Source organism: Rhyacophila brunnea, unplaced genomic scaffold, assembly GCF_057557595.1.
Source record: "Rhyacophila brunnea isolate RB1 unplaced genomic scaffold, BYU_Rbru_1.0 scaffold_5, whole genome shotgun sequence".
Classification (NCBI taxonomy): Eukaryota; Metazoa; Arthropoda; class Insecta; order Trichoptera; family Rhyacophilidae; genus Rhyacophila; species Rhyacophila brunnea.
Window position 1 is genome coordinate 6,461,743 of NW_028233170.1, and position 72,089 is coordinate 6,533,831.

Below are 72,089 nucleotides of genomic sequence, written 5' to 3' on the forward strand. Positions count from 1 at the left end.
CAGTAGTGAATGTGTGCTTTTATACCTGTGATCAGAACGATTCCCAAACTTTTATTTTTAACGCCTTTTACCTTGGGATAACCGTTGACTGTGATTCGAATGTTTTCACCATTAGCATGCAGCTTCAGTGATACGCAGGACCATTACATATCAGTATAAAAAAACAGTGACACTCTTGGTGCAGTCCGTTTATGCGACCTTTGAACTGACTAAATGCCAAAAGATTTTCATGCTGGCAAAAATGATGAATACTATAAAATACCGAATAAAAAGCTGGCTGATAGTGGACCCGTTTGTTTGTTTAGCAGTCTAAAAGACTCTCAACATTCGCTTTAAGTAGCACGATTCAAAATCGTCTAGTATAAGTATGTATATTTTTTATCGTCACCGTCTAGGTTAGAGCCATAATATTATGAATGATTATCTACAAAATATCTGCAACCCCCATCCTCTGGAAATATTCTAAAATGTGTACGGAAAGGGAAGAGCTGTTGGTTGGTTCAACCAGCTATTCGGTCCATCGGACCGTCCGACCTGGTCGCCAAAAAGGCGATTTTTTTGTTGGGCTTGTATTGGCTTTTGTTACTTACTACATGTTTTAATAATTTTACCTCTACGTGCTCATCTCGCCTATCGGTACTATTAACTTAAAGTCATGTAAATTCAGTCAAAGCACACTTGAGTACATGGCGACCTCAGTCTTGGGTAACCGCTTCTGAGACATTCCCAGTCATAAAAAAATACTCTTCACACCAAACGTAGGGTCCTGTAATATGCCTTATTAAGACCGGGTGTGGTCAGGGGCGGGTGTGGTTTTCTGCTAATAAGATTTTATAGCGGGTTTGCCCAAAATGAAGGGGGCAATGTACGATTTTTGTTTGTAAGAACATCTCCATAAACGCATCGAAAAAATCAAACCTCATTGATCGCAGGCACGGCCATCAAGACGCTGAGCACGTCTTTTGTGACTGCCCGTTGATGGGATCCGACCGAGCGGAGCTGTTTACCAGGGTCCGTCCACACACGGGCCCGATTGACCACGCCGACTTGATATCAACAAAGGCCAACTTTAAGGCATTCGAAAAATTTCCTGCGTCATATGGAGGACGGAATAATTCCGAACCTTCCCTAGATTCACAACTCCTGACTCCTCTGTTTCGGCAAAGTTTCAGTACATGAGTACAGAGGACACTTCATGTCATTAAAGATAAATGACGGCAGAGCAAGTCAAGATTCTTTTTATTTTCTAAAACTCTTTCTTTAAGCACTAAGGTGCATGGTTGCTACATCAGTCCCGTGCAGCATCCCTTCGGGATAAGGAAGTGTGGCACTAAAATCTTTTCATTCTGACACGTTTATAGCGTCATGGAAGGCGGCCGTGCACAAACCGCGGCTGCATATACATGGCGGGTGGGGATGGGGAAACTCAAATCAATTACTATGATCAAGTTTATCGCGAAACCTAAGTATAAAATTATTGTCCGTCACTAGTAAAGTACAATAGAATAGTTTGGCAATCGCAAAACACATACGCGAGAGGCTAGGATGACCACACGACCCTATAAGGCCGTTCATCCTCTTTTACGATTCAAGACACGGAGTCCACGTCTCCCCACCCCCAGGGCCGAGCAGCCACCACCCCAGGGCGGGCTTTTTATTTTACAGCCGTGTCCGCCGTTAATTATGGCGGCCTCAGGTTTTACGACTGTCGCAGCTTCGCGCCTCGGCCGCCACGGCGCTGCGGGTCGGCGGGGTTTGGATCTCCGCTATCTGATTGAATTTGCGGGTTAACAGGTTTTAGCACAGTCAACGAGTTAACACGTTTTTAACAACTTTATCGCGACGGTGTACTGACAATATTTAAAACAGCTGTGTACGTAGGGAATAACAATGATCCACAACCCTTTGTACAAATGTTAGGATATTATTATAGTAGATAACAGGAATGTCAAAGAGTTCCAAAATCTTATACAAGTTTATAGTAATTACAATCTAATGCTTTCAAATTAATGTAAAAGTAAATATTCTTGCAGCGAAAACCTGTTATAAAATACAAATAATTTCAGCTACTGCAATAGGATTCGAAATCAATCAAGACTGTTTTGTCAATCATAAAATACCCACTGGATCGCACTAGTAAAGACCGCATTAATTATAGATAATAAGAATAAAATAAAAATTCTCACAGTAAAGAGAGTCGCCACAAAACAGATTAATAAATAGAATTCAGATACCTTAGCTATCCCCAATACACTACATTTTAACGCAGGATTGAATGTGTTAGTGTCTTACGAAAATGAACCAAATATGTATTATTGACGTGCAATAGTGTGTGTTGCAACATTCAAATACACCAATATTGAATGAGTGTCAGTGCATAAGCCGAGAGCAGTTGTCAGAATGAAGCACAAGCGTATTATTGACACGTGTTCAAGTTTATCCCATATTCATCACTTGAGATCGGTTGCTTATTACTCTACACCCGGTAGGTAATTCATTTCCCATTGAGTTCTCTGTGAGTCACTAATACATGTCATTAGAAACTATAACTAAGGTTAACTGTATTTTGTTTAAATTTTGTAGTCGTACTAAGAAGCAAGATAATAGTATGTATTCCATAGGTAAAATTTAGGTAAACATAGGTAAATTCTACTGTGCGTCATATACAAATAAAACAGCTTCATATAACCTTACAACACCCTGTCTCTTAGAATTATTCTCTGAGGTCTGACCATTAGTCTTTTCCATATAATATGGAAAAGATTAAACTGAGATGAGAGGTTCCTGTCTGGTTATTTAGATAATATTTAGCCTACAATAATAATATTACCTATGTTCCCTGTTCCATAGATAATAATAATATTATGTAAGTGACAAGTGTAAGTATGAGTTAGTGCTATGTGGTCCTTTCGGAATTTATTATGGTTCTACGTATGTAATAAAGATCTCGGGTTTCCATTTCAATTCAAATTGTCACATTTTCATCTCTCTAAATAAATTAGGCACCTTTTTGTGAATTATCCGCCCGGCAGCACGCTACATAAAACTCCCGCTAAAACGGGGCCATTTGCCGCGCTGTCAACCGTCTCCCGCCAAAAAGATATCAATGGCGGAGCGGAAGTGAGAATGGCGGGAACGCGGTAAATATGGCGCCGACCGGAAAGATCTCGCTGCTTGGGATAGAAATGCTCTGCTACTTGTTGCTCGTGATAATTTAAGCCTCTAGGCTGGTTTATGATGATAATTACTATCTATTATTGTTGTGAAAGGGTTTTACCTTCACTAATGTGCAATATAATATTATGTTTTATTACTACTTATATAGTATTTTTTTAAATTTATTTATTACCTAAGGAAAAACAAACAGTTAAGGGGGGACATGCTCGTCGAAGGTCAAAATTGAGTTTTTATTGTATTTTCAAACCATGATCCTGGACACTCCTTAAACGTTGTAGATAATTTATTTATATAATTTTGAAGCCTTATTATCCTTTATAGTTATTTTAAACATTTGATGACTGCATAAAGTATTTTTGTTACATAAAATAGTATTCTTTTAAACCTCTCGATCTAATGTTTTAGAATATAGTCATATTTCGGTACATAACTGTGCAGTGGTGTTAAGATTTTTTACGTTTATTAATTTTTAAACGCATTTATGAAACCATTAATATAATTTATTACGAGATAATTTTTGTAAAATATTCACGATAAAAAATTATATTGATAATCTCTGTGATCCCAAATTTGACAAGAATTAGGCATTTTATTATTAAAAAAATCGGCAAGATTAACACATTTGAAGATAATTCTTAAGATATTTATTATAAGCTATGTCTTTGACCATTCAAGTGTGATAAACATTTTATGAATAATGATTGCTTTATAATAATTATTGACCTAAGAATAAGGTAGTGTTTTTTTGAAATACGCCATTTCTTTTGTCATTCCCTAGTGGTTAAGCTACAACATATGGCCGTAGCCATAAATTGACAAACTATAATTAAAGTAGGGAGTAAAATTATGTTAACGCGCGTGTTTGAACATGTACCTACTATATTCTATATTATCCTATCCTATATTCTAAAACATTAGAGCGAGAGGTTTAAAAGAATACTATTTTATGTAACAAAAATACTTTATGCAGTCATCAAATGTTTAAAATAACTATAAAGGATAATAAGGCTTCAAAATTATATAAATAGATTATCTACAACGTTTAAAGAGTGTCCAGGATCATGGTTTGAAAATACAATAAAAACTCAATTTTGACCTACGACGAGCACGTGGGCCGTTAAGTACATTGATTACAAAAATATGTTTAAATAATTACAAGATAAACAGAACTTTTTATATACCACGTTTTTAAATTTCCTGTTGAATCATATAAACTTGACAATTATATGTATTAACAAATACTTTTTTTTGTACTTGATAGAATACTACTGAATAAATATAGAATACTGAAATGCCATTTTGACATTTCATATTTATTTCCATAGTAACGCATGTATATATTAATAAATTAGTTGCTAGGACCCCCTTAGCAACCAATAATAGTGTTTTACTTTTTACGGATTTTTTTCCGAAATAACTTTCCATACAAAACAGAATTAACTGAAAATGAATTCAATTCTGCTTAAAGATGGCTAAAAGTATTAAAAGAATGCACTGTCGTCGTGTTCTTGATATATTCTAATAGTTTCAAATGTCTAGCTAGTCGGGAAGTTAGTTAAAAATCTTCAATCGTCCAATACAATTCTTGGACAAACAAGAAAAAAATTGTGCAGGACAAACAAGAATACGAGCTAATAAAAACGTGCTAAAAACATGATAATAAAAAATAGATATTGCAATTCGATAGTTAGACCCAGTGACGTGCATAGGCAAAGTGCCGCCCCTAAGCCGACTTAGAAAGCCGTGCCTTTTCATTTTTTATTTTTAAATTCTGCAAATTCGTAGGTACCTAACTACTTATTTTATTATTTACTTTAGGACAGGGCTTGAAATGGACCGGAGTGCACCGGAGCGCCGTTCCGGGTTATAAAACAGTTATTTCTATAAAATACCCATAAAATTAGATAAAATTAATATGTTAATATTTTCGTAAAATTTTTCAATTCAAGTGCTGCTTTAGGCTATGTTAAACATACAAATAAACCATAACATCTTTAAAATTGACATACACACCACCTGCTTAGAATTAGAGAATTTTTACACAAAACATAGTCTCAAATAGTAGCAGTGTCATGTACGCGAAGGTTTGTGGCGCTGACAGGTTTGAAGGCACCCATTTGAAAATTTTGCCTGAGCCATGCTGTTGCCATATTGTCAGAATTTTTTATGCTTTGGTTATTCTTAAAACTTTTAAATGTCGATTCATTCTAATGAAGCGATAACATCGCCTGCTTCGTGGAAAACCTCCACTGCTCTCAAAATATTGATATAATTGTATTCATTCCTCCATTCACCAGCCTTTATCATGTGCCGCCCCTATACAACGCATGGCCTGCTCACTCTCACGGGACGTCACTGATTCAACCAAATATGGCGAAATATATCAAACTTGTCATAAAAAACATCAATATTGTTTACAAAATAGTGACTATTAATTATTATTCCATTATTATGTCGTATGAGATCAATCGGTCAATGGTATGGTAGGTATTAAAAAAGCAGTAAAATAGAAAGCCTCCAAGAACACGTTCGTTGTCTATGATTGGGTAACATAACATTATAACCTATTAAAGTGGTTTAATCTGTTACACAACCTTTCTCCCAATCAACCAACTGTGACCCCTTTAGCAAGAAAATGAGGGCACGTTTGAGCACATTTTTACGACTGGCAACATTAACAGAATCACAAAACCAGTGATGCCAACTGTAAAATGTTTTAACCCAGATGTAATTTAAATCATCTTCATAATGTACCTATGTAAGTCAGAGTTTACCAAAATAAAACAATGTTGTCGTTTTAATAATAATTATTGTCTTTTACCATTTTATTGACATCTTGCAATTAAACGAGTGAATTAAAATGATTGCAGGATATCCAGTGCGAGGGTTGGAGGTAGGCTGTTAAGATGTGACATAAATAGTGCACACTAAACTTTGTCAGTCATATTATTTGTTTTTATTGAACTAATAATACAATTTACAGATTGTGCTGGTTGGTTTTGAGAAATTAATTAAACCCTGCCTTAACCAAACCCCAATAGTTAATGTATGCTATGAGTGATCCGACAAAAATATACTTAGCACATTTTCAGTTATTTGTTTTCGTTGAATTAAAAATACATATTATTACAGATGGTATTGGTTAGTTTCTTTTTTTAAATTTATAGACCTAACCAAACCATTATCAAAAATAATATTTTTCTATCTATAAAACATATAATATGACGCATGGTTTAATGGCACAATCTTAGATATTTTACAGATAAATGAATATTTTTTGACTATTATCGACTCCTACTGGCTTTAATTGAAATTATAGCTTAGTTCAATAAAAACAAAAAAATACGTTTGACTGACAAAGTTTATTGTACAATTTATATAATATTATGTATTATTGTAAATTGAAGTAGTTAATCTACATCGTGCAACAATGACGAAGAGTGCCTGTTAAAGGAATGCAGACTGCGGGTACCTAACCATAAAAGGTTTCTAGAACAGCTTCAGACTTGAAATTGAATTGTCAATGTAAATAACATACAGGTATATTTTACTAAAACAAATCATGATGTATAACCGCCAGGCGCACACAATAAAGGGGGGGGGGTTCAGGAGGTTTATACTGCCGCTCTAAGGAAGAAGGCAGTAACTCGCCAAATTTGTGAAATTGAGTTATGAATGCCATCCGTTAGGTAATTTTGAAAGCTATATATTTTGTTCAGTTTGTGTATAAATGTGTATTATCACTAAAATATCGTTAAAATCCTTAATGAAAAAATAGACATCCTCTAAAACAATACATTTTTTTAGCAAAAAGGCAATAATTGCACCTATTCATTGCAGTTACTGCTTGTTTATTATTACTTTGTTTGTATTTTAACATCCTACTAATAAAAATTACCACCGTGTTTTATTAATTTACAGTACTAAAGTTTGAGAAAAAACACATTATTTCATTTATCTCGAAAGTGTGTAAGAGTCAGTTACTGCCTTCTTCCTTAGAAGGGCAGTATAGTGGTAATATAGTGGTGAACCTGATGGGAAAATACGAACTACACCCCGCAGAATATTTTGATGTTTACCGATTTTCACAACCAGAAACATCACCACTCAATGATAACAAACGCGTTAGTTTATGCTTGAAGAATGAGATTGGCGAGACAGTTTGCACTTTTGTGTGTAAACAGTTGTTACTGTTGCCAGTAAATCCATGCATGTGTACAGGCACTATTAGTTTATAGTGCCATACATCACCTGATTATCATTATATAATATCACTGGCAGTTGGTACTACTTTGTGAGTTATATCTTAGAATTGACGATTTATACTTCACAATAAAAATAATAATATGCTCACGATAGTCAAGCGGCTTACGCATCGGCCTATAACATCATGGGTCTCACGTTCGAATCCTGGGTCTGACATATACTCATAATATTGTTTTCAATTTGTGTTTGAGTTTATGGACCTAATAGGTTGAGCAAATGGTTACCATCCATTTCTTGTAAAAACAAAAATCTGTTAAAATACAAATCTCCACTCCGTGGTTGCCCATATGATCTTATTAGGATCACATGGAAAAAAATAATAATATTTTAGTATGTACTAATAAAATAAATGACATTTTCAATTCAGTTGTAATAATTCTTCCTGTGATAATATAAAAACATCTTCTACTGGGATTTCAATAAAAACAAAATAGATGAGTCTGAAATTTTATATATTTTCACCAACAAAATCATTATTATTATTTCATATTTTGAACATATCTAATGTATACAATGTTCAAACAAAATTAATTATGTGTTTGATTGGTTATTATTTAGATTGATAGCGTAAAGATTATACAGACTTTTTCAGGTCCTATATTCTCAGGATCTTTCATAATACATTTAATACAAAAATTGTATAAAATATGTACCACTTGTGATAGTATAATACTTAGTATACAAATAACTGACATAAATAATTTAAAAAAAATATTCAGATTAGAGACTTCAGTATTGCCTACAATTACTACACTGGTTATAATATAGGTCGTCATACATTTATTTTCGTATTATGATAATAAAATATGTATACTTATTGTCATAATACAATTCGTGGGGTTTATGCCAAAGGTTGCTAAGTGGATATTTTAAGTATTTTAGTTAATAATCAATTATGTGTATTTAGGTAACAATAGTATATGCCTAAAAGAATTGATTAACTGATCCGATTTCTATAGTATCTAGTCAGCGAAAAATTTATAAGTCGACAATTAATATTAATTGTTGAACCTTTAATGAATATCGGTATAGCAAACAAAATGTAAGACTAATAATTACAGTCTTCTTACAAGAAACTTGGTGTCAAAATATAGAATTTGATTCAAACAATGTTATGCCAAAAGTTTGTAAGTTTACTTATAAAGTGTTTTATGTGATAAATGCTATTATATCTCTGGAAAACATAAATAGTTAATACCATTATAGTGGATACACTGAAGCATTATAATATGGTTGATCAAACTTCCCTAAAATAGCTACGCTGACGACAACGAGACAACAGTGAAAAGACTTTCGACGATTTTCTTCCTTAAATCCAATAGGATTACAGTAACAAAGTAAACTATCGAAATGTGTAAAATGTTGACTGCCAAAGGTAGGTAAGTATGACCATTTCACTAAAATAAAAGAATACACTCCAATCCATTAAAAAAACTTAAGTTAATTAAGTTTAGGCTAGAACTGATTCTATGGAAGATGACAAATTTTAAAATGGTCATAACTCCATAATATGTTTTTGAGACTTACAAACTTTTGGCATTACCCCCACGTGTAATTGATAAATTCAAAACATACCACTATAAATATCATACGATTAAGATTATATTTTTTTCAGTCTATTAATTACCTACTTACTCGATATTATGTAAATGCAGTTAAAATTCAATTCTTCAATATAAGGAGTAAAAATTTCCTCTCTTATGGTGAATGTCTCATCTATAAGTGACATCTAATGGCAGAATACAAAGCATAATAATTATATTTTTTTATTGATTAAGGGGGATCCTATATGCCAACAGAGAAACTAGCAGAAAAATACGAAGCTTGCAATTTGAGTTTTTTTTGATAATTTACAATTATAATATGTATCTGAAAACAATAAAAAGATTTTTTTTTAAAGTCAAAGATAAACTTACAATTGTAAAGAAAATGTGAATTTGTCACATATTTTTATAAAAATCGATGTTTTTTAAAATAAATTTAAAAAAAATATTAAAACGATGAATTAGTCAAAAATCTACACGACAAAAAATTGAAAACTTAATAAACTAAATTTTAGTAATAAATCTCTATATATATAAAAATCTCGTGTCACGATGTTTGTGGTCGAACTCCTCCGAAATGGCTCAACCGATTTTTATGAATTTTTTTATGTATATTTGTTAGATATGAGAATAGGTCAACAAGTATATTTCATACCGCTAGGTGATTAGGGTATCTCTATCCAGAAAAAAATTCTTTTATTTTTTTGACAATTTTTTTTGTATTTTTTTATTATTTGGCATATAAAAATACTTATGACCCCAAATTTTCACCTTCCTACCCCCACCCTCCCATTTTTTAATCGCGATTTTATTATTTTTGTATGAAAAAATTTAACCGTCGTTCGTATTTCAAACAGAACGAAATTATTTATGTTGTTGAATGACAGATGGCGCTACGTCCAAGAAGAATTCAAGAGAAGCGTCGTGTCATTTTGACATTTCATTCGGCATGTCACAACGCAGTGCGTGCAAAATTTTGTACGATTTATTTTAATTTATCTATTTTTATGTGCGTGTATTACAGTGCACAATGCCAGCAAGACGCAAGGGGGGCCATTTGGGCCATCGAACGAATAAAGCAACAAACATGCGAAATAGTAGAGCAAAAAGAACAGACGAACAAATCCAACAAGATAAAAAAAACGTGCGTGTGAGCATGTTGCAATTGCGTGCATCTCAATCACAAGAGGCACGAGCTGAACGAAATCAACAACGACAATTGGAACGGAGCCAAGCGCGCCGGTTCGTAGTTAACACATGCAGAGCAAATGACTGACAACGCCAACAAGTACATCGAGCATTTACATCCGCTTCGTTCCTTCGTCTCGCATTCGAGTACGATCCAGATATAAAATATTCCGCTCATCCGAAAGTGCTCATTGGTGCTATGGACAAAGAATGTCCCCATTTTCATGCGCTCAAATTCAAACATGAGTCAGCCGGGATGTGTTGCGCATTAGGAAAAGTGCAACTACCAGAAATTGAGATACCACCAGAACCATTGAACGGCTTGCTCATCGGCACGGTTCCAGATTCAAACCTGTTCCTGAAGCCCATTCGCACATTCAATTCATGCTTCCAAATGACTTCGGAGCAACAGAAATAGTTCACAATACTGCGGCAAATGATCAACAATTCCATTCTACGTTCAAGGCCAAGTATACCACAAAGTAGGCTCATTGCTGCCAATGCTAAACGAACCACATAAATTTTTACAAATCTACTTCATGGGCGGCGAGGACATCAATCGTGTGGATGCACGTTGCGGCTACAATAACCTCAATTAGCCTAATGCCAGACGCATCGTCGGCGAACTGGACGCCCTATTGAATGAGCACAATGAATTATTGAAATTCTTCAAAGCACACATGCACAAATTCCAAAGTGACGATCACGTTATTGTCATCTTTCCTGATAAAACACCAGCTGGAGAGCATGTGCGTCGATTCAATGCGCCTGTTGTTGACGACATTGCTGGAATCATGGTTGGCGACCGCACATCGACCCGAAAATCGTGATTCGAAGAAGAAACAATAATCTGGAGTTCATCACTGACACACACCGTTCATACGACGTTCTCCAATATCCGCTAATTTTCTGGAAGAGACAAGACGGATATTGCATAAACATTAAACAACGAGATCCTGTCACAGGTTATTCATTCATTATGAACATCATTACTCATTTTGAATTGAGAAAATGAATGGTTGGTGTTTTTTTGTTTTTATCGGCGGTCATCGTCTACAGCGCTCCATTCCTCTTTCTTTCATAGATCCCATCCCCACACACTTACGATACATTCGTTATTTTTTATTTAACAACCAAAATATTCGCTAGAAATAATTTATATGGCACAACAACGTTTGCCGGGTCAGCTAGTATGACCATAAAATATAATGTAATAATAAGATGTGTGACCCTGCAACAAATTCACATTTTTTTAAAATTGTAAGTTTATCTTTGAATTTAAAAAAAACATATATTTGAAATGTTTTCAGACACATATTTATTAATTAATACAGTTGAAATTGTAAATTATCAAAAAAAATCACAAATTGCAAGCTTCGTATTTTTCCGCTAGGTTCTCTGCTGGCATGCCTCTCCCCCTTAACATAGATACATATACATTAATTGTTTTTTTTTTCATAAAATTGTTATGGTAATGGCTTGAGGGTAAGTCTTGGTCAGTGTAATTTAAATAAAACAAGTAAAAATGATGTCACAAAATGTACATTTTCGTACAAAGTAACAAACATTGACAAAACTGGAAAATATTATTAAGTAAAAAGATGAATTATTATTTAATTTTCATATTAATTTTATCTGGCAAAACTTATGCTCTCATCTGTCGTAAGCGTTATTATGTCGATGTTGTTATAAAAGGTTTAATCATAAAAATTTTAACTGTAAACCATCTTTTTCTTTACTCAGTAATTACAAAAAATGGCTTCTTTCTCAAGCATTTGCAAAATCAAGCGGTACCCCGACATACGCATCTATACTATACACATGTCTACTATCGGCGGCTATCGAGGGTAGTTTATCATATGTATTGTATTGAGGCGGTTAATTGTTACAATATGTTAACCGACAAAACTATCAAAAAGTGCTATGTTTTAACAACACCCCTCTTGGCTGTGTTAACTTTTATAGCGAGATAGACAGTTTTGACAGTTTAGACAGCTTAATTTTTGTAACAATTATAATACCTCAATATATAAATATTCTAAACTACCCTCGATAGCCGCCGATAGCAGCCTTGTGTACATAATAGATGCGAAGATCTTAAATAACTCTATTTGGGTATCACTATCCTAACTAATACCTACATACATTATTATCATTCTATCTCATGGATTGTAAAAAAATACAACTAGGTACCTACAATTAAAAAAATATAATTTACAGGATATTAGTGACTGACTATACTCACACTCTCTCGCATTGTTATTTAAAATGATATGATATGTATAATACTCATACTTATCATTTTTTTTTTTATCATTTACAGCTATAATAAAATTATTTAAATTACCTACTATACTTGATTGATCTTTATTAGTTTTGACAGTCCAATGATAATTATTGATGGTAGATTAACTAAATAAAAATAATTGAAAACAGTACTCCAATTATGACAAAGAGCGCAATTTTATCACGTAATTTGGATTAAATATTTTATAATTAAAGAATAATACGTGGGGTTTACTACCAAAAGTTATTAAGTCTCTAAATGGAGTACTTAATTATTGCAATTTGAAGTTTGACATGCCCTCTAAAATCGGGCATAATGCTAATTTATTTGTGCTTTATGTGCATATTCTATATATCGAATAATATTAATTTTTATAGCATATAATAAACATATACAGTGGAACCCCGATCTACTGTTCTCGCATAAATCGTTTTCCCGCACGGATTGTTCATTTTTGAAAGTCCCGCCAAACACCCATAAGAACAATGTTAAATACCCCGATTTATCGTATTCCTCGATCTATCGTCTAAATATTATGATCCCGTCACAAATATTATCCAGATTGACCATTTTTGTTGAATATTTTTCATTTCGCTTTCGCAGAATTGTTTATGATACATACCGACCTTTCAGTCGTGTCGCTTTATTTGCACAGGTCGGTCAGCGCTCAGGCTTGCCTCACATCTCGTATCACAAATTTTTATAAGTCGTAACTGAAATGCCAATGAAGAAAACTAGAACTCTGGCCGAGAAAAAATCCAGGAGAAAAACGAGTTAAAAAAAATTAAAATCCCGCATTTATAGTTTTTTTAAGGGTCCCTTAAAAACCGTAGAATCGGGGTTTCACTGTAATTCGTTGTTAACTCTAAATATCTAAATTATCGGCTTTTATTATTTAATTTAATTAACAACTTTTGACAGTAACCCCACCCCACGAATAGTATCTCTATATTATATTATTTTTAACTAGTTTTAATTTTAAAGAAGAGCGTCATTTGTCATGATTGAAGTAGTGTGTAATATTATATTTTTTAACTACATTCATTTAGTTTTCTGTGTACCATGTTGTTCTCCGAGCTTTTTTTTTCTTGATGTCTTTGACTTCACCAGGGACCCGACGAAGAGACGAATCTAAAATACAAAATAAATAAATTATAAAATATAATATACCAAACGTTATAGGGGTACCTACACAAGGGGTAAACTATTTCGAATTATCAAATTTTTCTATCATTGTTGTAGAAAGTACTTTTTATTTATTGTTTATTCCACTTTTCTCTTTTCAATTCAATCAAGGCCGGATTTCATCTATTATTACAATGTCAACGGAAACATCTTTCTAAGTCCTTCGGTGTCTCCACTATCATTATAATTATGATGCATGTACTTACTTAGTTGAATTTAAAAAAAATAAAAATGGAAAAACAAAAATTGTGGTATTCATTTAATTATTTAATTACGGTTTTCGAGTTTTGATTAAATTTTATTGTGTCAAGATATTTGATAGGTGCCTTGCACAATAGAACATTCTTTTATCATTTTTAGATACTACAAGACTATAGTGAAAAAAGCGAGAAATGGTAATTGAGCAGAATAAATTACACACAGATAGGCTGTGTTGTAATTAAGTATTTAAATCATGCATATTATTATGGCTAGCCCATCTATTCATATTGATATAAAGCCCACTATAGTCAGGCCATGACACGTAACTATAAACTCCAATGGTAGTGCTAGTTACGGCACATACCTCGAAAACAATATGGTTAATTGTTTATAGAAAATGATGATTGTTAATTAATTTGAATGAAATATGCAATCCAAAATCTTTATTTATTGCGACCAGTGGGTCTATTCTATACTTATCGACCGCTAAAGTGATAAAGTGATAAATATTATCAAACTTAGGGTAGGTTTGTATCAAAATATTAGCACTCATTGTAACAATTACAATAAGTTGGTTGTAATTATTGCAATAAGTGCTATATTTAACAGCAGCGAGATAGGTGAGGATACTTTGATACAAACCTACCCTAAGTTTGATAATATTTATCACTTTAGCGGTTGATAAGTATAGAATAGACACATAGGTTACCGCATTGCATTCGAAGATAACCAATAACTAGCACTACCATCGTAATTTGCAATTCAGTGCCACAGCCTGTATAATATGGTAGGTCTTGATACTAATAATAGGTAAGCAAAGAAAGAAAATAATAAATAACACCCATCACCAAAATGAGCTTGCTGAAAAGAGCACTAATTTGAATATTTTTAAAATTATTAAAAAAAATGGATTTGTATTTTTCTTAAATGTATCTTTAAAATTTTATAATTTTTTAGTTAAATTAAACTGTAATTTTTATACTGTGGCTGAAGCAATCTAATCGGTATCTGAAGAGCTAAAAATCCCTCACACCCTTCATGCTACATACAATACACTGACGTGCCGGCCAGAATATAGCAGTCCCACCACTATAGTACTCTTTCTAGAAACCCCATAACAGTGGCGAAGGGTGGAGGTAGGCCGTTAAGATCCGCCATAAACAGTGGACATTAAACTTTGTCAGTCATACGTTTATGTTGTTATTGAACTAAAACTTACAGATGGTGTAGGTTAGTTATTAAAAATCAATTAAACCCAGCCTAAACCAAACCATAATAATTTTGGTATATTTTGGGCGATCCGACAAAATTGTTCACACTTTTTCATTCATATTTATATGGCGTAATTTTAGATAATTTATAGAGAGACTAATGTTTTTTGACTATTATCTATTATGGTTTGGTTTTCACATGGTTTAATTGAATTTTAAAAAACAACCTACACCAACCGTAAATTGTAGTCTTTGTTCAATGAAAACAATTACATAATATAACTGACAAAGTTTAGTATGTATTATTAATTTTATGACGGATCTTAAGAGCCTACGTCCACCCTTCGCCACTGCCCCATAAGGTATGGTTATGAGAAAATAAGCATTGATTATTAGAAGAATATCATTAGTATATTTTTTAACATTATTCTGTATTATCTCGTGTCTATATTTTATAGTTATTTAAATATAATATTAAGATAATGATATAGTGACATTTCCAATAAAACAAAGTTTATTTTTCTCATAAATCATTTAATCGATTAATAATAGGTACACGTTTATGGTACATTTGTTACGATAGTGTCACAATACATAAGCAGTAAAAGCACTTAAAAAGCAATACCATTATAATTATAATAAAATACACGCACTTATCTAAAATATTATATATACATATTAGAGGTGAGTTGGAAATACTGTCACCAGTTTGTGTACTCAAGTTTCTGATGAAACTACCCATACTCAGTATGTGTGGCCTAATAAACTTATTCCAAAAAACTTGTGATTATATCATCACAAGTCGCTGTTCTGAGCACTCGCCAGTTGGTAGACTTTCAACACTATTGACATTAAATGCGCGCGAACGAGATAGCACTTGAATATAGGTAAATTTTAATTTATTAGTCTATTTCGTTCGAATGTATGAATAATAGGTCATAAATTTTGTGTCGCAGCACAGTGGTGAGATGACGCACAGGCTAAGACTTGTTATATGACCGCTCGAAACATGTTTAAAATAATAAAAAAAACACTGTTATTCATTTTTGTTAACAATAATATTGTAACCTAACATAAAAACAACTCATAAATTTAAAATGTGTTTAAAATTTTATAATGAATGGGACTTTTCAACAAGCGGTTCTATTGAAGCCGATACATAGTCTGAGTTATATGGAGTTATTTTCTTATACTTGTTTTTAAGTATACTTAGCCTTCAATTCTAATCTTCATCTCTAATACATAAATACACACCTCAGATACATACCTACTAGAAAGAATTTTTTAGAAAAATATAATGCCCAATGAGACTGGATTCACGTCAATATGCTTTACCAATTAAACTACAGGCGTCTTACTTAATTATGACGAAATTAACTATGTAGCAGTTCTTACATGAAATGCTTATAATATAGCGTTAATCTTGGCTACTGGTTTTAGTGTTCTAAATCAAGATATCGATTAAGTGTCCCAATTATTAACCAACGCCCAGATCACTCCTCAAATATAAAGTAATCCACATTGCATGTAAGAAATATTAGTTAATTTCGTCGTAATTGAGTAAGAAGTCCATAGCTTGCAGCACATTGATACGAACCCAGTGGTTACAGATTCACGTCGTATTTTTTCTAAAAAGATTTTTTCTAGTAAGTATATAATATCTGAAATGTTTTCAAATTATATGTTTTCAAATTATGTATATTTAATATTAAAAAGAATGTTACATTCTCAAATCGTGTGAGTTATTCATTGAATTAAAGAAATAATTTATTAAAATATAATATATTAATTATTTACACAATACTATGACTTTACCTTAAAGATTAATATAATACACAGTACTATCTTTTATGGAATGATAAAATTATATATTATTAATTATTACTATTAGGTATGTTAAGATAAGATAAAAAATTATGACAGCCTACACCTAATATCAAACATCGGCATTGTCTAATACCTATTATCACAAGGTTAATTTTTTTTTTATCTTGTAGGCATTTTATATAGTGTGATGAAAAGAAATACTGTCGGTACATACTGATTATTTCATATTTAATACTGTGAGTGACTTGCATTATGTTTGTCATAAATTAAAATATATTATTAGTTCAACATCTACATAATTGGTACATCTACAAGCAATCTATCATTGACGGTTAATTTAGTATATGGGCAAGATTGGTCTATTTTTGATAGCTAGAAACCCACTGGTCTAAGAGTATTTACAAGGAGAAGAGCAGCATGGAGGAAACGAAAAGAATAAATTCGTATCTAGTAATGCATTTTAATTTGTCTCCAACCACCATTATTATGCTTCCCATCACACATGCTCTTAATATGGCACTTATTATAAATTGACCACATAATTAAAATATTTTTATATCAATATTTCAATTCGTCACCTCAATAATACAACTAGATAACTTAATTTTCACTGTTTTTGAGATAGCTATTGAATATCAGTGGCGAAGGGTGGAAAATCCGATATAAATAGTGCATACTAAACTTTGTGTGTTATACGTATTTGTTTTCATTGAACTAAAACTACAATTTACAGATGGTGTTGGTTAGTTTTTAAAATTCAATTAAACCATGCGAAAACCAAGCCATAATAGATAATAGTCAAAAAATACTATCAAAATACATCTATTTATAAAATAACTCTAATTATGACATTAGATCATTATATATAAATTTGAATATTTTATAGATAGAATAATATTTGTATATATTGTGGCATGGTTAAGCAGGGCTTAATGAATTTTAAAAAACTGACCAGCAATATGACGTGTAATATTATGTATTCTTATTCTTGATTGCCCAAAGCATACAAAAACTATTATGGTTTGGTTTAGGCAGGGTTTAATTGATATTTTTAAATTAACCATCTCCATCTGTAAATTGTTGTCTTAGTTCAATAAAAAAATACGTATAACTGACAAAGTTTAATGTGCACTATTTATGTTGGATCTTCACAGCCTACCCGCACCCTTCGCCACTGTTGAATATGATTCAACATTTCCTTCTCCACAAAATGATAAAACTATGTAAGTCAGAAGTTAATGGGAACTGTATTAATTTTATGTTTAAAAATATTAGATAACTAACTTTAAAACCATAAAACCATTAAATAAATAAAATAATATATCTAAGTACAATATTTGTTCATACTATTGAACATTATTTAATTGTTACCAATTAGATAAGCACAATTTTCCATTTTTCAAGTAAAGTTTAAATTTCATTTTCCCAACAATGATCAAATTAAAGTTATCTAGTTATAGTACATAAAACATATGAATTATGCAATTTTTATAGTATGTAGAAAACTCATTGCCGGCAAATATTATTATATCGATATAACCAAAGATGTTAATCATTTTCTATATAAATGGAGCCTAAATATATGAAATTGAATAAAAAAAAAAGACCACTGGTCCACTGATTAAGTTAGCTACAAGTGATTTCGCATCACAGATTCATTTGCAGAGAACTTCAATTTATAACAATTTTCAGGGCATATAAAAAGACAATCTGAGCTACACTTTGGCAATATTAATTATTTGAAAAATCCTGTATAAATTTTGTAAAACCATTTATAACGGCACTCGAGTAAGTAATCAAAACTAACATAAAAAATGGCCGCCATTGCTTTAGCAATAAAATCTGAATGGCAACTTAGCGATCTTAATATTTGTCGAGTTTTCCAAACTTAACCATGCGCTTGCAATATAATTTAAAATGTAATAATAGAAATAACGTACAACACTCTTTCTATTTATAGTCCAAATTCTTTGAATATAACGCATGGATATTTAAATTATTATTAACTAATCTACTATGAACGATGAAATGATGTTGAGTATGTCCTAAAAGGATTTATTACATGAGTGGTTTGAATTCAGCACTCCATCCCTGTTTAGAGCAAAGGAAGAATGCTGCGAAAATCATCACCGATGTCCGGCAATGGATATAGGATAAGAATAAGAAGAAAAACTAACCTATAAATCCTGATTAATTATTAATTTATTACAGACATGCAAATAGAATTTTTTTTTAAATAGGTACTATAGAATAAAATATTATAATTATAATGTCATAAGTGTGCCAATCAATTTATAGCTTGCTTAATATGAAATAATATCTTTAGGTCATGCTGATTAAATAATAATTAAAATCTTAATATTGAGTTTGAACCTTTAATTTTGATGTCAATAATTAAAATAATAAAGATTATTTTCATTATAGATTGCTGTTGCGGTACACTGCTTCTTTGTATGTAATGATATGAATATGTTTTACTTTTTAATGAAACACTCTCCACAAGGCACCTAAAACAGAATTCATTTGTCCATGCAGTTTTTTAATACATACGTCATGCGACAATGAGATATTTCTTCTATGGTGTTAACTGTCAATTCATTATGGAAATGCATTGTACCTATTACTAAATTAACAATATAACGAAATATTATTTTGTTCTTGTTGGACTGTAATACTTGCTAGTGACATCTAGTGATGGAACTACGAGACATGTAGTAAAATATATTATTTTATTGAAAAAACCTTCAATGATGTTGAAATATTATCTAAAAACAATAATAAAAAATACATAAACTAACAATTCGATAATAATGAGAGTAATTAATGACATCTCTCCATCAAACATTATTTTTAAACCATATTCCAGTTCTCACATTTTTCTAGTAAAATATATAAAATTTACATATAAATAAACTTTAGTATGTTTATTAGTACCCGACTAATATTAAATTTGGAGATATATATATTCATTGAATAAATTATGTACATACTCTATAAACGATAGAATAAACATAAAATCTGCTAGATCTTTGTTTTATAAAGCATTAGCAATATTCCTCAAATTATATTGTAGCATAGATAACATTGTATCTAATTGAATGTGTAGTGATATCAACACCTAGATGTCACTAGTAACTATTACATAAGTTAACTATTTTTCATGATAACTTTATCTATTTATCAATATTGACACATACCATTAAAAAAATGAACACATCATATTAAAATTATTTGTACAAATATTAGTCGTTTTCGTTAATTCTTAAAAACCGTTGGTAACAACATTTTAAATAACTAGATAGGTTTAAAGATTAAATTGTCTACACACAAAATATAATTCAACAAACATAGTTATGCTGACAAAATAAATTTAAAGATAAAATTGTTTTGAAGAAAGACAACACTGTTTCCATGCAAAAAGTCTCACACAGTAAAAACAATACAAACACAATGTCATGACAAACGATAAACAAATATAGTTAGATTACCTTCAAATAAGGGAATCCTAAAGCCTGTGGAGTGCCCAGTTAATTATAACTACCTACCTTATGAATCCAATATTAATTAGGTAAAGATTATTAATATCTAGAAACATCTATTGTTATAATTTTATAATACTTACAGGCCCAGTTACATAATCAGGTTTAACCAATAAATAAATTTTAGTAAGGGTATCAAGATATTTATTAATTAAATTAGTAGGAATATAATTATGAAATCTAATATTTTATTCCATACCATGCAAATTTTTAAGTTATTTCTAACATCATTCTTGTCCGTCTAATTATTTGGTTTCATATAATTCATACTATATTATTTTACTTTAGTAAGCAGTCAATGGTGCCATACGCGTAGTTAAAATACCTAATTAATTAAAAACAAAAATAATTGTCCTGCGCACAAACTATGGTCATTTGGAATATAGCATATTCAATACTTCTAATAAAATAAAATCTGCTTGTATTGCAAACAGTGTTAAATAATAATTAAATAAAAATAAACATGGCAGATCCGATGGCATCTTGGGCCTGCAACTGGTTCATGGCTCTCATACTGCATATATTTACGACTATAGCCAAATAGCTCTTTCTAGCTTAATTTACGGGGGTAGAAGGGTAGCAGGCCCTAATACAATACGACTTCCGTAGAAATTATACGCATACATAAAACATATACAGAATATTTCAAAAATGCATGCATTGAGTGATTTATTAAATTTATTGCAATTACAGCATCGCATCAAGATTGGGTGTCTGCAAACGTACGTATGTACGTATGCCGTATCACATTTCACCATGAAATTTTGTATCAGAAATATTAATATATTAAAGACCGTCATACTTCTTTGGGTCGTATAGTACTGACATGAAATTCATGTCTAAATAAAACACAGTTCTTGTCGGTTTATACTTTACAGTAAGCCAGCAAACAACTTTTTAAAATAGCTGATATACTGGATTATTTGTTACGTAAGGTTAGGTTTTCATTCTTGAATTCATGAATTTTCCCAAAATTAGCTATGAAAATTGAATTAATAATGTTCATATTGAATCTAATAAAATTGGAGACCGTATAGTATACAGTCATCTCTTTCTGATAAGAAAGCTCACAGCGAACTGTGCCACGGTGAAATGTTTAACGTACAATTTACATATAACCAGGAACTATACGCTGATATGAAACAATAAAATTACCGAATATTTAAAAAATGCATGCATTGAGTGATTTATTAAATTTATTGCAATTCAAGCATGGTGGAAGATCGACACTGTAAGAAATTTCTTCATACTTCTTATCAATTTTACAAACTACAGGTCATGGCATAATATTATTAGGTTCGTAGGCCCTAAAATAATTGTAAGCCCTAGGGACTGTACCTATTGTGCCTAATGGATAAGGCGGCCCTGTGTCTAATATATAAATACGTGTAGAGTCTTGGTAAATCTAACAGTCAATATTAATATCACCAAGTAAATATTTATGGCAAAGTTAATGTCAATATTTGTTTATTATTGACACCAACACTTATTATTCTATAAATGCTTTCGTGTCTGCTGGGCACACCACTAATGCCGATTGCCGCAACCCTATTTAAGTGAGCCCCATTGAATATTGAAATTCTGAACCACAAAGCTAAGAGTGTCTTTTACGGTAGCGTTAACCTCCTGCTTGCGTTTTTTTCTGCCTTTGGACATACATTTGTCAACAGAAGCAATAGTCTCGGCAGGGGATTCAGACTCTGCATTCAGAAAAACTGGTATATTGCAGGGGGCCTCCGCTGATTCTATCACTTTTGGTGGCCGTGGTTTACGCATAGACATCAATCGTTCTGAAACAAAATATATATTTCTTTAAATATCAGTCCACACATTGTGAATCATGCATTTTATTACTATTGCACACTGACATCTATGTCACAGCCTATAAACTAAAAAAACTAGTTCAAAATATTTATATAGATGGTAATGTGTGTTGTTGATGTTGTGTTAGAAATAAAATACATTAAAAATTTTCAATAATTAGATTAATATTCTGAATAAAACATGGTTTTAAAGTGTTAATATAGTTCATAGACCATTCTACTTATTAACTCATTGACTTCTTCCAACAATTAATCAGGATTATTTTAATACCTGATGGTTAATTTAATAAAATTATAAATAATTTATTTTATTTTTAATTTATTTAATAATTATAAAATTAAACAATAATAAATCGGAATGGAGAAATGTATTATAAGACTTATTATTGGTATATTCATTTATATATCAAAAATATATTTCTTACTAGGTACCTACATAACATTAAATGTACATTGTATATTATCATTATTTATAAAGAATAGCTATTTCTTAACTGGCCTGTCATTTATTATAATGGTTTGAAATGAGGTTTTTGTTGATTCCATATGAGTTATTTATATTTACAGCTGTTTCAGTCTAAAATTTCATTGTCAAAATGTCAAACATAACTAAACCTAAAGCAATTTTAACATTTCATAATACTGGACATATCTCATGTCAGAATGAGGGTGCGTACTCTTTTTTGAGCTCATCTGCCACACACCTTAATTACTATGATACTAAAAAGAGATAGCTGATTAATATAATTAATTATATAACTAGGTATAGGCGGTTCTCGACTTTCGCACATTCTACTTTCGTACAATAATTCTTAAAGTTTAAAGTTTGATTTTTGCTGATAATGCACCTTCTCAAATAAACAGTGTCCTGCGTTAGGACCCATGCCAATGCGTTGTACATTTTGACAGTTTATTTGTTAATGTACCGATGTGTAAATATTTCACTTTTATAAATTTATATACTACATGAGTGAGAAATGAGAAACTGCAGTGTTGATACGGACAAAAAGAGAGAAAGGACTCATAAACTTCATACGATTGATGCAAAGGTGGAAAGAATTATGCGTTCTGTAAGCTGTGAATTTTTCGCTTCCATCGGCCGTTCTTATGACTTAAGTCGGTCTACAGTGGAAATATATCTTCAAAAATTATTGTTTCCATAAGACACGCCACGCCGTAGTTATGGATGAAATGGAGAAATCTTTGCCATCATGGATTGATATTTATCTGAGTATTTCAATTGTTCAAGCTAAGGTTCTTAGTTTGCTTGAAGATTAGAAGACTCGAATAAAAGAAGATTCTAACATGATATTTCAAGCAAGTAAAAACCAGCATTGCCAACTTAGTGTTTTTCGATATGCATCTATTTTATGGCGCTTTTGTTAGCGTTTTTAATATCTATGTGCTGAAAAAAAGCTAGATATTTAGTTTATTTGTTTTCTTGTATATCAAATTTCTACCATTTGATAGAATGTAGGTCGGTATTTGAGAAATAAAACTACACAATGAAACAATAGGACCATTCTTGGCGTTATAGTGATATAATGGTATCAGATATTATAATTTAACGACATCAGATTGACGATTATCGGGGATTCCACTCTCTGGTATTACCTATCTAATTATTACTTATCGTAGGTTGTTAGATAAATAAATTATTTTTTGTCAATTTTGAAATGAGTTTCTGGGAAAATATGGTGAGATTTTCACGCGTATACCAATTTTTATCATTTTTTTTTCGATTAAAAATAAAAAATTGGTTTTATCACAAAATCTAACGTTTTGTCCTGCCAAATTTGTGCCCCGTTCAGCATGTTTTTGTCAACGACAGTTGGCAACACTGGTAAAAACCTGCTCGAAAAATTTAAACCGAGGTATTTTTTACATAATATTAAATTTACTAGAGAAGCTGCCAGTACAGATAAAGATGCTGCAAATGAATTTATTTCCTCACTGTCCAAAATATTTTAAAATATACCTTTTGATGTTTTATGACATATATTCAGGAACCAATTATGTTCGAAAATCGAGGACCGTCTGTTTTTTGAATTAGTAATAATAAAATTTATTAAATACCAAATTAAAAATTACTAACCTTTATCGATCTCTGCTTGTTTCCACAGTAATTCTGATATTTCCTTCACCCACAAACATAAGATTTCACCACGGGTCTCAATAATATATGGACTTTGCGTTCGCTTTTGATACCAAACAGTGAACCTGTCAGATTTATCATCTTCAGGAGGAGTGAGTCCGAGATTAGTCATGAAAATGGCATCATGGTATGTATACTTCTCTTTCTTTGGCTGCTAAAATTGAAACCAATAAAAAATAATGATAAAATCACAATTTACCAAAATATTAATATTATGACAGATTCTCAACATCCTTCCCTTAATACAGTAGTGCATAACCCGCGACCCTTCATGTCATTTATTGCGGCCCACCAACTAAACGAAATATGTGGGAAACTTGCATATTATAAATAAAATAACACACTTAGTATATCTGGAACAATTAGGTACCTAAACTAGACTCTCTATTACACAATATGATAACTTACATCAGTTGTTATATGTGTGAATATGCCAAATCAAATCAAAATCCCTGAATTACTTGATTTCACCAAAAAACATAGATGTTCCCATACAAAGTCGTCCAAAATTCAATCATCTTTTGGCTCTCCAAAAAAAATAGTGATTTTAGACTTACATTTTCATTTTCTTTTCGCATACAGAATTATAATATAACTACTCCAGTGCGTGAGCCGCTAACCTTTCATCATTCTAACCTAACCTAACATAATATGTATGTCTGAATGTTTGTGATTGTTTCACTTATATTAATAACTACACTACTATTTCATTACACAATTGTCGTTAGGACTCCAGCGCATCTATTCTACACACAAGACTGCTATCGGCGGCTATCGAGGGTAGTTTTTCATATTTTTGTATTGAAGTATTATAATTTTTACAATAAGTTAGTTGTAATTGTTATAATAAGTGCTATGTTTTAACAGCACCTCTCTTGGCTGTGCTAACTTTTAGAGCGAGATAGACAGTTTTGACTGTTTAGTCGGCTAACTTATTGTAATAATAATTATTATAATACCTCAATAAAAACATATGATGAAATACCCTCGATAACCGCCGATAGCGGTTGATAGCAGTCTTGTGTATAGAATAGATGCGATGATAATGTTAAAAAAAAGAATAAATGTGCATACTTATATCTATATATTTTTTTTATATTAAAAAAAACACACTTATTACATATCACTGCATTATAGTACACTAGAGTGTGAAAATTATAAGTTGAAGTGTCATGGCCGCCGTCGTGGCGCTGCGACATATTATGAAAGGTTGTCAGTATTGTAGTTCTAGAAACGGCCACGCTTCACGTTAAACTTGCCGCAGTCTAGCAAAATTTGGTAAGATAAGATTTGACTTCTCACTTTTAGAGAAAATCTTATTTTTTTTCTTCTGACCCTGTCCGATTCTGATAAAATCATAATATGGTCCTCCACAGGAAATCATTGTTGACAAAACAAAGTCTATCAATGCTGGAATGCAGTCTCACTAACGCAGTCACTGACATTCAGTTGTAGATATATACGTAATGCGTAATGTTATTTGATTACAAATATTATGTTTAGACTCGTGAGTCAATATATTCATTATCTACGACACCTGTGCATCTATTCTATACACAAGACTGCTATCAGTGGCTACCAAGGACAGTTTTTCAAATTTTTGTATTGAGATATTATAATTTTTACAATAAGTTAGTTGTAATTGTTACAATAAGTGTTATGTTTTAACAGCACCCCTCTAGGCTGTGCTAACTTTTAGAGCGAGATAGACAGTTTTGACTGTTTAGACGGCTAACTTATTGTAACAATTATAATCCCTCGATACAAAAAGATGAAAAACTACCCTCGATAACCACCGATAGCAGTATTGTGTATAGAATAAATGTACAGTTCCCTGTATGGCCCACAAGCTTAATAAAATATATTTGAATCAGTACTATTGATACAAAGGTTGTGCATTACTTCAGTAATGTATTAAAAAAATAAGTTTGGGATAAACCGTAGTTTGTGTCTTGAATTAATGGTTTGTTAATATGCCTAACCAATAATTATTAAGAAATAATTGACCTATGATGATTACTCAATAAATTCTCACAATATTATGTAGGTTTTGAAATAATGGATAATATAGTAGAACTCAATTATCTAAACAAATTTTATAACTATACCTAAGGCGCCGAGCATATACAATCGGGCGCGCGAGGCGCTCGCGCATTTCTTCAGTTTGGGCGATGAATCACCAAGGAATACAATAGAGCATACACAGCGTATGAAGAACATAACGCCTCGCGCGCCTTATATTTCAATGCACACAGGGTTCAGTGCGGCGTCTTTTGACGTCATAGCACGACAATAATATGAAAATACATTGGATGTGACCAGCGAATGGGGCGCGACGGTCTCTAATTTACTCGGCTGTTGTGAGCGTTGTCGTACAGGCGCGCGCTTATTCCGCCTATTATAAGTTATTCTACACCGTGTGCTTACATCATATTAAGTTACTCAGCTAGCACAATGACATAATTGTGAAAATGAATTTAGAGCCGACCAATTAATTAATAAATTTTATTGCTTTGCAAAGAAACACGAGGCGAAATGTGATCGGCGCCGCTTTTTACATAGGTGAGAGGTAATGCGCGGCAAGAGGTGTGTGATTATGGTTATGTATTTACGCTTCTTGTGCCGACTGCGCCACGATCGCCACACTCCGCTCCGTTCAATGGGCGTTATCGCTAAGCCCTAATAGAAAATATAATAAAATTTGAAATCCCTTACCAGTCGACAAATGGTACTGAAGAATAATACTTTCTCAAACAGAAAACATCTGAGTTGTTGTTTATGTTTCATAGAATCTGTCACTGTGAATTCATTCTGAAGTATCAGTTCTCCCTGTTTCTTTAAATTTATCTGGAATGACGAAACAATAGATTTTTAATCAAAGAAATTTAATTATTACAACAAAGGCAGTAACTCAAACTAATCACAGGTATATTATTCTCTCCATGATGTGTAGAATAATTAAAAGACTCGTTTATTCAGTGTCTGCCAAACTTTTCCACCTGGCGGCACATTGACGGAAGACAATTTGTTTTGTGGCACACCAAAAAAATAAATATACTTTACTAATACAAATAAAAATAAATAAATTATAGTAAATATAACAAAATACAGTCGAACTCGGTTATTACGATCACGGACATAGCGAGATCTCGGATGTAATGAGGAAACATTTGTTGACATTTTAGTTTAAGATTTTCTCCATACATTTTCAAAATTCTTGTTTTCGGCCCACTACCGACTAAATGGCACTGGTTTGGCTTTATCCGCTTGTGTTCGGTCTTATCCGCTTGGGTTCGGCAGCACGAACATATGCGAATTTGACTGACATGTTTACCAACCTAAATTTTTGCCGTATTATGAATTAGAGATAGCCACCGATAACTGTTTTGTTTATAGAATACCTTCCGTGCTAATTTGGGCCAATGAAAATAACGGAAACATGCTAAAGTCATAACCATTAAGAATAGGCCTGCTGGTTTCCATGAGGAATTTTAAAGTTGCCAGATTTGAATGCGTAATCTTGCAAAATAGTAATTTTTATAGTTATTTATAACCCTAATACATTGCTGTAGGTAAATTTTTGAAGTTATACTTCTTTTGGGGCGTTTAGTAGAGAGTGAAATTATTGAGAGTTACGAAAGTGCGCGACATTATGAAGTTAGCTGCGAATCAGTCAGCTGTATACAAACACAAGTTTGATAGTAGAATTGTTCCGTTGCCTAGGCAACAAATTTATTATTGTCGGCCATTTGCAATTCCTTATCTAAGCAAACGATTAAACATCAGAGTGACAGTTGTTACTTTAAAAATAAAAATAACGAGAAATAGTTATATAATTTAGTAATATAAGTTAAAGTGTATAGAAATAAACCAACAAATAAGCTCAAGAAAAATCTTGCGTGTGTAATTTAACAAGATAAGAGTTTATGAGCTAGTCGAACAATCTAGGTTATCACAAGTTTTATTTTTGTTTTGTTACGCCAAAGAAGTATAACTTCTAATGCGTGTACATAAGTACACACACTGATTTTTTTTTAATTTAATGATAAAAACATCAATACATACTTCACATTCTTCTATATTATCAAGAGCAATCCTATCGTTGACTGTCTTCAAAATTTTCTTTATCATGGTGTAAGCATCCTTTAAGCAGCCCAAGACTAATTCCGGCTCTGATCCGGCACTGCTACTCCAGCTGACAGGTGATATTCTCGCGTACGTGTCATCTTGAGAGGAAACTTCAGCATAATATTTTTTGTATTTATTGACTAGTTGGCCGAGAAGCATCTCGTATCTTGGCATACGTTGGATCGGTTCGAGAAGAAATGTCGATAATGCATGCTTTTCGTGAACTTCAAACTGCTTTCTCTGGAAGTGAAACAATGTAATTATTGCAAAAAAACGCCTGTGACTTGTAAAAGAAGTGTGTGCATGTAATTATAAAAAAAAAGTTGGCATCTACTGAATGGAGTTTACAATCACAGGATCACACTCAATTTTTTGATGCCCTCTCTCTCAATTAGCTTATAAAAACTACAATTTCCTTTAGTGAAATCCATTCGTTTCCTTCCAAAAAACTATTCTTTCCTTCATTGTAAACTATTCTTTTTCTTAGTGAAAACTATCCTTTCCTTTAGTGAACTGTATCTTTTCTTTTAGTCAAAACAGTTGATGTAAGTACCTACTTAACTATCCATTTGCCTAATTAAAATTATAGTTTCCTTTGATTGAAACTTCTTTCCTGGATAAGCAATGCCGACAAAGGTGTTGTAAATTACTTTGATTAGTATTATGTACATCAAAATATATCTACTTCATAAAATTAATCTGCTCAGTTCAAGCCTGTTTATTGAATAAATGGATATTATAATTACTTAATTGTTGATTTACCATATAACATCAGCTGACCAAGAGAAGAAGGGGTTTGTGGTGGAAAAAAAGTAATACATTGCATTATAACCCGTTTACGCATGCATGGATTTACTGCTAACAGTACCTACTATTACCAAATCAAAATTCACGGCCCCAACCGCAGTACGGATGTTTACCCCTGGACTAATGAGATATGGCCGTAGCGGTTGTTTAGAAAGCTCCGCACAACAAGGATCGGTTCCTCTAGGCCTAAGTACCCTAAGCGATAGATACCTGCCATATTACATAAGCTGAAAAATAAAACACCTACTGTGGAAAAGACGTACGTACCAGCGGAATAACCTGACGCCCCCAGAACCAACGAACTCAACCACACTCCTTGAATATCCACCCAAATCGACTTAACAATGCGACTAATTAACGTTATGACCACCCGACAATCATAATTACGCCGGCATCTTTGAAAATAGCAAACTTTCACGCCGCAGTCGACGGACCACGATAACGGTCATCCTAGCGCCACCTCGCGGCGAAGCTGGCCAGCAACCCCGAAAATCTGCTCTACCGACAACTCTCCGCGGACCCTGGCCTAAGCCGAGGGGGACGATGACCGAAGGTATCACTCCGACAACCAATAAGCCATGAAGACAACACTCTAGAGGACCTCCCAAAATACCTCCAGCAAACTTAAAACCCCTCCCTAATCCCAGGCCGAAATAAAAGCGGCCGACATCCACTCCTAGCAATGAGTAGCGACCCCACGGGCAGCGATTCAAACATCCCTTCCACAACATGGATGCCGGGCAGTCTTTAAATAAGCTTGTGCGGGTAAAGGAAGTCTCTTTCCCCCCTCGACGATCTCCAGACCAGACCTGGTCCACTACAGCACCTTCATCCGAAGGTCCGAGGCAAGCAGCTCCACCCTACAAAACCCTAAGTTCTCTGTGCATTTATTTTTAATGATTTCTACTTCAAATTCCATTAAATTATTTAATTTTCGGTAATATTCCGATCTCAATTATTCCTCCCATTTCATTGTATGTTTCTTGTTTAATCGATATTGTATCAACGACCCAAGCCACCGCCATTGTACTGTAGATATGCCGCGATTATTTTAAAAATAACCACATTACGACAACATCTTTCCCTTAACTTTAACTCGAATACCGTAATGAGGTTACTCTAACGCGATATTACTGTAATGATTAATCACTATTTGTGTGTTTAAAAATAAGACTCCCCTGATAGTGTTATCTAGGAATAAGGCCTGTAATATTATAATAATTTGTATCGGGCTGTCTCTACATTTTTCTTTTTATTGTACATCCTCCTGTGTATCATGCCTCATTTGAAACTATCGATCTACAAATCAGTGCCATCTGCAAAAACCCGATAGAGGTGTATTTATCTGAGACGCAACCCTTGTCTCGAACTAAATAATATTAACCTGACTTTTTCTTTTTGTGTTTATTTCGAGATAGTACCTACCTGTGTAATTTAGCTATAATAACTAATTATTAATATTAAAGAGATTTGTGAGAGACTGCAACCCGCGTCTCACCTGGCAAACCGCCCAATAACAGAATGAATTGACCAATTATTTTTAAGTCTTTTCGCGTAATTTTAGGCCTGAATATTGTAAGATATATGCCTCTCTTTCCCCAGATTGAATTAATAATCAATACCACCACACCTGCATGGCTAGAAAGCTTTCCATGGCTTCTTAACTCGAATTTTAAATTAATAGAAAGTTATTCGAAAACACTACTGCCATCTGTTACTCACTTGCGCAACATAATGCTTTCCTATACAAAAATATATCTCACAGAACACCTGAAGGCTTCACTATCCTTGGTGAGTGGCATTTTTGGGGGTTAAGAAGTGGTTTTGGGTAGGTAAGACCCTAAAGGTTCAACTGTTGGTTGTTATACTGGTCCCTCTGACCCAATAACCTCAAGCAGAGCCATATATTGCCACTAGTGAATAAGTTTGAATAGTAGTATAATTTTTATAAGACAAAGAACTTGTTAACAAATATTTGATATACCATTGCCATTATATAGCCTGTATTATACTTATGTGTATTTTACCCCTGTATTTCTCTCGCCTTATTGCAATAAACGCCCATCGAGGCAAACTAACTGAGCGTTTGACTTTGCCCTTTATCTCACTACTTATTATCGTACAAGTTGCAAGATTGCAAGCATGGATTAAAAAAGTTCAGCAGCTTTTGAATTTCCACGTGATAGCAAGAACTTGTGCGATATCTGCGCCTGCGCAGTAGAACGATAGTGGCGTACCTGCCGGAAAAAAATATACAAACTACAAGGCGCAGAGCATTTTGACGTTTACCAATTTTCACAACCTATCAAATAGCACCAATACATGTCTCACTTATGCTTCGAGAATGAGATTGGCGAGACCGTCAGCACTTTTGGATATAAGCAGTTATTATCGGGATAGTTTGATTTACACACCATTGATGCCAGTAAATGCACGCACGTATACTCAGGCGTAATTAGTTTATACTAATACTAGACAAGTTTAAACATGTAAGTCAAGTAACGGATTATGCTTACGATAAAATCATTCAAACTAAAACGCACATGTGGTATAATAATTTGTTATAAAAAAACTACCTATTAGAATTATTAATGTTGATAATGTACTTATATCTAATCTCACACTTACATAGATGGCAGTAGGTAGGTATGCATAAAATTTGATTTAATAACATTCAATAAAGAAATCTTGTCAATTTACTTCAGTAACCATTGAAATTTTTCTAAGTTGTTTTTGCTAGATAAATTATTGTAGCTTGAAGAAAGTTTTTATAATTTTTGAAGTTAAATATAAAAAATAATAAATTTTATTAATAATAACTTACCGCAAAAAATGCTCTGTGCTCTGGGGTCAGATCACTAGACTTGCTTTTATTAATGTAGTATTCGATATAAAGGTTGAACTTATCCTCCTGAAATAAAGAAAAGGTGTTTTTATAAATTTTATTGATGCAAATCGATACCCACCAGTTTTTTGAGCAGCTGTAAATGGATATTATATATTTCGATGTATGTTTGATCCAGTGCAAAGTAACAAATGAGTTGGGGAAAAGGCTGACAACCATTCCTCATAAAGAAAAAATACTAAAGTGATATAACCCCCGCTCTGTGGAGACTTAAAAATTAAAACATTTCGAGCATGAAGACAGGTAGCTCAAAATTTTTGAAATCGATTTTATATATTTTAATAAAAGTTTCATCTGGTATGAAGTGGTTTTCTTCTATTTTTGTACCATATTCGCTATCAGACGTCGGTGACTTGGACCCGGGCGGCCATTTTCTCTCTGTCTGTCCAATCTCAAACCAGTCTCTGAGATTCTTGAATCAGGACATTCTTCGTCTCTGATTATTTCTTTGGTCCGATTCATCCTCGAAACAGCCTCGACATTTGTAACTTTACATGTAAATTTCAAAAACTTCTGACTGTTATTTCTGTCTATGACTGTCCATGCCAGTACTCCATATAATAGAACTAAAAAGACATATCATCTAACCAATGTACAGTACGCTTTCAGTAATCCGCCACCCCAAAAACCAGACAAGTGTCCAATTAGTGAAAGCGGCAGATTATAGTGCATACAAAATATGGTAAAATTTAAAACAGGTATTTCGTAAACATAGTTTATTTGAGAAATTTATACTACAAGTTATGGTTTTATTTATAATCAAAATCAAGTATTTACTAAATTACACCTATATATTTATAAACTAAGTTTAATAACTAACACAAAAAGTTGTTCAGTAAGGCAGATATTATTGAATAGCTTAGGATTCCTGGCTTTCCCGATGACTAAAAGCTCTATTTTGTGTGTCCCGGTTGCATTGGAGCACGGCATAATTATGATTCGGTCCTTGAGCACTTTCCTCCCTGGTACATTACTTTCTTCGCAATGAATGTACGTTTTACGAAGGAGAAGTTTCCAAAATAAACTCGGCTCATCTGCATTGTATACTTGTACGCGGCGGACTACTGAATTTGACAATCTAATACCGGCGAATTATAGAGCTTGATTTTGTGCTTTCAACTAGTAAAAATAATGGCGGATTATAGTAGTTGTCGGATAATCGAGCGGGGGATTACTGAGAGTGTACTGTACCTACCAATATGTATTGCTAGGGTACATAATAAAAATGTTTGAAAGACGAAAATTTATGAGAATTATGCAAAAAATTCTATACTCAATAATGAGAAATGGTTGAAAAGTGACCCCATTTCATATGATTTTTTTATACCTGTAAACCAATGACATTATTAATGGACAACGCACTCATTACAGTAGCTAGCAATTAAATTCACGCACAGCGACATTCGCACATGTATAGGTAGACGTCACGCAATTTCCATTATGCGATATCACGCATCGGGAATTTATAGCAATATCACCTTTATTGTAATGGCGTTACAATAGTATTTCTAGTGTCAATGTTCATTTGAGCGAACCCGTTCGAACCGAACCTTTCGGCAGACCCGACTAAAAGCATCGGGAATTTATAGCAATATCACCTTTATTGTAATGGCGTTAGAACAGATTATGCCATTCGGCAGACCCGACAAAAAAGTGAGTGTCATTTTTATTCCCAGATGATTCGTCCATATTAATGTCATTGCTGTAAACGTATTAAAATTTACATCTAAATGTCAGTCACCCTGCATGATAATAAAATTATGTATTTTCATATAAAATCTTTTCCATAGATATTTGTGATTTTTCCTGTGTTGTATTGAGTTACTTTTAGGTAAGTATTTAGTATTTTGTTGCAGATTAAAATATTAAATAATTATAATTTTACATACAAAGATTACAATAGTAGTGACAATAACATAGTAGATAGCTGCTGATATGAAAATTTATAGTTTATGGAAAGCATTAACACAATGACACGTCATCATTCAGTGATTAGAGGTCATAAATCCCTTGGCATTGAGGAAAACATAATTAAAATAGAAAAGGTATACCAATTTAATAAATAACATACTAACCTACATAGTACCTATAACCCATAATACTAGAATACTTATTTTAAGGTGATAATATTTTACTCACATTGTCTGTAAATATTTTACCCAATGTTGCAAAGTCGTTTCCAGCAGATCTAAGAGATGGCAGTAGTTCTTCTTCGTGAAAGGTATGTAGTAGTTGAATGTTAGAGAATATTGAGTATGTTTCACTTGGTAAGGTTTTTGGAACATCATCTCTCAGCAATTCTGGGAGATAATCTCTGACGACGTGACTTAAACAATTAACATATTTCTCTTCGGTTTCTGTCAGTTCTTTTGCTAGGTCTCTGAGTGCTCTGAAAATGAAAGAAAAAAAGTGTTAGAATACAGCATTCTATCACTCTTATGGTGCCAGAGTATCTATAGGAAGTAATTCATTTATTATTTGGAACAAACATGAAAAAAACAAAAGAATGTCTTTGTCCGCCGAATAATATAAGTAATATGGTGTTGCCATCTAGCAATACCACATTTTTTATTAATATAGCGATTCGGAGGGCCGAGAATAGTGGAATCAGCTTAAGGTGAAGCCTTTACTCAGACTTTCTAAAAGAGGCACCTAACGGAAAAATACGAAGCTTGCAATTTGAGACATTTTTTTGATAGTTTACAATTTAAACTGTATTAATTAATAAATATGTATCAGGAATCTGTATCAAAGATAAACCTACGATTTAAGAAAAATTTTATAAATTGTGAATTTGGTGCAGGGTCCCACGACATTATTACATATTATTATTTTATAGTCATATTTATTATTTATTAAATTTAGTTTATTAAGTTTTCTATATTTTGTGACAGAGATTTTTGACAAATTCATAGTTTTAATATTCTTTACATTCATTTTAAAAAACATCGATTTAAAAAAAAAAAATGAGTACAATTTAATACTTACAGAAAAATAAAATTTTGAAAACAAAAAAACATACAATTTTATACAGAAAAATAAAGTTACAAAAACAAAATGCAAAGCAGGTACATCGTTGAAAATGTATATGTCTTTAGAGAGCACATTTATTAATCTTGCACCCCTCGCTAATGGTGCCTGATAGGCTTGACACGAGGAAACGGTTCCGATCCAGAATAAATCATGGCTGCGACCATATAGGTAATTGACAGGTGCATATAAATTTTAATTCATTAGGACACCAGGATTGGAAACCATCCCTCGCGATAACAGGCAAAAGTGTTTCAAGAGCAGAAAGGCAGTTGGAAAATAATCATTCGACGAATTATCGAAAGGAAATAGTTAAATGATAAAATAAAGACATCGAAGAAATTTTTTCTGGACGCGTTCTAAAATAAGCTTATAGGAAACCTCATAAGGACACCAGATAATCGACCCATATTCAAGAATGCTACTTGAAATAGAATAGGTACTTTATCAAAATTGATTTTATATTGGTAAAAAATGCATTTAAGTTTAAAATATAAATACGGGCAGCTGTGTTGGAAATTATTTGTGTTGCACACGAATGTCAACAAAATATTTTCCCACGTAAATGAGTGCTGAAAAAGTCTAGTGTCGAATGGAAAACATATTATGGATAAATCAAATACACCCCCATAGACCAATATCGGGTTGAGATTTCTCAAATCCATACTTTTGTTTTTGAATAAAGAACGATTAGGGGATCAATTTTTTTTGGACCTATCGGACATGATAAATACGGCACTCAATCGCTCACAAAAGTCGAAATAGCTCTAGGATAATTATTATAATATTATGTAGATGGTTTAAGATAGACAATTAATAAGATTGATATTCTTAAAACCCTATTGATGTTTCAGAGTGTGTTATCATTAACAGGAAGAACACTTAATTTGAAATAAAATATAATGTACATTGTACACAAACAGTTAATGAAATACATATATTTTCATAATATTATGCTATGTGTACCTATCTGTTAGTTTTCTGGTAAGATAAACTATCTTGTAACAATTATTGACAAATGCATTGTTTTACTAATAATAACTGTTATCAAACAATTAGTAAAAACATAACGGAACTAATTATCAGTTTATTTTAAATTGGGGCATAATTTAAAAAATATATTTAACTTGAAACTCAGTGGTTTATAGCATCAATACATTATAGTATATTATATAGATGTATACAGATACTTTCAGTGAGTACCTACTTATAATATTATATTAATAAAACAAAATGTTGGTATTCCAACCTGGAAACACAGATCTATTTTACGATTCACAGGGACGCGCCAAGGGTGTCTGCCGCCCGGGTGCCAGCCCAAACTTGCCAAACCCCCCAAATTTAAAAAAAAATCTGTGTGTGTACTTATACTTACGCGCGTTAGAAGTTATACTTCTTTGGCGTAACAAAATAAAATAATCGCACACCACGTTAGTCAAAATTCACATCTACCAAAAATATTCAAACAGTTAGAAAATAGTTTTCACATAAACTAAATATGTAATACCAAACAAAAGTAACGTACCTATCACACTTAAAAATATTAAGTTTAGTTTTAACAGCTAATCACATATAAAAAGGAGTAGGTACAATTCACAATGCAAAAGAATATTTTTCACCGAGCAAAATAATCTATACTTCTTATTCTATGGTCACTATAGTCGGCTACGATCACATCATTGCGCGAGACGTCATGTTTCAGATCTGTCAAATAATAAAGTATGATATAAGATAGAATTGACGTTTTAATAGTCCCATATCAATAAAAAGTAGAATAAAGGAGGGCCGCTTATTGGAGTGCCGCTGGTTTATTTCTAGACACTTTAACTTATATAACTAAATAAATTATTTAATTATTTCTCATTTTTTTTATTTTATTTTGGCCAACAATAATAAATTTGTTACCTAGGCAACGGAACAATTCTTCGTATATATAATAATAAATTCACTGCCTAGATAACGAAACAATTCTAAACTATATAATAGTATACTGTATAATCGTCACGATTGCATTATCATAATGTGGCGTAAAGGCAGTGCGTTCGGCTGATAACTGAACAATCGTGGTTCGAATCGAATCGAGTGCGATTTTTTTCGTGTGAATAAATAAATTATGTGTTACATGTCACACGCCAAAAATACACTTTGATCTGATTTTCCGAACGCGCTTAAAGAAGTATTAGAGAAGTAAGAAGTAGTAGATAGAAACTGATTAAAATTCCTCGTCTACTTTCTGTATTACATCGTAACGAACGTATATTTATTTTATTCGACAGTGCGGCGCCCAATTGTCCTGGCGCCCAATTGTCCGATTCCCGTAATAACCTTGTAAGCAATTGAGGAGGAGGGGGCGTTGAATATAAATAAGGAGGCATTGGAAACAAAAATAAAATCTAAGAATTTTTTTAAAAACCCTTCGTACATGTTTCATGTATGTACCTACCTTACAGTTAAATTCGTAATGATTATTACATTTTTCAATTAAACACGCAAAGTACATAGGTATATATATTATTATGTAATTTCAAAATAAAAAAAATAATTGCATTTTGCTATCAGAAAAACCCTTTCCATTTTTACGCAAAACTAGCGAGCAATGTAGGTACTTTTCTTTCAGATAATATCTTGCTGAACATAAGAATAAATGTAGACAATATGCGCAATGATTTCCAACCAGATTCTGCGGAAACCTAGGGCTCCGCGAGTAGTGCCAGTGGTTTCGCGAGAATTCGCAGAAAGTTTTTGGAAATAAAGGTTGATTCCCATAATATATTATAGTTAAATATTAAATTAATAGGTACAATACTAAAAATAAATGGAGTCTGTTTACGCCAATCAAATTAATGAATTTCAACTAAGCCGTCTTTGTATAATATATACAAGAGTAAAATAAGGAATCAGTCGAATGCATGGTTGTATTTGGAAAATTAAAAAATATTTTTTGAAGTTATACTTCTTTTGGTACGTTTGGTAGAGAGTAGGGAATCCAATCCTGAGACAAAATTCTGATCCCGGGATTTCGGGATTACAATTTGACAATCCTGGGATAGGCAAATGTTTTCCATTGTTAATATAAAATTTTTATATTTACAAATAACATTGATAAAATCGGTCAAAAATAAATCTAGTATAATTTATACTATTTAAGACATATTTATTGTTAATATTGTATAAGTTCAATCTTGGAAATACATAAGTTTAATGGAGTAAATAATATTGTAATATAAATAATAATGTGAATTTAATATGAGATTGCTGTTTCTGATATTAAAGACTTAATGAATGGGTTAGCGAGATTTAAAATAGTAAAGAAAATCATGGTGTACTTATGGCCTTTCCGCTTCATAAATCTAATTAGTCAGCCAAATATGAAACTGCCGTAAAACGTATGAGATCATGGTGGAATTACTTTGTTAATAGTGCGAAGCATTGTTTTTTCCAATCTTCCTCATTTTTAATAATTTGTGTGAAAAAATAAAATAAATCGGCAACTTACACATGGGTGTAAGTCAAACTTCATTCAAACTCAGTTTATTTCTAATGTAGTTATTATTATTGTTATTAAAAGTATTTTTTCTGTTATATTTTCGTTTTTATTTTATCTTCCATAAAAATTAATAAAAAAAATCAATCCCGAAAGCTTCGGGATTATGTTTATCAATCCCGGGATTTATAGGTATTGAAAATAGCTCGAGATCCCTAGTAGAGAGTGAAATTGAGAGCTGCGCGCGTACGTCGTTACGAAAATGCTCGACAGTATGAAGTTAGCTGCGAATCAGTCAGCTATATACAAACGCAAGTTTGATAGTAGAATTGTTCCGTTGCCTAGGCAACAAATTTATTATTGTCGGCCATTTGCAATTCCTAACGTAAACAAAATATTAAACGTCCGAGTGACAGTTGTTACTTTAAAAATAAAAACAACGAGAAATAATTAGATAATTTAGTAATATAAGATAAAGTGTATAGAAATAAACCAACGGCGCTCCAATAAGCAGCCCTTTTTCTTCAGTGTGTAATACTCATTCGCTGCTGAGTCGATAATGATTTTTTAATTGCCCCCTTTAAAATGCACGTTAATTACATCGATCGGCCGCCTGGTCATTACGCGCCGTGTGCGTCTTCCGCGTCCAAAGTATTAACAAGATAATTAAGAGCTAGTCGAAGAATCTAGGTTATCACAAGTTTTGTTACGCCAAAGAAGCATAACTTCTAACGCGCGTACATAAGTACACACCCTATTTTTTTATCATCGAGGGCCTTAAAATCAGTCGGGAATGTATGTCACTAAACGTGTATATAATATTAAGTAGCGTAAAGACTCCATCCTATGTTATGGTGAAGATGAAGACAACTAATTACCAAAGCAACGATGGTAGCTTTGCGCAAACTAATAACATATCTAGTATAAAAAAAACTATTGTAAACTTAGGAATAACATCTAGATTGGAGCTATTATGTCACAAACAGTGTTTACAACTGTCGTTGATCAGAACATGCCAGACGGTGTACAAAAACAAGCTATTTGGCATGAAAAACGCAAAATTGCAAGTAAAGTCTTCGAAGAACGAATTCAATACATTTTCTTTCGTGTATCGAAAAAATGTCTATATTGTGTCAACGGCGTTCAAGTTTCGTTTCATGTTATTCCGATATTCGTCAAACTGATGTAACATTCCTAAGAACACATTAAATTATATGATACCATTTCACAATAAGACCATGAATGTTTCCATTTTTTCAAGACAAGAGTTAAACAATGTTGTTTCATTTCCCACTCTACTTAAATAGGTACGAGGGTGGGTCAATAATTCCTTAGAAAAAAGCATTAAAACAGTTTTTATTTTTGTATTTTTTTTTTATTTCTCAACATAATCTCCTTGGAGCTCAATACACTTGGTTAGACGTTTCTCAATTTTTTTTAAACCGTCAGAAAAATAAGTTTTCGGAAGGTCCTCAAAATAAGCATTTGTCCGATCGATGACTTCTTCATTTGAAAAAAAACGTTGTCCACTTAGCCATTTTTTTAAGTTTGGGAAAAGGAAAAAGTCACTGGGGGCTAAATCTGGCGAATACGGTGGGTGGTCGACCAATTCGAACTTCAATTCTTCAATTTTAGCCATTGATCGTAAACATGTGTGAACACGGGCATTGTCCTGATGAAAGAGGATTTTTTTCCTGTTTAAATGAGGCCGTTTTTCTTCAATTTCGTTTTTTAGCTGGTCCAATAAAGATGCATAATAATCCCCTGTTATTGTTTTTCCTTTTTCCAAATAGTCAACGAAAATAATTTCACGTGCATCCCAAAATACAGTAGCCATAACCTTACCAGCTGATTTTACGGTTTTCGCCTTCTTTGGACATGGTTTGCCTTCGCAATCCACTGCTTTGACTGTTCTTTCGTCTCGGGAGTATAGTGGTGTATCCATGTTTCATCTACAGTCACAAAGCGACGAAAAAATTCATCCGGATTGCGTTGCATGAGCGACAACAGGGCTTTAGAGGCCACCACCCTATTGCGTTTATTGTCGACTGTGAGCAAACGCGGCACCCATCTTGCAGAAATATTTTTCATGCCCAATTTGTCATGTAAAATAGAAATGACGCCACCTTTTGAGATCCCTGTAACCTCAATTATCTCACTAAACTTTAATCTTCGGTCACTTAACACCATATCGTGGATTTTATTGATCATTTCTGGTGTAGTCACCTCTACAGGACGTCCTGAGCGTGGTTCATCCTTTGTTGATGTACGACCACGTTTAAATTCATTTAACCAGTTATAAATAGTTGCAAGTGAAGGAGCAGATATGCCGTGAACTAAATCCAACTCATTTTTTATTTCCTTTGCTGTTAACCCTTTTATATTAAAATGTTTAATAACAGCTCTAAACTCAATTTTCTCCATTTTCCATTTTTCCATTTTCCACAAGCAAATTTTTTTTTTAAATGTACGAGAAACACACAACAACCCGACCGATCTAATTGAAACTTCGCAGCATACTGAATCGGTAGTGCCGCTGCATGAAAACAAACCGCTTACAGTACAATTCGCGCCACCTGTCGGCTTTTCTAAGGACTTATTGACCCACCCTCGTATCAACCTACCCGCAATAAGTAGGTATCTGATATTCAGAAATTTGATGCGCATGAAAATAAATAAACTAAATATCTAGCGTATTTTCAGCACATTTCATGGTGTTGGAAGTATCAAAAAATGCTAGTAAATACGCCACAAACTAGAGGCATTTTTTGCAAGCTAGATGCATATAGAAAAACGTTAAATTGGCAACGCTTCTCTTGATGCAACGAGTTCAAAACGAAGGAGGAAAGAAGGAAGAAGTATCAAGCTTCTAGAAACCCAAGAATCTACTACGTTAAGCCAATAGTATGTTTATAATACAAAAACACTGACCCCACCGTTAAAAAAGTCTCAGAACTACCACTGAATATTATTAATATAGATGTGCATAAGATCAGGAACGCAATAATACCATCTGTTGATAAAATGTTATATAAAAAACAGGTTCTTTCAAAATAATTATTTTAACGAAATTTGCATATTATAACGACATTTTAGCTGACGACTACGAGTAGATAACTTAAAGAATATAAAAAAAATAATATTAAGATTTATGTTTATTGATTCAAAATTTAAAATGTATAAATGTATATGTTCAAAATAAGTAGTATCCCATTCCCTTCTAGCTAGTATGTGGCACAGAAAGAACTGCATTAATCTTTTTAGACAGAATTCTGATGATCTTTCACTTATAATATTTTCTTTCTGAACGGAGATGTTTGAAGCCATCAATCTCACAGCTGACCAACAATTTATTTATTTGCATTGCGTTACATAGTGACAAGATAATTTTACGTCTTCACTACGTCAATACGTCAGTTTCTTATAAATATATATTTAATGATAAAATTGATAATATGCAATATATGTGTTATCAATTTTATGCGTATCTATAAATATTGATATTAGAATTAGGTGTAATCTTGATAAGAAGTTGGCGCCAATGATTCTTATATTGACTTTTTTATTAAACTAGTAGATACTTATGCCTACAATATTACTAGTAAATCAATAATTTGGCCCCATTTCATAAATATTTCACATCTGTATTATAAAATTATATGTTATATAACTTTACATTTAATCACACAGTTTTAAGCGCGAGATTGCGATTCACTAGTTTTGAGTTAATCGATATATCATATGGAATGTTGGTATAAAAAAGGGGTTGCCAACTTGTTTGTTGCTCTGATCGACTTTTTGTATATATAATAATAATAGTCGCAAAGTACCTACCAAATTTGCATAATAAAAGTGCAAATAACGCATTTAAATGTTTTTCATCAGTATCTATTGATACCGGGGGGAAAGATGAACTCACATGTCTTCTGGGTTGATGTCCTGATCCGGTATCACTTCGGGTTGCAGGTCATGTGTGGACATCAGGATACATAATTCAAGATAAAACACGTCTTTGATTTGACAGTCCCACGTGGAACTACATTTATTTACGCTAGGGCATAGGCAAACATTGATAATATTACATCATTTTACATATAAAGAGGTCTTAAATTAGTTACCGCACTGTCTTTATATTAGGGGTCGAATTATCATTATTATCCCGCGCACTAGGCACTGATTCACTTTTTCGCTCACTAGGGAATTGATTAACTTTCGTTGGGTTTTTGCGCGAGTCACCGATTGGTATTACAACGATTACGGGTTATTGACGATTGATTTAAAAATGGGCCGGGAGCGTCATTAATTGCGCGGAGGCACGCCTCACGCCCCTCCGGCGTGAAACTTATTTCATGTTATCGCTTTGGTAGGTAGGTCCGGACTGACTTTTCTTTTCAAAAACATCTTTTAATTTTGGCGGGTCCATTCTACGGAGGGGAAGAGAGAGAGGGGAAGGTTACTGAACAACGGTACTTCACTTGGCCGCTCGATCCCGTGCTAGGTAAAAAAAATTATGCACCCTTGTCCCTCGTCGGCACGCTGCTTCGGCCAACAGAATGCGTTTTGCAATTATTATTACGTGGATCAGGGAAGCTAAACATTTAGCCGGGGGCGTTTTGATTAGGTTGTGGATTTGTGATTTGAAACTGCGGACCAAGGGTTTTTTTGTCTGGTGACACTATGTGCTACTAGCTTACTAGCCAAAAGTGCAGAAAAACACCTCGTGAATATTAATGAGAAAGATTGCCGATTCACATTATGTTGTTAACATTTTTTATAGCTTATAAAGTTTCCTTCTTGAGATACAAAATCCGCCATGACAGTGTGAGAAATTGGTACCCATCCCCATGGCCCCACAAGGCGGGGGGGCTGACAGGCAGGGCTCGAAATGGACCGGAGTGCACCGGAGCGCCGTTCCTGTTCGTGAAATCGGTAAAATTATCGCTCCTTCTCGTGGAAAAAATAATTTGACCGAATGAGCTAGATAAGCCTTATAATAGAAAATCTAATACACTTATTTTTATAAAAACACATACAATTTGATAAATGTGTGAATATCTTCAGAAAACTGTCGACCGCTCCGGTTCGTAAAATTTTCCGTTTCGAGCGCTACTGACAGGGCTATAGCCTGGGGGCCCAGTCTTAGAGGAGCCCGGCCTAGCAGGTCGACCAGTTAACTCAGATAAACACACACCATAAAATTGACCTGATAGTAAAAAAAAGTCGCCTGCTTAAAAAATATTAACATTTCTAAATATGTGACTATAAATGATCCAATTCGATGTGATGACGTGATGATTGATATAATTAAATGATATAAATGATATTGTAACAATTACAATAAGTCAGCCGTCTAAACAGTCTAAACTCTCTGTGTCTCTCTAAAATTTACCACAGCCAAAAGAGGTGCTATTAAGACATAGCACCTCTTTATATTATTTATATATTGTAACAATTACAACTACCTTATTGCAATTGTTACAATAAGTGCTAATACTTTGAAACAAACCTACCCTAGATAGCTGCCGTAGCGGCCGAAAGCAGTCTTGTGTATAGAATAGATGGGCATGGCGAATTTACCATAGGGTTAAGGTTAAAGGGTCTATAGCCCTGGGGTATTTATGTTAATATTTTCAGAGCTCCGGTTCGTAAATTTTTCTATTTCGAACGCTGAATATAATAATATCAGATGCTTCCCATATTAATATGGCACACAATCACAGAGACACAAAAAAACATACAATTTGTGAGAGAATAAAATACCTGTCTTATTGAGGAAGGTTCATGTTGCAACTTGTTGTTCTTATTTTTGCAACGTGAGTAGGTATGCATATTAAAAACTACTATATATTAATAAAACTTAGCGGCGTGTAGCAATGGGAACATTCTTTCATTAGAGAGCAACAAAAATTCACACGTTGCAAGACTGACACAATATTTAACAATAGGTAGGTATTTTGATTTATTTTTTATTGAATTATACAGAATATATCTTTCTACATTGAAACGCATCATTAACTCAAAAGCTTGAAATATTTAATTACTTCCGTACCCTGTCTCTTAAACCGGAATAAGTTGAGTTTTTAGGGTCCCCGATATATTTCGCCCAGGGCCCCTTTAAGAGTAAATCCGGCACTGTAAACAAAATCTTCAATTTCTTGCAAAGGAAAAGAATAATTTCAATCAACCATTCAACAAAAGAGGTCTGTGAATACCTTCAATTTGGAGGTTCTGCTTAGGAGTGATATGGAAAAAATATCACTATAATATGTGTAAAATGCGGTCAAACAGACGTTCAAAATAAAAATAGAAATTACTTTTATTAAGTACTTACAAAAAAAATTGTACGGCCCCAATCATTTATTTTATTCAACCACTTTCACTACGGCATTCTGATCTGATATAATATGTACCTACAATTAAGTATATCTACCTACATACTTCTAGCCAAAATTATTCATATTATACATAATATACATGCATAGCTTAAAGAATTTACTTTGATTTAAGAACGGTAGGCACGCTCAAAAATTATTTTATTTATATGTGTTACGCCGAATGTGCGAAATTGACTATTAAGTACATGAAATGGACAAAATTTTGCCTAATTCATGTAATAGTCAGGCTTGTTGCCTTATTCATGAATTAGGTAAATTATCTGCCGAATGCGTGAATTCGCCAGGGTATGGAAATCTTAAACTGTCAACATGACAGTAGAAAAAGTAAATTTAATACGGATGGTTTTATTAGTTATAATTGGACATAATATAATATTATTATTATTAGGTTAGGTTAGGTTAGCTTAGGTTTTGTAATTATGAATTCAACTGAATGTCCATTTTGAGGTTAGCTAACAAGTGTCATCACACTATCAAATCATACTATCACAAACAAACAATCGACCATTGCACAATTGATACCCAAGCACGAATCAAATTGCGAAAATACCTTTTAATAAAATGCTTCCATTATCATATTATAGTTGATTTTTTTTGGGTATAGTAAATGGATATGAATGTCATTGTAGTTATTGATTGGTATATTTTTATATAATCAATGACATTTGACACATTTGGTTAGTTTGATTAGTTGCAAAAAACACCACCGGAGCGCGACCATCTATTTTGACCAATGCATGAGCATTTGACATATTTGGTTTAGTTGCATAAAATACCACCGTAGCGCTACTATCTAATTTTCCTAATGCGTGAACTAGGCAGAAAAATTACTGCTGAATTCACTCACTTGGTAGATATTTTGCCTAATTCATGAATAAGGCAACGGATTTGCATTTTTCATGATTTAGGCAAAATTTAGCCCATTTCATGTAATAGTCAATTTTGCACATTCGGCGTAACATATGTATGTATTACCAACATATAGAGAAAAACAAATATGCATAGGAGATTTTCGTTTAGATTTAGGCATCATATTGATTACTTTATACGTTTAGAGCAGTGCTCCGCAACCTTTTCTCACCCACGGTACACCAAAGGTTTTCCCAGAATTAAACGGCACACAAATAAAAAATATAGTTACACCGAAATTACATTAATATATGTTTTTTTATTTGATAAATAATTAAATATACCTACATAACGTAAGAGGAAGAACTATAATATGCACATATTTCCATGTATTTGTATTATAAATATAATATATGTACTTATTTCTTATTTAATCAATATACCGTAATTATGATTATTTTTCTGACCATGTCCGATCCTAATAGGAACATATCGGCCTCCACATGGTGGAGGTTTGTATTAACAGATTTTTGTTTTTACGAGAAATGGATGTCAGCGACTTGCTCAACCTACTAGATCCATACTCTGACTCATACACAAATTGAAAAACAATATATGTGTAGGTACTTGCCAGACCCAGGATTCGAAACTGGACACACGACGCTGTAGGCCGACGCTTAAACCGCACGGCCATCGTGGAATAATCATATAACTTCTCAGTTCCCAACGAATACGACAAAATATTCATCAGAATCACCATGGCCTTGCGCTACAAAGAATTTTCCAGGGTTTTTTCAACTCGGTTTCATGGCCGAATTAAAATTAGCAATACCCGATGCGGGTAGACGAATGGTTTCCAATAAGGCATATTTCTCAGCCGGCACAATTTTCATTTGACTAGCATCAAGAGTAGTTTGTGTGCCAAAGTCCTCAAAGAAATCTCGATAGTAAATGCGAGGTATCCATAAAGGCATCTAGAAAAAAAACTAAGTACCTAATAAAATAAATATGGGTTATATTTTGCGATCTACTTGCATGCCAAATGCTTATTTTAAAGCCAGAAGAAGCTGTAACTTTCGGATATAGGTACCTAGACGTTTATCGTATTCTTATATAAATCCATCTCAAGCACAGAACACATGAGTTCCCTGATCTTAATAATCGGAGATGTTGCGTTTTTTATGACATCTTTTTTAGTGAACATAAAAAATGTCAATCGAAATTCAGGAGCATTGTATCTAGAAAATGGACCATGCTGAATACCTGTGTACCTACGTCTTTCGTAAATATACGCACTTACCTACTGTTTTTAGAGTTAGTAACTTGGTAAATGTTGAAACTGAGAAATCTACAAAAGTAACAAGGTTCTCAATTCACGCGATGAACGCTGAATATTTGGATGTAACTTTCGCGACATCCACCATTTTTCATTTTTGACGACAGTGCTGTCACTCAACTGACGTCACGGCTACATTTTATTATACAATATGGCGGGTGGAGATGGGGTAACTCATATCAGCTGATAAGGTTCTGATCAAATTGAGATGCATGTCACGTCACTGTCACGCTGTCACGGCGACAAATTTAGTCTATGGTTTCGTCATTTTACAGAATATTTTGAACGATCACCACCTCTTTAAATTCAATTACAGAGAGTGCCAACTTTAATGTATTAGTATTTGTAATTATTATACATTATTCATTCTAATTTCAATTAATTATAACAATTTCTACGTGTGCGTACTTTAAAAATATTTGCGATATTACATCCATAGATAATATTTTGAACAGAACCCAACTTCCAGACCATAGATAATAGACAACATTCTTGAAAATACATATTGCCAACCGGTAAAAACAAAAAAAAAACGTGATTTTGACAAGATTTAACAAAATGTAGATATGTAGAAAGTGATAAAAAGCAGGTGCCGATGGAGTGCAGTTCAACGTGAAGTGACCTCATTATTGTTTTAGTGATTACGGCAGATTTTGCCAATTAGACAATATTCGTTTAAAGGTTCAAAATGTGCTACGGGATAGGAGGATCAGTCTGATAACATTTTAAACACCAAGAACAACGACATTACATACTTTTTACCCGTAGCGGCAGCCCGTGACAGTAGGCGACTAGTACCGTGACATGCACCCCAATGTGGGTTGCGCTGAAGACGATCAACGGGTAAATAGTTTATAAGGATTTGTGACATTTCAAGCATCAGGCTCAAGTCTAAGTATATCTAAGCAAATATGTAGGTACCTATTTGAACTCATTTTAATAATATTAACATATTATAATACTGTGTGGGAAGATGAGCGTAATTCAAGATGACTCGAAACATCAACTTCAACCAAATCGTTATACAAGGCTATATAAGTTAGATATTATTGAACATGGTAGACGAATTATTGAATACATAAGCATCTTATATTTTAATATCAAGATTTTAATTATTTAATGCAGCTAGTAATAACCATCGATAAGATAATATACCTATTACACTTAGGTATTACAGCATTGTGACCGTATCGAAAGTCAAAGAGATACACATTTTTATTTTTAAGATAAAATACGTAATACTATGAATTATTCAAAATTATCTTTGCTATTTTCAAAAGACCCTATTAAATGTTATGTTAATGATAAACATAAAAATGTAATTAATAATAAAAAGCGACTAATAATAATAAACGAACGAATATTTTTTTTTTTTTTTGTGATTTTACCGAGGCTTTGACTGCGACTCGCTGTCATATCGCCTCTTCTCTTCTAGAAGGGGATCCGTCGATCAGGTCCTCACTCCTATTCTGTTAAATAACTTTACAATTTTGCCTAGCTCTTCCGTCTTACCCACCGCCAGGACACCCTTCAATTCGTCGACATTCTCATACGAACGAATATTATAAAAAGTCTTTGTATATACCAAGGATGGCGAACCTATGGCACGCGAGATGATTTTGCATGGCAAGCGAATGTTTCATTTTGAAGAGAAAAGAAATAATACTATTTTATATATATATAAAAAATATTTTTTTTATAAAAAAGTTTTACAAATAAAATATATACCTACTTAAGTACTTGAGTACTTATATAATATAATATTAAAAAATAATGACAAAATAGCCATGCGTATTTTCTTCGGATTCATAATATGTTTAGGTACCAATGGTGCGCAAACGGAAACGATGAAAATCATGCATACATAATGACAAATCGCATTGTATAAAAAATTGAAGGCAAATCATTACGTTTAATGTAATCATACGATTGCATAATATGTCGGTCCTTAGGATTGGGGTATTAAATATACAAAATATACAATTAACACACGTTATGAAATTAATTATCGGCAGTCATTCAAATATAATAACTGCTTGTTATTTTACGTCAAACATAATCTCTAAAAATGGAAAACCGCTCAGTGAATATAATATGAAAGAAGAGTGGTTTAAATGCTTCCACGATCACTTTGAGTAATCTGAAAACAAGGAAAAAAATATTCAACGAATAAAAAATTTGCCTTAGGCTAGAAATACGGTGAAAGATATAATATCAATAACTCAATTGTAATTTTTAAACCCTTTTAATAGAATTATTACACATTTTTTTTATAAAACTTAAAGAAAAATGTAACCTTAAAAAACTGCTTGGCACGTCGGACAGTTGAAAAATATTATTTGGGAAATTTTGGCACACGTACGTAAAAAGGTTCGCAACGTCGTATGTAAAAAAATCATTGGATTTCTTCAACCAATTTTTCATAGTTATGAATGTTATGTGATATTCAGTCATTTAGATTCGCATCAGTGATGGTGCCCCCTTCGCCCGCGGCCACGGGGTTGGGAATCCTCACGGTAGACTACCAACAATTCGCTAGAATCCAACTCAAAACTAAAACCGATGCGTAATATTTTATTTTTATATTGAGGGAACCTTCGTCTTCCCGTGACTAAAAAAACAATTCAACAGAAAATAAATGATTTTCAATGAGAATGTGTCAAAACCACGAGTGGTAATGTCGCCTGCCAATATGTCTGAATAAAACCGCATATTAATGCGATGTCAATATACGCACACGAATGACTCATTCGCGAAACAATGCAATAGGTACCTACTAACATATTTTTTTGATTTTTGTAGCTAAGTGACGAAACAAAACATTCCAAGGTGATTAATATAATAAAATAAATGCGCGTTGACACGGTCCAAGTACGATTCAAGTACACTTGGACCAAGTGCCATCCAAGTGCACTCGTATGAGATATCTTCATACTAATTATTCCTATCCAAGCTACTTGGACCGCGTCCTATTTACCCAAGTTAGCTTATTAGTAGGGCCCGGATTTGTATGCAACAAAAAACATGATTATATGCATACACGTATGCACTTAAAATCAATAAAATATGCACTAAAACCGAAGAAATATGCAGTTATAAATTGACATTTTTTGCGGAAAAAATTGTAAATACCCACTTTACCCAATATTACTGACAAAAATCGAATAACTAGTTAATAATTTGTCAACATAATACGATATCAGAACAAAAAACACAAACAAAGAATATAAAGTTAATCAATTACAATTTTCAAAATAGCTTTTTCACAAGTACTTACAAACAATTGAATAATAAAGCAATGTAAACCAAACATAACTTAAAAAACAAAAACGACACACATAACTATTCCTAAATACTATTTTCTGTTTTTTGCCCGAAAAAAAATGAAATCTTTTTCAATATTATGCTCTGGCATTAAATTTTTCCGCATAGGTATCTGTCAGTATTTTGTTTATATGCGGAAAACTACCTCTCAACGTCCACTTGGGCAAACTTTAAATAATAGTGCCCGAGTTAACTTCACTTTTTTCACTGATAAATCCACAGCTCGGAGATGGCATTAAAAATGCAAATGCATCTAAACTATCTTCCTTCCTAACTTAGTTATATTTCGATAAAATAATTTAAAAAACTAAAATTATAAATTCAAAAGCTCTAAAATATGCATTTATTTATGAAATATGCACTAATGTCTCAAATATGCTCTAACGTCTCAAATATGCATTTATATGCACAATAAAATTTTATTTTTGGATTCTGTGCCTTTCAAAACAGATTTCTGTGCAACTCTCATAGCTGTGCATACACCCTAACAAAACATGCACTAGCATATAAATCCGGGCCCTACTTATTAGTATTAGATATGAATACTTAGTATGGAGCTGTCACTTGGATGGCACTCGGTCCAAGTGTACTTGGATCGTACTTGGACCGTGTCAACGCGGCTTAAGACAGGATGAAATAAATAAATAATAATACTTATTACAATGTGGCCGACCCACCACATACGAAACAAGAATAGCTTTACTTGAATAAATTGTGATTCTGGTAAACTGATAAAAAAATATTTGATTAAAAGTAAATTTTTTTGAATTATTTTATATAATTTCAAGTTCCATTGGGCTAAAAAAAAACACCTTTACATTTATACAATGTGCTGACAACAACAATGATGTTAGTACGAGTTTTATTAGTAACCTGTTATCCATTGTTTTGCAACAATCAGTACATTTGCTTAAGAATCTTTTCCAATGACAAACTATTACAGGATTGGCGAACCTTTTTACGTACGCGTGCCAAACTTTTCCAAATACTATTTTTCGACTTAACGTGTTGAGCAGGTTTTCGTGGGGAAAAAATTGAAAAAATAGTTTTTAAGAAAGTTTAAAAATTACACTTGAGTTCTTGAGGTTCTATTATTTACCGTCTTTCCAGCCGAAGGCATTTCTTTTGTTATTTATTATTAATATTTTTTCCTTGTGATTTCCAAGAGATGATGGAAGCGTTTTAACCTCGCTTTTTTCATATTATACCTATTCCATATCACTGAACGGTTTTGCATGTTTAGCGTTTATGTTTGAGGTAAAATAGACCTCCGATAAATTCCATCAGGTTTGTTGGTTGAATCTTTTTATTTTAAATTGGCCGATTGGTCTGAAGGATTATAAATCGATCAAAATCAGATTTTCGCAGTGCGGCTTCCCCGTCACCTGATGAAGGCTGTGCGATAATATTATATGACGCATAAAGCCTAAGAACCGTCCAATGTAATTAAATGTTTACATTAAACGTAATGCTTATTCTTGAAGAGTAACTGCCTGATACTTTTTATACAATGCAACCTGTCATTTATGCATGAATTTCGTCGTTTCCGTTTGCGCATCGATTGGTAAATATAATTAGTAAAAATAATATTAAAACCCTCATAAAATACGCATGGCTATGTCATCATTATTTTTTAATATTTTATACCTATACATTTATAATTTTTTTTTGATTTTTTTAAAATTATTGTAGGAAACGTTTTCTCTTCAAAATAAAACATTCGCATTCCATACAAAATCATCTCGCCTGCCATAGGTTCACCGTCACTGAACTATAACGTACCTACATACCTATATGGTTAAACGATAAAACAATATAATGTACCTAATTAAATTATTATTTCTTTTTTAATTACATACCTTTTATGTTTCTCTAATGACGTCACCGGAGACCCCTCAACTTTTCTCCCACTGTCTGTATCCGGCTGTTTGCAACATTCATTATAAGCACTCACAATGCTACTAGGGTCTCTCAGATTAGTCCAACCAAAGTCATCTTCTTTTTTATTATGTTCACTGGGTATATGGAATCCTACAACTTGGTAAATGTGCTCATCGTCGTCTTCGTCTATCTCATTATAAATTGGACTAGAATTATCAGATAACCTCCCGTCATCTGCCTTGGTATTTCCACTGTTATTGTTCACATCGTATGGCAAGGAATAGTTAGTAATATCCATTATTGGTGCTCCAACGATATAGTTATCAGTCTCCGATATATACGCGTATACATTCTCTTCTTCCGGTTCTTCCACACAAACTGGTGATTTTTTGTGATGTTTACCATATTGTTTTTCTTTTTGCGGTCCACGGTTCTTATACAAAAATGACACAGCTTCTATTGGTTCATTCGTTTGGTGTAGTGAACCTCTGTCATGATTTGTAGACGTATTATCGGAAGCTTCGGAATATGACGTAAAGCTATCATTTCTTACAACCATTTTCGATGTCAATGCTGCAAGAAACGAATCATTCTTAATAACCCTCATATTGTCTAATTCTTCTGTCGATATTTGATGACTATTCGAGGAGATGTTTTGAGTATGAGATTTTGTTGTAACTACTGAATTTTGCTTTGACTTTGGTCTGTCATCTGTGTGCAAATGTAATTCTAATACACTGTGCTTTAGTTTATTTTCCAACTCCGCTTTAATTGTAGTATTTAAAGTATCACCCCGTTTGTATGACTTGGGTCGATTGATTGAATCAAGTTTAGGTTTGGGTTTTAAGGGTGGTTTTAAAGTTGCACTTTGAACACTCTTCCTTTCAAACTGCTGAAGTCTTTTGTGTATTAACCCACGACCACTACAACTACCTTGTTCTCTTATCTCACCAGTATCACTAGAATTATTATCTTTCATATTTGAAATTTTTTTCATGATAAGCAACAACACTTGACAATCATTTTAACATATCTACCCATATCTTCACCTTTATCATTTAATTAATCATTTCACGCGATTGTATTTTACAATTCACAATCACTATTTCAGTTCACTACGTCAATCGCACTTCAGTTCACTTTTAGAATTCAAAATATAAAGTTAAAAATAGGATAATAATGTCAACTTCATACTTGTTAGTATGTGAATAAAAACACGAAACTTCGCGCAGTGTACAAACCGATGCCAGAATGTCCCACTCTACTGAAACGAGTTTCGAGCAATATGTACGCAAGCTGTGGGCAGATATCTTATCAATACGTCGCCACAACAACATTGAACTGAACCAACTAGCAAATATTACAAATATTGCCAGGCTGCTGGAAATAATCTCCCCATTAACGGCCCACATGCTCAGCGTACGTCAAAATGAAGCTTTTATGCTATTTTCAAAGCATGATCCTTGACATTCCTTAAACGTTGTAGATAATCTATTTACATAATTTTGAAGCCTTATTATCCTTTATATTTATTTTAAACATTTTGATGATTGCATAAAGTATTTTTATCACATAAAATAGTATACTTTTAAACCTCTCGCTCTAATGTTTTAGAATATAGTCATAGTTAAGTACGTCCATGTGAAGTGGTGTTAAGATTTTTTATATTTATTAATTTTTAAAAGCATTTATAAAACCATTAGTAAAATTTATGTCGACAATATTATAGTGAAATATTTACAAGAAAAAATTATATTGATAATCTCTGTGATCTCAAATTTGACAAGAATTAGGCATTTTATTATTAAAAAAAATGGTTTAAAAGAATACTATTTTATGTAATAAAAATAATTTATGCAGTCATCAAATGTTTAAAATAAATATAAAGGATAATAAGGCTTCAAAATTATATAAATAGATTATCTACAACGTTTAAGGAATGTCCAGGATCATGCTTTGAAAATAGCATAAAAGCTCCATTTTGACGTACGCTGAGCATGTCCCCCCTTAACAATTGTATCATTTTGTAAAGACGTTTAATTTCTAAAATTAAGTAAACGTTGATATAACTTAACTATTTATTCCTTAAAGGGGAGAGTACCTAATGTTTTTAGGTTTATGTTTCTGATAACTTTCACTTTAACCAATCAATGAGCGTCTAGGAACAAAATATTTTGTTAAAAATGGCCGATTATAATTCTTTTAAGAAATATGCGGCGTCTTATTGCGGAGGTGAAGATCTCTTCACATAGTTTTTTTTATGTCCATATTGCTTCAGCTTTGTTTTTTTATTACAATAATATGTAGGTAGGTACTTATCATTAAATTTATTTATTACAACATTTTTATTAGGTCGTATGTTTATTTGTCCGGTGGTTGTTTATCCAGTACAAATCTTGCAATCGATTTTCAACTAAATTCCCGACTAGCTAGAAATTTGAAACTTATAGGTATAATATATCAGAACACAAACCCAATGCGTTCTTTTAATACTTTTAGCCATCTTTAAGTAGAATTGAATTCATTTTCAGTTAATTCTGTTTTGTATGAAAAGTTATTTCGGAAGAAATCCGTAATCCAATCCACTATTATTGGTTGCTAGTGGTCTGGGGTCCTAGCAACTAAATTATTAATATATACGTGCGTTACTATGGAAATCAATATGAAATGTCAAATTGACATTTCAGTATTATTTCTATCAAGTACATTTTTTTTTGATCGTTTAAGCTAGTCAAGTCAAGTTTATATGATTCAACAGAAAATTTAGAAACGTTGTACCTATATAAAAAGTTCTTTTTATTTTGTAATTATTTATTATGTTAGTTTTCTCGATGGCACTATTGGCTAAAATCGATTAAGTTTAGTGCACCTGCTTTAATTTCAATAAAACCTGAAATTTTAATAATAATAATTGATTTTGCCACTTTTGAGTAATATTTAAAAATACATTTTTAATAAAATGTTTTTTTCAGGCCCCTCTGAAATGTACCTATTAGCCCAGGGCCTCTTCAAACGCAAATTCGGCCCTGAACTTCGGTTAGAGAATTGATGTTTGTAATATTTCACTATACCTATCCTCTTCTGATGCAACCGCAACTAGTATATTTTTTTTTGTTGTAAACCATAATATATAACCATCATTCTCAGCATCCACGTTACAAATTCCACACAGAAACATACCATAAAGGAAAAATAGTGAAAGACTTAACACCATTGTACCAGCTACATGGATGTTTATATTATGTAGATATACCATTAACTCATAACCCTGTAAGACTGTCGGTATACTGAGTAAAACTACATACCTAAGTAGTATATTATTATAATCGTTTAAAAGTGTTTATACCTAATACTAGCCGAGCAGTGATGTCCCTAGACAAAATGCCGCCCTTAAGCAGTTTAAAAGTTAAAACGTAATATGTGCATTTGTTCTTTCCACAGATAAGATTAATAAATAGAATTCTGATAGGCTATATTCCAATACACTATATTTTGATGCAGAGTTTTGAATGTGTGAGTGTCCTACGAAAATTAACCACTCATTATGGACGTGCAATAGTATGTGTTGCAACCTTCAAATACACCAATATTAAATGGGCGTCAATGCATAACCGAAAGCAGTTGTCAGTATTCGACATATGACGTATTCTTGACACGTTTTTATAAGTGTGTCCTGTATTCTTCCACACTCAAGATCGGTTTCCTGCTTCTCCACACCCGTTAGGTATTTCAGTTCCCTGGTTCCTTTATTCACCGCCCTTTATGGTGTGCCACTCCGATGCCACACATGGCCTACCCCCACGGAATGTCACTAAAACCGAGGGAGAATTTTATTATAACATTAATTAATAATATCAATAAAAACGTGACAATATATGTACAAAATATGCATTATTCGATTGTTCAAAGAACACGTGTTTATTTAATTATCATTGTTAATCTAATACTGTCTCAACGTTCGAAATGGAAGATTTTACGACCCGGAGCGCTCGATAATTTTCCGAAAATATTTATATATTTATTTAATATTTGTGTGTATTATATAGAAATATAAGTACGTACCCACATCAAGGTCAAGTTGAGTAACTGTCTTTAAAATTATGGCATACAAGATGAGGGCATAATATTGTTGCCGCAGACGAATATCAAGGTTTAAGTCACGTCATAAATATTATTTTTTTTACTATGATTCCGACAAGTTTCGTATAAAATTTAAAATATATAGGTATATACTTAACGTACATTAATTTTATTACATTTTCATAATAATTCACGAGCAGAAATGCAATATGGTGCGTTCCAGTCCATTTCGAACGCTGTAACTGTCTATTCAACATTTCGAACCTAAACTAGTACTTATTAAAAATACTAGACGACAAACAGTAGAATACCTACCGTCAAATAATAACAGTTTCATACGTACATAAAATAATCAGTTAAAATATTTTCCTTATTGAGGAGGAAAATTTCTACGCTGTCAACACTCAATAATTCAACCACAGTGTCGTAACGTAAATGCTTGCACTTTGCTCTCGACAAAAATTATAATTTGAATATCGCGCTTAGTTGACTCTGTATTATCTTACTTCTCGTATGGTCAATGATGTGTGTACTCAATACATTATTCAGCTTACTGCAGCAGATATTAGATACTAAACATTACTCATTAGATGACTTTTCAAGTAAACCAATTATAATTAATTTTGTAATATTATACACACAATATATAAAAAGTAAAATTAAACAAAGTGGCTTGGGTGAAATTGGGTCACTATACAAAAATCACACAAAGAGCACTCCTATAAATTGAATTTTTATTTTGTTATCTTTTATACGGTGGCGGGATTAAGGACTCGGAGGTCTGAGGCACTGACTAATTTTGAGGTCCTCCCAGTAACTACTTACCCAGTAAACATAGCACATTCCCAATCTTATTATTATTGAAGATTATACTGATGATATTACATATTAATATTGGTACTTTATATTTGTGTACGTGTCTGTTTTTGTGGTTATGTTATAGGAATTTTTGATGTTAGTTTCAGGGATTTTGTTATGTTTTGGGTAATATTTTATACTTGATCTGGGAGAAATGAGTTTTTATAATTAAATAATTGTATGACCTGTTTAAACTGTTTCGAGGCCCCCTTTTAAATATTCTGATGAATCGGATGCGTCATTTGCGTCGAAGAAGGTCATCTTCTGCTTTTATGATGTTTTACAATTTTAATGATGACTAGGAATTGCAATCATGGGATTTGGAATCCCGCACAATTTCGGGATTCGTTTTGTACGGTTTGTTGATAAAGATACTTCTTATATTATTACTATCGACTGAATGCACTTGATGGAATTTAAATTTAAATTCTAATGGATTTAATTTAAATGGATTATAATGGATTTAATTTAAAGTCAGTGTGTGTTTACCCTTGGTGAGTGTACACGGCGCCTGAAGATGCCGAAAAGCGAAACCCGGGTCCCAAAAAACGACTTAAATGGATTAGTACAAAACTTAAATCCATTAGAATTTTAAGATACTTGTTGATAATAAATCGGTTAGTTTATACATCAAACTAACATTGATATGTAAAATAGGTTGTAGACAGTAGAGTATACGATTTATAACTTTGCACTTGTTTGCACTTTTTACTACACTGGTACGCCTATTTGCATGATTACCTCGCATAAAATTAGATGAATTAATGATACTATTCACTTGTAATAATATAATATGTAGTGACAAATAAATAAATAGATAATATAATATGTAAAAAATATATTTTGAGAATATAATATTACATAGGTAATTGTCATCCTAGAGTCGGAGTGCAAAGTTATGAAGTGGTAACTCTACCTAACTTTACTAACTATGTATTGAAATTAATGGAAAAACGCCATTAATATCCTAAATTTCATGGTAAATATTATGTGTGATTTAAAATGAGAACATAGTTTTTACTACATCATCAATCCTAAAAGTGCTATAAAATATGAAATGTATTGTAGATAGGCACGATTTCGCTGGTATACATTCATCCAGACATTAAAAAATTGCTTTAGGTATGCAAATGTTTTTAGTTAGATTTGTCAAATAATCTCACAATAACATTCTCTCCTGTTATATGATCTGTACTAGCTACAGTTACCTAGACCGTTTGAAATAACATGAAAATGTATACCTACCTAATATATTATATTTCTGAAAATTCTCGAATAAATATAATATATTCAATTCAAGGATATTTTCTAAAATAAAATGCATAACTTTGTTCTGAGCAAATTTCTATATTACTATATCTAAAATTTAAACTTTCTTCTACAATATTTGCATCTGTCGTAGTCATTAAAAACCTGATATTATTTAAAAACAAAAACATTGCATTCAAACAACGAAATATTGGCGGCTATATTGACGATGTATGCTTGAATTTTGCATGACCTGAATATAAGCTAACTCGCACATCTAAACTCGTCCGACTGCAACACACTATGTCTATGCGATTTTGTTTTAATTCACAAACTCGTGTTACTAAATATACCGCCGCACACCGCGTGATTGCAAACTTTTAGTTAATCGAAATGTCGCATTTCGTCATTAATTTTTGTTTTCCGTGTGACGTCACTGTCCCTGCATGACCTCAGAATGTTGGATGTTCACGCCCAGTTTTGATTCATTACTATATCTCAGTCGAGACAATTTTCAATGTGCTATTGGCGTAATGTATACTGCCCTTCCAATGAAGAAGGCAGTAACTCGCAAAATTTGTGAAATTAGGTTATGAATGCCATCCGTAATGTAATTTTGAATGCTGTATTTTGTTTACTTTAAAATCAGTATTATCATTAAATACCGTTAAAACCATTAGTGAAAAAATAGACATCTAGTAAAATAAGACAAATAGAAAAAAGGGAGTAATTGCACATATTTATTGCAGTTACTTCTTCTTCATTATTACTTTGTATTTCAACATTCTACTAATAAAGAATATCACCGTTTTTTATTACTTAATTCACTGTACTAACATTTGAAAAAAAAACACATCTAAAGTGTGTGAGAGTCAGTTACTGCCTTCTTCCTTCGAAGGGCGGTATACTATGATAATTTTGCTACCTAGTCGATCGGTTTTTTACAAAAAAAGTGGGTTTTGTGATATTTTAATTTATGTATCAGGATAACATTCGCAGTTAAACATAACAAGTGTGTTTTAACACAAATTAATAATATAATTACTTAAGTATACTATTTTAGTCAGTAATTAATTATAATGAGTAGTGTTGATGAATAAGTACCTATTACCTCTACCTACGGTAATAACGTAATAACTACATAATTAATGAACTTACGACATATATATCGTCACTGTTCTGGCAGAAGACACTAATTCGAAAAAATGACATATTGAGTTAGTTATACCAAAATGTTCCTTATTTCAAACTTTACCGTCTGGAAATCTTCTTAATAAATAAACAGTCTTTATTTTAAAGTCATCCTTTTTACGAGGGAATGGGACGATTTGACACCGCGAACTGGCCTCCGCCGATTGGCCTCCGGTAATTGGCCGCCGGTACAATCGGACGCCGGCCCAATTGGACGCCAACCCAATTTGACGCCGACCCAATTGGCCTCCAGGAGGATTGGACACCGCACAGTTGAATTAAATGCGCAAAGGAATAGACGTACGTTACGATTTGTTAGAGTAAGTAAGCAAGTCAGTTTAATATGCTTCTATCTTCTCAGTAGTTGTACCTTATACATTTCGCGCTTGACACATTTTTAATATAGATTGAGAATAATTATTATGCCTTATGATGTTTATTAAAAGAAAATAAGTCTTCCCTCGCTAAAACTTAAAGATGTGCATAATCAATTAATTTATTGTCTATACACGGGTACTTATTTATATTTACAACAAACATTAAAAATAATGTTAGATGTTAGAATAAAAATTACATTATATTTCAGCATTTTATCGACTTAATATTATAATAAAGCTTAAGCATGTATATTATTATGCATAAATGCGTATTTTAAGATACGAGGGTGGGTCAATAAGTCCTTAGAAAAGCCGACAGGTGGCGCGACTAGTACTGTAAGCGGTTTGTTTTCATGCAGCGGCACTACCGATTCAGTATGCTGCGAAGTTTCAATCAGATTGGTCGGGTTGTTGTGTGTTTCTCGTACATTTAAAAAAAAAATTTGCTTGTGGAAAATGGAAAAATGGAAAATGGAGAAAATTGAGCTTAGAGCTGTTATTAAACATTTTAATATAAAAGGGTTAACAGCAAAGGAAATAAAAAATGAGTTGGATTTAGTTCACGGCATATCTGCTCCTTCACTTGCAACTATTTATAACTGGTTAAATGAATTTAAACGTGGTCGTACATCAACAAAGGATGAACCACGCTCAGGACGTCCTGTAGAGGTGACTACACCAGAAATGATCAATAAAATCCACGATATGGTGTTAAGTGACCGAAGATTAAAGTTGAGTGAGATAATTGAGGTTACAGGGATCTCAAAAGGTAGCGTCATTTCTATTTTACATGACAAATTGGGCATGAAAAATATTTCTGCAAGATGGGTGCCGCGTTTGCTCACAGTCGACAATAAACGCAATAGGGTGGTGGCCTCTAAAGCCCTGTTGTCGCTCATGCAACGCAATCCGGATGAATTTTTTCGTCGCTTTGTGACTGTAGATGAAACATGGATACACCACTATACTCCCGAGACGAAAGAACAGTCAAAGCAGTGGATTGCGAAGACAAACCATGTCCAAAGAAGGCGAAAACCGTAAAATCAGCTGGTAAGGTTATGGCTACTGTATTTTGGGATGCACGTGAAATTATTTTCGTTGACTATTTGGAAAAAGGAAAAACAATAACAGGGGATTATTATGCATCTTTATTGGACCAGCTAAAAAACGAAATTGAAGAAAAACGGCCTCATTTAAACAGGAAAAAAATCCTCTTTCATCAGGACAATGCCCGTGTTCACACATGTTTACGATCAATGGCTAAAATTGAAGAATTGAAGTTCGAATTGGTCGACCACCCACCGTATTCGCCAGATTTAGCCCCCAGTGACTTTTTCCTTTTCCCAAACTTAAAAAAATGGCTAAGTGGACAACGTTTTTTTTCAAATGAAGAAGTCAACGATCGGACAAATGCTTATTTTGAGGATCTTCCGAAAACTTATTTTTCTGACGGTTTAAAAAAAATTGAGAAACGTCTAACCAAGTGTATTGAGCTCCAAGGAGATTATGTTGAGAAATAAAAAAAAAATACAAAAATAAAAACTGTTTTAATGCTTTTTTCTAAGGAATTATTGACCCACCCTCGTAGTATGAAATTAAAAACAAAATATTACGTAAGTTATCTGCTAAATATAAATGTTTCAGTAGTTTGATTGATAAACTACTTAGGTACTGGGTGCTGGACGAAATCCCGAAGGCCGAAATCCCGAATGCTGAAATCCCGAATGGCCGAAATCCCGAAAAATAAAAAAATACAAACATCAATAATTGCGCAATTTTTGCAAGAGAGACAAAAACCCATTTTTTGTGGAAATATAAAAAAAATGTAAAATACACACATCAATAATTGCGCAATCGTGCGCGCAATTTTTGTAAGAGAGACAAATCCCATTTTTGCGGAAAATGGGTTTTCCGATTGCGCAATTTTTTTTCAGGAGAGACCATTTTATAGAACGAATGGATTTTGTGTATCTTGCAAAAATTGCGCAATTCACGATTGCGCAAGTATTAATGTTTGTATTTTACATTTTTATTTATATTTACACAAAAAATGGGTTTTTGTGTATCTTACAAAAATTGCGCAATTATTGATGTTTGTATTATTTTTATTTTTCGGGATTTCGGCTTTCGGGATTTAGGCTTTCAGGATTTCGGCCATTCGGGATTTCAGCATTCGGGATTTCGGCCTTCGGGATTTCGTCCAGCACCTAGTACCTAAGTAGTTTATCAATCAAACTACTGAAACATTTATACTTAGCAGATAACTTACGTAATATTTTGTTTTTAATTTCATACTATCTTAAAATAAGCATTTATGCATAACAATATACATGTTTAAGCTTTATTATAATATTAAGTCGTTAAAACGCTGAAATATAATGTAATTTTCATTCTAACATCTAACATTATTTTTAATATTTGTTGTAAATATAAATAAGTACCCGTGTATAGACAATAAATTAATTGATTATGCACATCTTTAAGTTTTAGCGAGGTAAGACTTATTTTCTTTTAATTAACATCATAATGCATAATAATTATTCTCAATCTATATTAAAAATGTGTCAAGTGCAAAATGTATAAGGTACAACTACTGAGAAGATAAAAGCATATTAAACTGACTTGCTTACTTACTCCAACAAATCGTAACGTACGTCTATTCCTTTGCGCATTTAATTCAACTGTGTGGCGTCCAATCCTCCCGGAGGCCAATTGGATCGGCGTCGAATTGGGTCGGCGTCCAATTGGGCCGGCGTCCGATTGTACCGGCGGCCAATTACCGGAGGCCAATCGGCGGAGGCCAGTTCGCGGTGCCAAATCGTCCTAGACCCTTTTTACGATTACTTAATAAACTCACATGATAGACCATTTTAACAACTTCAAAATCAAAATACTCAAAACTAGTATTCTCCAGTTAGTGTATTCTGCCAGAACAGATACGATATTATTAAAATTGATATCTAACAAAAGACTAGTATTTCAAGAGATTGCATTTTTTGTTATATAAATGCACAAATGATTTAATAAGTAGATATTATCTTCGAGAGTCGGAAGTAGGGAATGCAATCCCGAGCCAAAATCTTGATCCCGGGATTTCGAGATTACAATTTCACGATCCCGGGATTGGCTTTTTTTTCAATTATAAAAAAATTATATACACAAATAACGTTGATAAAATCGGTCTAAAATAAATTCAATATAATTTATACTATTTAAGACATTTATTGTTAATATTGTGTAAGTTCAATCTATGTGTGCCAGGATTCGAACCTGGGACCCACGGCGTTATAGTCTATAAGTGGCTGACATCCATTTCTCGTAAAAAACAAAATCTGTCAATACAAACCTCTACTCTGTGGAGGCCCATATGATCCTAATAGGATCGGACATGGTCGAAAGAAGAAAAGAAGTTCAATCTTGGAAATACGTAGGTTTAATGGAGAAAATAATATTGTTACATAAATAATAATATGAAAGTAAAACAGTTTTATTTATTTATTAAAAAGTAATATAATAAGATTATTTCTAATGTATTTATATGTTATTAAAAGTATTTTTGCTGTTATATTTTCGTTTTTATTTTATTTTCCATAAAAATTGATAAAAAAAATCAATCCCGAATGTTTCGGGATTATGTTTATCAATCCCGGGATTCGTAGGTATCGAAAATAGTTCGGGATCCCGGGATTGGTTTCCTTAGTCGGAAGTTATGACGTTTTGACAAAAACAAGACGTTAAATAATGTTGCACAACATATTATTTCTATTGTGTTGTAAATTATTAATGAATATTAAGGGAGACTGCAATACCAATGTGTACTGGAGGCAACAAGCTTAGCGGCAAAATACGAAAGATATTTTTTTCTAATAATTTAAGTTCTTTATTCAGTAATTAAGGATTAACAAGTAGGTATTTAAAAATATTACAATACAATTTAAAAATAAAAGCGATATAAAATATGTGTTCATTGAAGATCCAATATCTTTTAGTACATCGTATTCTATTGTCACTAATTTTAACATTTAAATAAAGTTATTTTGATGATCATAATAGGTATAAAGATTTTATTAAATTAAAAATCATTTATTTTACATGTAATGAACATAACAAATTAGACATTTAAAGCGTCGTTCACGACATGACATAAAATAAGTGTACTTAAACAATTTTTCAAATGAAAATACAGAGCAATGTGAGTTAATATTACAATAAGTATCTAATAAAATAAGAAAAGAAATAAAATAAAATAACATAAATAAAAGTAGATGGAAGAAGAGAGTGAACTATTGATAGACCCTATCTTAAAAACTTATAAAACAACGTCCACCTAAATTCACCCTCACATAAGTGGAATATATCAATATCCGAAGCGATTTCATTAACCATGGTTATTGCGCTTCCAATTGGTATTACTAATGGCAGGTTAGTTCTGCACCTCGCGAGAACAAACAACGGATGCCCTCGATTTCTAACCAACACCCAATTGTCATTGCCAACACCACCAAGAATGGCAGAGTTTCCATTTACGCCGCGTGTAAGTCGGAAAAAATATGTAGCTAAATAAAGATCCCTTCTAAGTTATTAATAATTATTCATATAGTTCTAATGCCTAAATTTCATATAATTTTATCGATTTTTTTAATAAATTAAAATATGAATAATTTAAATAATTCTAAGTAATATTAGTTACTTAATTATATTGAATCAATATTTGCTAGTGTGGCCGCATTGCTCTAATCCTAATCAATACCTTATAAACCTCATAAAGCCAAGGCTTAACCGAAAACCCATATTAGGTACTATGCTTCGTCCAAAAATTAGTTTTCATTATTGCATTTGATTAATTGCCTACGTATTGGTTGCATATAGTATTGGTTTATGTAGGTATTATGGCAGGTTTAGAGGCACATTTGCGTTAAGTCGTTGCAGATTAATAAAATAGGTCTAATACTCAGAGTAATAATATAAAGAGAGTGGCTATTGTTCGGCAAAATAAAGCCGCGTTTTTTGGCGTATAGCGCGCAGTAGAACCTCATTTTTATTATTATTAACTTAACTATGAAACGTTATACCATCATATTGCTTCTCAGTACGGCTACCAAATTTAAACACAACATAGTTAAATATATTTTCTATTAAATAACTAAAAATAATTACCACTAACTTTATATTAACACAAAAACAATAAATTTCAGCAACACGTGCTCGCAGTTTTTAAATTAATGTAATCATTCAAATCATTATTTACCTGAAACGTTTCCAGAACATATTTAATTCAGCTGTAGAAATTCTATCTTACTCTAACGCATATTGCCGAGATATAAGTGTGCCGAATGCTTTCTCATTCGCACTTGTTCGTTTTTTTTCAGGCCTTGGTCTGATAAGTATAAGGATTTTGTACACTCACAAACCTCAGATTGTAAAAAATCTGTTTTGGAACCTTTTGGTGAAGCGAACACCACTGACTACTACATGTGTAATATTAAAATCATCACCATAATGTTACGAACATCAGAACATAGAAAAATTATCATGAAATAAACGACAGCTGTATAAAATAAAGTTTGTATGACTATCATGAATACCATGTTAGTGATACATTTTATCAACAGCTGATTACTCATTAAAACGAAATATTTTTCCCCGTTACAATCACAGTGTCTTTTCATCTAACATACATAATATTTTGAAAATCCTCAGAAACATACTGAATATGGAACGTGAAATCATGTGGTATCAGATATTTTGCAAACATAATAATTAAGTATATAAATTTAATATTTTTATTAACATTTAGGTAGTATCTAAGTATAATAACGAATTTTTAATTTTAATACTCCAAATGACTTTGGATTTATGTTTTTCGACGCGAATAGGAAACACTGAATGAAATAATATAATAGAGATAGATGGCCTGAAGGTGGCCTTAGAAAAATTCTAGAAAGTAGTTGGACTGAGTGAGATTCGATCTTTCACTGTTCGTGTGAGTACTCTTATCCATTAAGCTATCGATCCATCTATAATTTGTGCGAATTATTCCTAATAACTACGCCATCGGGAATGTTTAAAATTTCACCAAGGAAACTCTACCGACTTAGTCATTTATTTTACTACTACTACTACTTTACCATGTTCGATCCTTGAGGATGATAATATGGGCATCCACAGAGTGAGGTTGTATAAACAGATTTTATTTTTACGAGAAATGGATGTTAGCCACTTGCTCAATTTATTAGGTCCATACTCTTACTTCAAACACAAATTAAAAAACAATTTCCTAAGATCATCTAAGACGCATGACGTGCTATTTATAGATAAATAAATAACCTTTAATCTAGCGTCAGGAGTTTTGGTTTGAGTTACTCCATCTCCAGCCGCCATGTATATTATGCAGTCGCGATTTGTGCACGGCCGCCTTCCACGACGCTAAAAACGTGTAATAATCAAAAGATTTTAATGCCACACCCTTGTCCCGAAACGAAGCTGCACGGAATTAATGTAGCAACCAAAGCATGCACCTCGGTGCTTAAAGAAAAAGTTTAGAAAATAAAAAAAGAATCTTGACTTGCTCTATTGTCATTTATCTTTAGTGACATGAAGTGTCCTTTGTACCCATGTGCTGAATCTCTGTTTGAATTTTATTTATGAGTTTATTCCTAAAAGATTTAAAACTATTTTTTTTAAGTTCAGATAAATAAAATAAAGCATAGGTACTCTGCTATTGTTCTTATCAGAGGGTTGGAGCGGACCCTTTTTTATTCGCTCCGCTCCAGCTCCGCTCTGGGACCTAATACTTGCCCCAGCTCCGCTCCGGGTACAATGTTTTAATAGGTATCTATTATATGTATACAAATGTTAAAAAATATGTAGTTTTAAAATAAGGTTTAGGTGTTATTCGTCCTTTTCATTATTAATTCTATTTTTTAAAAATCCAACAGCAAATCTTCTTTCATTATCTACCTCTTCTGTCAAAAAAGTGAGGTTATTTATCACTCGGCAGTGTTGCCGTATTTAAAATAATTCCAGTGTTGCAAAGTGCCAATTCATTGGATTTTAGGACGAAAATTGAATAATAAAAAAAACAGCCGGAGCAGTGGAGCACTTCAAATTTTCGGTGCTCCGGCTAAAACCCCATTGGCCCACTGCTCCGTGCTCCTGCTCCGTGCTCCTGCTCCGAGCTCCGCTCTAACGCTCTGGTTCTTATTGACTTGGTACTCAAATTAAATATTTGACACGCGATTTGGAGTCATAACATTTATAAGAAGTTAATGTTGACCCTTCTTTTATTCCGGCCCTATGTTATCCCAAGGCAAACCTTGACCGGCTCAAGCTGACTCATCTATTAATTATACCCCGTCTTCCGCTATCCTTCTACAGTTGATTACTCCCAGCACGGTCTTTCTGTAGGTTATCAAAACGCCGAAGTCGTGGTCAGTTTTGACCAACCTGCTGAATAGACTTCAAAATAACACGGTGAAATAAAAATATGTATTATTGTGAATCGATTTTCTTATGATTACTCTTAAATATTTTTAAACATCTAGTATCTTCGGTGGTAAAGTATTGTAGTTAATATTATGATTTTTATTATTAGAGTCACGATTTATTGCGACATACTGTCTGCCATTGGGAAGACCAATGTCTTTTGTTTTTATTTCATTGTAAGTCATACGCACCTGATACACATTCAAAGTATCTAACAGGTATCCCTACTCTTGTTTTTATTTGCCAGGCCTGTCTAATTTTAAAATGACCTGACTTTACTTTATTGTACGTTTAAACATGTGGTTAAAAACAAGTTCTTTAAACACAGATTTACCATATTTTTTGTCCACCTCACACCCTTTTATAGAGTATGTAGGGTAAACTGTGCTTATTCTGTGATACGAATAATTTAAAGATTTTAAATAGGAATAATAATATGTAATTAATTATCCATCTGGCATCTATAATGTAGTTATTTTTATGCCAAGATTTTTTTTGTCACAAACTAGAATGAAGTTTAAAACGTATCTAACGACATAGATATTGATAATAAAAATAATGACTTGTGAGTAGTAACATACAATATTGAAGAAATACGTTATCCCAGCTATAAGGTTCAGCCAACCATGTTGTACCAGTAAATCAATATTTTTTGTTATACTGCTAGTTGGGCCAATTATCATCATCATCATTTATGGCACTCCAACCCTTGGTGGGTCTTGGCCTCCTACAAAAACTTATTCCACCCTGGACGATCCAGCGTTGACACTCTCCAATTGCTTTGACCTAGCATTTTTAAATCTCCCGTGGCACAGTCCAGCCATTTCAGTTTCGGCCATCCAGGTATTCTCTTGCTATTAGGGGTTGCGTACATAGCTCGCCTCGCTGGTATATCCTCCGGCATTCTATGCATGTGGCCGATCCAGCGTAGTCTCTGCATTTTCATTTGCCACGTGATCTTTTCACCGTCATAAAGTGTGTATAAGCTCCTCATTATACCTTGACCTCCAAATTCCACCTTCTTGAACAGCCCTAAAGATTCTTCTCAAAACACTCCTCTCAAAGATATCCATACTTCTCTCATCAATGGGTTGGGCCTATTATGGTCGCCCTTATCCCTATATTTCCCTCCTACCTTAAATCCTCATTATTGTCGCAAGACCGGGCGATACAATACATTAACTTCAATCATTAATCGACCGTGCGCTTATAAACACTTAAAACCTAAACCATTTTTGAGCGTCAAATGCCGCGCACCGGGTGACCCAATAAGTAATACCTACCGCAAGAGAGAGATAGTGTGACCAGGACCAACAAATTGACCACCGAGCCAGCCTCACGATAAAAGTTCAGTGGCAGGCAAGCTAAACATAACCCCCCCTCCCAGCATCAACATCCACCATCACGTAAAAATGGGGACTATCACGGAGATAGCTCAGTTTACCCTGTATTTAATTTGTGCTCCCCATATTTAATTTTTTTAAATAAGTATAAAATATAATTAATTACTTCGATATATAAGGAGAAATTAAAACTGTTTTAGATTTTTGGGTAGTTTTAGGAAGCCTGTCGCGGGGACGGTAGCCAGAATTTCTTCAGTGCATCTTGCATTATTATGTATGAGATCCTAGTATATTTTTCATCAGCGTTACTTATCCTCGTTGCTTTGTGCCTTCTATTCACCTTAATCACTTTGCTCTCTCAACAATCTTCGGAAACTTTTGGTTTGAATGGAAATAATTATGTCTTCTTTTGTTTACAATAACTAAATACGTACCCACAAACAGATTCGTTTACTCAGCCCACAATAAGAATTACAAAATTAATTTAACAGCCCTGCCATAGAGCGTTATTTCCAATGGTATGCCGTCCTTGTTTGCAGAGTTGATTTGTAAGAAACCGCATTTTGATTTGTTCACCTGACTCAACTTTTGCATTAATTAACAATTGATAATTCAAGAATTTCAATACATTGAAATAGAATATAGTATTACTACTAAATAATACTATCCAGGTTGGTAGGTACCCACTAATTTCTTAACGTTAATTTATTTTATTACATGTATTTGTTGTATTCACGTAATAAATGTCACTTACTTACATCATCATCTTACATACCATTATTATTAATATTGTATTTGCTATCCTTTATCAATCTATGTCTGCGACATAATATCATTTATTTAAAATAATTATATTAAATCCCTTTAGCAACCAGAATTAATACCTAATTGATATCATGCATTTCTGATTCCCGGCGGAGACTGTTCCAAACCTTTAGAGTCATGACCTTAAGTTCACCTCTCAATGGAGTCAAGTTTAATAAACGCATTTAACCCTTGTATGTACAGACTTAATTAATACATAATATACTGAATACTCACACTTCTTAACATATTTAATACAGTTCCTAGAATGACATTATCAACATCAGCTGTTTTTATATATTCTGTAATATTAAAAAAAATGTTTGAGACGTACATACAGTGTTGCCAAATGTCGTTCAGAAAAACTTGCCAGACGTTGTAAGAAAACAGATAGTGGGCAGAAAAAAACGCTAGATTTTGTGAAAATAAAATTGCAAGTAAATTTACTTATTCTACCAAGAACGAAGTCAATAGGTAGGTACCTTTTCTTTCGCATATCGAAGAAAAGTGAAAAAATCTATAAAATGTCTATACGCGTAAAAACACATGTTAGCATATAAATATATTTCTAAATTGACAAAAAATGCCTATATTGTGTCAACCGCGTTCAAGTTTCGTTTTGTGTCATTCCGATAATCGTAAAACTGATTTCAAATACCTAAGCACTCGTTAAATTATGTGATACCATTTCACTATAAGGCCACGAATCCTCCTATTATTTCAACGTGTTAAATAATGTTGTTTTATTTCTCACGTTAATAAATTTCAGCACATTTAAAGCTGTTAGAGGCATTAAAAAATGGTAGTAAAAACGCCATAAGCTAGATGCGTTTTTTGCAAGCTAGATGTTTATCGAAAAATTCTACTCGTATATCTGGCAAGAAAAACGGAATTGTTTCGGAGACATGAACAGTACGTAAGTTATAAGTGTAAAAACTCTTTCAGAAATACCGGTAGTCCCAGAAGTACCCGACCTGACGTATAGATAGCAGTTGTTGTTTGAAAATAATGACTATCATAGAAAGTACCAACCTTAAAAAGCCTAAGTTTGAAGTTTGACGACGCTACGTTGCTCAGAATTATTTGTCAGCCATCAACATTGAACGCTCTCAGTGAATTTGTAAACATGGAAAAAAAAATGGTCATAGTTATACCTATGATACAATACTTTCATTTGAAAGGCTTCAGTCCAACCAATATCAAAGCGGCGTTAGATTCTACTCTGGGGGTGTCTGCTCCTTTGTTTACAACAGTAACATATTGGGTGGCGGAGTTTAAACGAGCTCGGACGAGCTGCCAAGACGAACATCGCAGTGGTCGACCAAATGAGGTGACCACGCCATAAATGGTGACGAAAATCCACATAATGGTATTGGATGAACGTCGACTGATATTGTACGAGCTAGCAAATATGGTAGACATTATAAAAAGTGCTGTACATCACACATTGACTGAAAATTTGGATATGAGAAAGCTGTGCGCAAGGTGGGTGCCACGATTACTCTACAATGGAACAAAAACAGCATCGTGAGGATGTTTCAATCGAGTGTTTGGCAAAGTTTCACAGCAATAAAGCAGAGTTTTTGCATCTATTCATAACCATGGATGAAACATGGCTCCATCACTTTACACCTGAGATGAAAGAACAGTCAAAAAATCCACTGAAAGGGGAGAATCGGCTCCAAAGAAGGCGAAGACAGTTCCATCTGCAGGCATGGTCATGGCGTCAGTTTTTTGGGATGTGCGTGGGGTTATTTTCATTGATAATCTTCAGAAAGGAAAATCAATCAACGACGTGTATTATGCAAACTTATTGCAGCGTTTGAGTGATGAAATCAAGAAAAAACAACCGCATTTGGCGAAAAAGAAAGTTTTGTTTCATCAGGACAATTCATCAGTTCACACATCCGTTATCGCGATCTCCAAAATCAATGAATTAAAGTTCGAAATGCTTTCTCACGCACCCTATTCACCAGATTTAACCTTCTCGGATTATTTTCTGTTTCCAAACTTGAAAAAATGGGTCGGTGGTAAAAGATTTGCCAACAATGAAGAGGTGGAGTCTGCGGTTGATAGCTATTTTGAGGAGCTCGACGATTCTCACTATAAAGGGAGTATCGAAGCTATTGAACATCGCTGGGAAAAGTGTATCGACCTAAAA

At 32.9% G+C, this 72,089-nt stretch overlaps 1 protein-coding gene across 4 annotated transcripts; it reads right to left on the reverse strand.

The window, feature by feature from the left end:
- Positions 1 to 11,631: 11,631 nt before the first annotated feature.
- On the reverse strand, positions 11,632 to 53,675 carry LOC147065949 (uncharacterized). 4 transcript variants are annotated; one of them, XR_015071670.1, is made up of 9 exons: positions 52,521 to 53,675; positions 34,383 to 34,632; positions 32,163 to 32,249; positions 28,469 to 28,771; positions 27,119 to 27,250; positions 24,344 to 24,557; positions 22,084 to 22,215; positions 19,260 to 19,393; positions 13,056 to 13,593 (listed from the first exon to the last, which is right to left on the reverse strand). XR_015071670.1 is itself a non-coding variant. In XM_085956178.1 (8 exons), exons 1-8 carry the CDS (start codon positions 53,537 to 53,539, stop codon positions 13,508 to 13,510), a joined length of 2,223 nt encoding a protein of 740 aa, XP_085812304.1. In that variant the 5' UTR covers positions 53,540 to 53,675; the 3' UTR covers positions 11,632 to 13,507. The 4 variants fall into 4 exon arrangements, 3 of the variants coding, with proteins under 3 accessions (XP_085812304.1, XP_085812303.1, XP_085812302.1); XM_085956178.1 differs by lacking the exon at positions 19,260 to 19,393 and having other exon boundaries at positions 11,632 to 13,593; XM_085956177.1 differs by lacking the exon at positions 19,260 to 19,393 and having other exon boundaries at positions 13,454 to 13,593; positions 22,049 to 22,215.
- Positions 53,676 to 72,089: the final 18,414 nt, after the last annotated feature.

Bases quoted from the DNA above. Each gene is read 5' to 3' on its own strand.
- LOC147065949 (XM_085956176.1), bottom strand. From the start codon at position 53,539: ATGAAAAAAATTTCAAATATGAAAGATAATAATTCTAGTGATACTGGT. The intron at 34,633-52,520 runs GTATGTAATTAA...TTTCATTTTCAG, and splicing joins TCATTAGAGAAACATAAAAG to AGCACTCAGAGACCTAGCAA. The intron at 28,772-32,162 runs GTAAGTTATTAT...TTTCACTTCCAG, and splicing joins AGCACAGAGCATTTTTTGCG to AGAAAGCAGTTTGAAGTTCA.